The sequence below is a fragment of the Mya arenaria genome, chromosome 8 (assembly GCF_026914265.1).
Source record: "Mya arenaria isolate MELC-2E11 chromosome 8, ASM2691426v1".
Classification (NCBI taxonomy): Eukaryota; Metazoa; Mollusca; class Bivalvia; order Myida; family Myidae; genus Mya; species Mya arenaria.
Genome location: NC_069129.1, coordinates 9945543 through 10013709, shown reverse-complemented (window position 1 = coordinate 10013709; position 68167 = coordinate 9945543). Strand labels below are relative to the sequence as shown.

General features: G+C 33.6%; 2 protein-coding genes across 2 annotated transcripts; one reads left to right on the top strand and one right to left on the bottom strand.

Annotated features, from left to right (window-relative positions):
- Positions 1-33166: 33166 nt before the first annotated feature.
- LOC128243977 (keratin, type II cytoskeletal 60 kDa, component III-like) lies at positions 33167-36818 on the bottom strand. The gene is made up of 5 exons (XM_052961997.1): positions 36809-36818; positions 35713-35772; positions 35456-35491; positions 34884-35066; positions 33167-33327 (listed from the first exon to the last, which is right to left on the bottom strand). Exons 1-5 carry the CDS (start codon positions 36816-36818, stop codon positions 33167-33169), a joined length of 450 nt encoding a protein of 149 aa, XP_052817957.1.
- Positions 36819-51282: 14464 nt separating this feature from the next.
- Positions 51283-60818, top strand: LOC128243976 (GATA zinc finger domain-containing protein 4-like). The gene is made up of 11 exons (XM_052961996.1): positions 51283-51319; positions 51796-51825; positions 52615-52671; positions 52859-52894; positions 53243-53428; positions 53771-53794; positions 54686-54853; positions 57841-57882; positions 59415-59519; positions 60066-60089; positions 60454-60818. The coding sequence occupies exons 1-11, from the start codon at positions 51283-51285 to the stop codon at positions 60816-60818; spliced, it is 1074 nt and encodes a 357-aa protein (XP_052817956.1).
- The last annotated feature ends 7349 nt before the right edge of the window (positions 60819-68167 follow it).

Genomic DNA, 68167 nt, shown 5'->3' with positions numbered 1-68167 from the left:
GTTCAAAATGTTATCTAATTGCTAATGAGTTGACCCTTGGAAAAAATGCACCCAGAAATATAATCTAGAACGGAGATGTCATGATATTTTAAACGCAAAAGCAATGTTAGTCCGAACTTCGTTGGTGAAACATCAAAACAGCTCCGTCGAATTGTTTTGCTGTTACGCCTGGAACTAAATATAGCTAAAATGCATTTTTCAAAGTGTTTAATTTTGCTTTTTGCTGTTATTCCTTGCGTTATTGGACATACTAATCGTAAATTTGGCAGGAAAGGTACTTATTTGTTGGATGATTAGTTGTTGCTGTTGCTGTTTATAATGTAATACAGTTATATAAACTAATACATGCAATTAAGTAAAGCTTTCTCCTTTACATCAACATTTATAATGCAGAGGGCGTTTTTTTCTTCCAAACAAATAAGGCTTCACCTAATAGATTCCATATTGATCTTTAAAAAAAATAAATGCGAAATCGAACGTAGTAAGTTAACCGGCAATCAGGCGTTTTAACTTAAAGTAAAATAAATCGTCGCCAATGCATGATTCCAACTCTATAAATGCTTTTGCATGTGCAAGCTTTTGCTAGAATGATGACGGACGTTTAAACGCGTGAACTTATCGTGTTTTTTTCTTTGCAGAGCAACAAAAGAAGTTCATCCCGATCGTGAAGAAAGTCCCTGTCAGAGGTAAATTTCCATTAAATATAATTATCTAGGCCATCCTAAACATTTAAACATCTTTTTTTCCATTAAAGCGAAACCATAAAAGCTCGTTATAATAATATGCAGGCTTCACTCTAAGTAAAATGTGCAAGTCTATCAGCATAACGCTTCCTAACGGAAGCCTCTTTTTAAATAGCACGAAGTTTCTTAGTACACAACTGTCAATTCATCTATTTCTTCTCTCTCCATTGCAGTACCGGTGTACATCCATAAGAATATCCCAGTGAAAGGTAAGGTTTATTACGCTTCAACGATTTAATAACATAATGTATTTAATCGAAAATTAAGGGTTGACCAAGGTTTAAGGTTGATGAAGTCTGTATTTTTAATTCTGTAATATTTGACAAATGTTGGGACAAGTGTGAGGTTATATGGTCGCTCAACCGAGTTTACGCCCCCTGTAGACTCGGGTTCCAGTGACCTCGTGTTTCAATGACTGTTCCAAGGCGGTAATACCATGTTTTACCGGTATTTAAAGCTATTTGGTTGCGTGCGTGGTCTATCTGTGGTGTTTTGTATTTATGTACATAGATGCATATTCGACCTCTGTTTGAACAAGGCTATAGTGGCGGATATGTTCTACCTGGATTAAGTGGCCACCTGTCTGAAGCAGCCATTTTGACCTTTTCCAAAGGGTGGCCTCTTAATACAGGTTTGACTGTCAATTCTCTTTAATTTAGTGTCTCTAGACCATTGTCGTTCTTGCCCTTGCCTTGTACCACTAAACAGGGTTTAATTTATAACTGTTGACTACTGGGATTCTCCCTGTAGTTTTCCATGTATTATTTGTCTAGTTTAGGGAATTTTAACATTAGCGTTATCAAAACCATTCATGCTACAAAAATATATGAGACAATTTATTGAAGCTGTCAAACATACTATTATTCAATGCTGAAAAATATTCATTGAAGTTAAAAAATCATTACATTTTGGCTAAGATATTGATTTAAGTATTTTCAAAAAACTCCTGGCTTATACCTGTTTAGTAATATAATTTCTCACTTTTATATTTTGTATTTAGATTTTCTTATTACGCACAGTACTTCAAATTTCCTTGTACGCTCAATACTTGAATACGTTCGTTTATTTTCCACCAATATCACTCTGCTTTCTTGAGATTAGTCACAATTAAACAAACGTTTGACTACATGTTATGATCTTCAATACATACAGCATCAAACCCCTCAGCCTAGTTTTATGTAGGTTCTGTAGAATCATACGGCTAATAACTGAAATTGTTACATTTTAAAACAACGGGTCAGTAACAAAACGGTCAGCTTACGAGAATTTGTTAACCCTGCATTAAATAGATATCAATATTATTAAAACTACCATAAAACTATGATAAACGACCTACAGTCGAACCCCGGGACTTGTTACAGTTAGTAAAAAAAACGTCGATCCTGTTTAAGCCAACGAGGATATCGAGCCAAGCGAGTTTGAACCAATGGGGTTCAACTGTATATATATAGCATAGCAGGTTCTTATATAACGCTTAGTATTTCAGTCAGTACACATTGTCATTTGTCATAATAACGCGAAGATATTTAATGTATTTTACTAATCTCTCTCTTGCAGTACCAGTCTATATCGACAGACAGGTCAAGGTCCCAGTCTACATTGAGCGTGAGGTGCACGTTCCATACCCCGTTCACGTTGGCGGTGGCGGCGGTGGCAACGGTGGTGGCAACGGTGGTGGCATCGGTGGTGGCGTTGGTGGTGGTATCGGTGGTGGTATTGGTGCAGGTGCCGGCGGAATCGGTGAGTACCTATATTTTAGATAATATGGACTTTAGTTCGAGTGTTGACATTTTGTTTCATACTGTCATACAGCTAAGAAATGAACATGATATATCAGAGATGCCGTAGACGTCAATGTGTATTCACCTTTAAACGCATGCTAAAACGACCAAATTACATACTATCATACGGAGTCTAGACAACCTTCACGCTGTAAATGCTTAATGTAGAATATCAGTCACAGACAACGGAAGAAACGTAGATATAAATCATGGTAGTTATAAGTGAATCAACTGTAGTTTGATTTTGCACACACATATACGTATTTTCTAAATGACTCCATCTAAATTGAATAACATTATATTATTTCTTTTTAACATGTTCCAGGCATTGATCTGCAGACCCAGATCAGTAAGTATACAGCATTTACGTTTCTAGACTAACTAGTAAATAACGTTGCTTTAAGCAAGATAATAAGAATGATATAGTAATAAACCTCCCCTTGATAGAACTTATGGGTGATACAATGTATAGGTTAGAGTTGCAGTAGCTTTAAAATTATGCCATGCGCCTTTCAAAAAGACGAGCCATCCACCTAAGATATTGTGACGTCATTTAAAAAATCTAGCGCACCTGACTAGCTGAAAATGTTGGACAATCACTAAAACAGATATAGACGCGTTATAGTTATCGAAATGTTAAACAGGTTGTCATAGGCTTAGCAAGTATTTCATTTCATCTCATTTCACCGCATTCACTTAACATTGACCCCATTTATACTAACGCTTAGCATACATAGCACTAGAGTAGTGTTTAGAATAACTAGTAAGAATACCTTCTTACCATTATTAAACATTGTATTGTTATAATAAGCCTGTTTGCAGATGTTTGTTGGTAATCTAGCATACAGATATCAAAGTAATTTATAATTCAATTTATGATTGGTATTTCAGCTTTTATCTAAGTTTCAATAACTGTTGCAAACAACCGTCGACACAAATATCTTAAGTCTGCAAACTCGTCCTTATAACTATACCCCCACGTCGCTTTACTAACTCACAGCTTCTCACGACCTTTTTTGTGCCCCTCCAAACTTTTAGGCGACGCTGACTCCGTTAACCTGAACTTCGACACCGGAGTTGGCATTGGCACCGGTGGATTCGGATTCGACAACAACGGATTCCACGACAACAACAACGGATTCCACGACAACAACAACAACAACAACCACAACAACGACAACAACAACCACAACAACAACAACAACAACAACAACAACCACGACAACAACAACAACCACAATAACAACAACCACAACAACAATAACAACAACAACCACAATAACAACAACAACAACAACAACAACAACAACAACAAAAACCACAACAACAATAATAACAACAACAACCACAACGACAATAACAACCACAATAACAACAACAACAACAACAACAACCATAATAACAACAACAACAACAACAACAATAACAATAACAACAACAACAACAACAAACACCCAGATCTTCACCACCCCGTGGTCCACATGCCGGTCGTCCACCATCAAAGTCAGCCATTCAAGGGTCACGGTGGAAAATTCTAGAAAGGAATTTTACATGTTAACAATGTAAAGACGACCTCAGCTCAATTATGACTTCATTGACAAGATCTTAGAGATCAATTCATTTTTAGTTTAAGTAGTAATCTTACTTTGAATTCACAACACATTGCTTACGTTTGAACATAAGACCCTCTTCTTGATGTTAAGTATTTATACAAAGGACTCCACGGAAAAGGAACGGACTCCGCGGCAAAAGAACGAACTCCGCGGAGAAGGAACGGTCTTCACGGAAAAAGAACGAAATTTGCGGTGAAGGAACGCAAACCGCGGAAAATAAATAGTTTATTTTAATGCCCATTGCTTTTCATGATACATAACTTTTGGTAATTGAATTGTATGGGATGTGGCGATTTATGTCTGCCGGTGATCATTTTCATCTTATTGTTTAATATCATTTTATCATTCAGTATTTATTATTTGGCATTTTTTATGTCATTCATTATGTCATCTTGTTTTCTTGACAAGAAAATAAATCATCAAACGCATATATTTTTTCTTTATTTACTAACTTGTAGGTTGTAGACTTACCAGTAGCTGCTTCATGAATACTTACAATTTATATTTCTACTAACGCAACTATTGGGGCATACTGTTGTGTGTTTAGTCATGTCGTTTCGTTACGAGAACGGACGAAGAAATGCATATTAATTGTATCATATATCCCGATTTTAGCGTACCCGTATCGTTTGCCCACTGTATATTGCCTTTGGAGTCCGGTAATAAACTATAAGTTCCTTATAAAGATACACTGTTAATTGAATTACGAGACTGAGCAGATATATTTTGGTACCAATACTAGGTGATTTGCTTACAGAATCGCGTTGTGTACAAAGTAAGTAAAAGCTCGATCTGAACTAAATGCAAAGGTACTTGTTTCGTGCAAAATATGGCTTGTCTCGGCATTTAAATAATCGCACTTAGAGCGATGCATTACTTCCGACCACCCTTGAAGCGTTTTTGATTCTTAAACTAAGTTGGCATGGAGCTTCCGTCGTCAACAGAAAAAGCTTAGGAATCGGCATAAGTGAACGCGCTAATTTGGCAACATAGAATACGAAACTTGCAACTAGAATGACCCTGGTAATAAATATATTGAGGAATACTTTCTAAGCAACAGGGTATGAACAATCTTGCATCAAACATCATATTTTAAAGTGACACTCTTATTCAAAATCAATGCATACACATGTATAACAAACATAAACTTTGAGTGATAAGCCTTCAACTTCTTACCCATAATACATTTACTTGCATTTGGAAAATATTTATTACTGATAAAAAAAGTGTATAACTGTGTATATAATAGCTGAAAACTAAAAAAAAAGATTGGTGAATGCTTAAGTTTTACTGTGATATACTATTGTCTCATAAGGTAGAACTACCGTGTTTCTGCATATTTCTTTCAAATTAAACGCATTATCCTTCATAAGAACCAAAGTTTTCGATATTTATTAATCCTTTTTGGTAATTAAAACAATTGTGTTTAATATGGTAAATATTCTTTGGGAGTAAGAGTGTATCTTTAAGGCATTTGATCAATAAGTAGGCTGAATATCTAATAGGTCGTTAAACCATGATGCTAAATATTGGTGCCTGGATACCCCATATAACGAAGGTATCATTTGAAAGGGTTATTCTTGCTCATTATTAATATGTTTTTTATGTATTGTCCAACGTCTCAGTACTAAGTCACAGGCCGGGTTGAACTCGTATGAATGAACGGAAAACGTAACACAAGCTTTTAATGAAAATAGGGCATTTATTAATGCCATAAAAGTGTTTTAACGAAATATCGTAAAACATAACAGTCAATAGCATGTGTATAATAACATACCGAATATAAATAATATATAAGGTTATTGCTGTTTGTATTTTTGTTCAACATTTCAACCGAATTCGGAATTAAAATTGCCAATTTTGAAATCATTCAAAGCAAATAATGCTAATCTGTAAAACTATGTTCAGTATATTTGTTACGTATAATATTTCTACACATAATTTTTTTTCAAATGATACCACATGAAGTCCCCAGGCTTCAGGTTACACACCACCATTGTTATTCCCTATATAATTCAATGTAAAATTATAATTTTTAGACAACATTTAAAGGCACGTCGAGCGAATGCAGGCTATGATAACCACATATATTCTTAAAGTACAAGCTTTAAATTACCTTTTAAGGCAATAAAAAAGAGGGGTCAAGTTATTCCTAAGAAAAATCACTCCACTTGAAAAACAAACTCTAAAAATTGCACCGTCCGCCATGACAGATCTTCCAATATGACCTTTCAACTATAGGGCAGCGGTTTATACTTTAATCTCTACTCTAAATGATAAATCAAGCAAGAATAGATACTTAAGGTATAAAAGTTTCAGGAATAATGATAGTTTTGATTTACAGTGTATTGAGCATGTGAAAACATGTCTATCAATCATAAGAACATTTTTTTTTTGAGAATTTTCCACACAACGGAAGTACATATGACGTAATGGTGAAGTCATTCCTTCATGAATGCACATAACTAAATACCGGAAAGTAAATGACATGAAGACGTTGAGAGCAGACCAATGCCTATATTCGTAAAGCATTTCAGTAGAAATTTTCATCTTAGTGTTAAATGTCGAATTTATTACATATTCATATTTTCAATACCCTCTATTTCATTGAATTTATTCAAATGCATTTATTATTAAGACTAAGATTATTATTGTTGTTGTTGTTGTTGTTTTCAAAATTGTTGGTGACAAAATATTGTAAGATTGCTTTAAATCCAACTTAGAAAACATATTGTTTCACTTAGTTAAAGTCTTAACTAAGATGTCATAAAAATACAGCCCCAGAATGAAAAATAAATGTATTATCTTATGCATACAACATACAAATATCTCAAAGACATGTCAATCAATTAAACAACAACTAGATAATAAAATGGGTCAATATAATGTTTTATACAGGAGTAGGAAAACATAATAAAACAGGAACACAGCATTAATTTAAAGAGGAATTCGATGAATTAATAAAAATCCAATCTCTAAAAATCTAAAAAAAAATATCAGACAATTTGCAATCTTTTGACTAAATAAAATAGAGAGTTGACAATCTTTGCAATAAAATCAATCAAACAGTACGGTATGCTTCGATATTTTATTGTGTGTATACCACGTGATAAATTACGTCACAAATACTACGTGGGAAGGCAACATTTTACTTTAAATAATGACTTAAAACAAAGATAACTTTTCTTTTTCTTCACCATTTGGAAATGAAACAAAGTGCAGTCTATGCCGCTTATAGAAAATGGAAGCAAAAAAGAAAAACAAAGAAGAAGAATCAAAAACCACGGAATTTCGAATATTGCTTAAAATCAAATTCTATTTTAGTTCCGTATAAAGATCTCAGGTTCAGCAGAATGAGTTCATATTCCGGTGACCTCTCTGTCAGCCAATCAGATGGCTTCTTACGATAAGTCGAAAACCGAGATTATGTTATATTTAGCCGATGTTTCGCTGGGATTCCAAAATTGTTGCGGAAATTTAATATAAACACGTTTGAGTTGAAGCTCTGAGGTTCTCATGCGCATTATGCCTCCCAGACCAAAGTGACCTACACAGAGCATGTTCAGTCTACATTAAACCCCTCTATTTGGGTGTGTAACGTTACAGCTATTATTTAGCGTTGATACACAACTCTTTTAATAGTGTCTTCTGTTTTGCACCGTATCAGAATGAGAAGGGTAAAATGGCTTCTAGATTCCTGGTTAACTGATAAGTATACTTGGATTGCAAGTACCAAGTCTAACTTTAAACTAATGCAACCATATGTATTCTACATTAATTATCTAAATCACTCTGGATTTCTGAGGTTGAAATGCAAAGTATAAAATCTGAAAGTGGAATCGCATAATGACATTGTAATAGTTTGAAACATGTTAAGATGTTTTTGTGATATCAGGTGAAGAAACTCCAATGATTAACAACACAAAATTATCTTTGTACGACTTAGTGAAAGTGTAAGTAGATCAGAAATCGACTCATCATCGATGCGACAAGGACAACACTCTCATTTAAAAGATCACATTTGGGTTCCACAGACATTCGCACAGACTTCATTTGAGTGTTATATATCGTTAATTCGCGCAGTATTATTCAGTGTGTGTATACCACGTGATAAATTGGGTCATACATGTTACATCGGAAGGCAATATTTTGCTTGGAATGAAGACTTTGAATAAAGACAACTTCACTATTTCATCACCATTTTAAATGAAACATAGCGCAGTATACGCCGCTTACGGAGCCTCGCCTTTCGTCTTTAACCATAGTTTGATTGAGAGCTTAGTCTTCGACAAACCTTTTCACAATACGGCCGTCTGACGGAGCACAGTTAAACCATGATTCCGGAAACAGGTGAAACTAGCCACCTTATCAAACTTCGGTAATAAAACAAAGCGGATCTCTTTAAGAGGCATAGACTGCCCTTTGTTTTAAAATGAAGTAAATGAAACGTTACCTTTGATTTAAGTCTTTATTGTAAGCTAAATGTTGCCTTCCGACGTAGCAAATATGACGTAATTTATCACGTGGTATAAACACACTGTTATTGTAAACATAGGACCTTGAATGATACAGCTAACGCAAGATATTGTTACTGGTATTATATTAATGTTGTTTATCCAGCACGCAAGCCCTTATGGACGTTTGGCAACGCCGAGCATCAACCAATCGTTAACCTCATATTATTTTGCCTTTGTTTCTCAGGTGACGCAGACCACGTGGTCTTGGGTGGTACGAGCATCAACGCTGATATTTCATTGAACGACAACAATGGCATCAACAGCCTTGCATTTAACAACAACAACAACAACAATGACTTTGGATTCAACAGCAACACCAACAATGGGTTCGGATTCGACAACAACGGCCTCGATTTTATAAATAACAATGGAATCGGATTCGATAACAATGCATTCAACAACAACGGTTTCGACCCCAGATTCAACAACAACAACAACAACAACAACCACAACAACAATGGATGGGTATTGGACAATAATTTATTCTCTAGCGGCCTTATTGGAGGAAGCCTTTTGGACAACAACCGATTCAACAACAATATCAACCGATTCAACAACAACAACAACAACAACAACAACGGATTAAACAATAACAACAACAACGGTTTCAACAACAACAATCGATTCCACAACAATAATAACAATAACAACTTTGGCCTCATTTAAGTAGACGATACTTTTCCCTGTCTCTTTCGTAGGTGAATATGCCAGTTTCTATGTAGATAATTATGTAGCATGTTTTAGAACGAAGTCATTCATTTTGGAGTAATAGTAGCAGGCTTCAGTCAACGTTTATTCGGAATGTTTCATTCTCTGGAGTTTTTAAAATGATTTTCAAGATAATTCAAAAACATCTACTTCAGAGCCATGAACGTTCTGGTATATGGTTTTGTTTTCAGCATCATATGATGATATCAAATTGTTAACCCTTTTTTTCACTCATGTACTTTTATTTAAATGGTAGGAGCATTGCATTGCATTTATACTCCTATATCAGGCCTCCAACATAAATGGCGCAATGCTGGTCACGCGGTGAGCCCATATTTTTCCATAATGGGTCACCAAATTTAGATCGTACTAAAATGGCGTCTTTTTTCCGATTCCGATGAATATTCCGATGAATAAATGAAGCATATTTACATATTAACAGGTTGTCGACGTATTATATACGCCCTCACTCGATATGGTTTCCTTTGCCTCGTATATCCCATATCGGGTCACCTACTAACCCCGTAACTTATAATATTTAGGACTTCTTTCATCTCTCTTTTATAGCATCTGTTGAATTGTTCTGTTTTTAAATAACTAACAAACTTAATTTTAGACGCAGCATGAGAAAGCCTAATACAAATTGTTCGATTGGATACACATTACTCGTTATATATCCTATTTAGGATAAAAAAAAACAAACGATTATATAAATATTGATAGTAAGACCATACAAAGTTATATGTAATTCTGAACAAAATAATGGAAACGAAAGAAGCTTTACTATTTTTCTTTTATATTAATATAATTTCTTACCAGTGAATGTTACACTAAAGTCTGAATCATCGATTTTGTGACAATGTCAGGAAATGTGAATATGTAAAGGGTCAGTATTTAATTCAATTTTTGAAGCCAAAAGCATTGAGTATAAGTTTACCATTGATTTCAAGCTTTAGGACCATCGATCTACTATACGTGTTTTCTAAGTTCATATATTATACCTTACATAAATGAGTCCCTTCTTTGTGTATATAAAGTTGATCGTTCCGTATATCAATGTATTTTAATAAAAGTCCAGATTTTATGACGTCAGCGGTCCATATCATGTTTTGGGCCGGTCCGGACCTCGCCAAAAATAATATGGACCGCTGACGTCATACAATATGGACCGCTTACGTCATTAAACTGTTGAGTGCTGCTTGTAATTTTCACAAAAACATTTTTCGCAAAAAAATAATTAGATTTGTTTAATAAAACGCATCAAAGGCACTTTAAAATTATTAAGTGGTAAAAAGTATTCGGTATAATATAAGAAATATAACACACCACTTCGGCCCATATGGCATTATAAGGACCGGCCAGTCAGCCCCCGAAGGTGAATGGACCTTGGCTAACGCCTCGATCCATATACACCTTCGGGGGCTGACTGGCAGGTTCTTATAATGTCATATGACCCTCAGTGGTGTGTAATATTTCTTAAGTAGTGAGCATAAGTACCGTTTACAATTAGGAGCAACCATCGACTTTAAAGCTTCTTTAGATCAAGTTAGGAGCAGAAGCATTGTTTACGTTAAGTTGCAACCATTGACTTTACATGCTTCTTTAGTTCATGTTTAAAGCGGAAACACTGTTCAAGTTAGGAGCAACCAATAATTACACATGACTGTTTATATATTCTATTTAGGACAAAAAAAAATCGCATTATATAAATATGAATAGTTTTATTTTAATCATTACTTTCAGGTCAGACGTCTTTTGCCATACGAATCAGAAAGCAACGGAATGCCAGACTGTAGCAGCACCCAGCCTGTGTCAAATGTTCAAGGAATACATATTCATATGTTTCATATGAACTTTTCAGTTGCTTTTCTATTATCAACAACATACCGATTACGTAAATTGAAGTTTGTATTTTAATGACAAATTGGTTGTGCGCATCATTTTATCATTAACATTAGAAACACTTTCTTAATTGTTATTTCACTATATTTCCTTGGCTTCATAACGTTACACTAGAATGTTAACATTTTGTATCAGGCTTATAAGTCTTGAACAACTTAAAGTAAATTTTTCCCATTGTTGTTTTAAGAGAGTTAGTAAAAGAATATTTGAAGAATAAGGTGTGCATTTTTGTCCTTGCTTAGTATTCCAATGGCAAGATTGTTTATCTAAAGTCAAATGCAAATCAGCAACTGAACAATTAAGAAAGCTTTTAACATACAGGGGTGGATTCAGAAATTGACGTCAAACGGTGTGTAAGTTAGGGGTGAAACCTTTTAACATGCGTTCCTCCCCTATAACCGAAATTTATATGGATTAAAATGTATGCAGGGGGGCATATGGGAAAATTTCAAATTCTGATTTAAGTCAGAAATGTTTTATTTTGATCGTATTTTATTTCTATTTCCTTTTATTCTTCTCCTATAACGACAAAAAGTAAACTTTGACGATTCAAGGTGTGGTGGAGGGGTGGGGATACTTGTGACATACATTTATTTGGGCAGAATTTGACTCAGGGAAAGGTTATGTTTAGAGAGAGAATACTAGGTTAGGACCGTGGATGCAGGAAGTTTATCTAGCAAGGCGGAAGAATTTATCGGATGAGCCGAAGGCGAACCCGATAAATTCCACAGCCAAGCCAGATAAACTTTCTCCATCCACGGCACTAACCTAATATTCTATTTATCCTGTAACACTGTTTATCTTAACACTACAAATAACCGTGAAATTATTAAATATCTTTAAAAATAAGGGGGCAACTGTTTTTTCCTGTTCACGTCGGCACACTCGGTATCCATGTTTAAATCGCCCCAAAATAGTTCTCAAAACTGTTCATTTTTTTCAAGATACTTATAGTCAAAGTAAATGCATTTTAATGCGTTAATATCAATTCAAAACACAAAAAAGCTTTAAAAAGTGCATAAACATGGATCAGTCACCAAACATTATCTGATAATGTAACAATTATTCCGCAAGTCACAGACTACAGTACACAGGTCATGGTTCAAGATCACGAATGGCAATCGCCACATGTTAAATCATAAAACATGTTGATAGTGTTGGATGATCAGAACTGCACCGGCAAGGAAATACTTCATTTCTTTTGTAAGTGAGATTTTGTCATTCGTCACAGAAATGGAATTAACTTTAGTTGAATGCTGCACAGTGTTCAGCATTTTGGGTGGGGTAAGATTTTCACATCACATTTAGATTTTTTGGCCGAATTGTTTTGCCAGTGTCGTTCAGAGTGATGGACTATTCTGGGCAAGTGCTTGTTGAGGTCGGTTCTTGGCAGACTATTGATATGATACTGAAACATTATTAGTGCTTTTCCTCTGACATGCATAATAGAAAAGAAGTTCGTTTTGCGGTCACATGACTGTAGATAAAAATCCCAAGGTCTACTATCCTTATAAACTAAAATTTACTCGGCACCTTGTTATTGGACCGATTTGTATGCACGTGACAGGATAAATTTAATTAAATGTTCTGCTGTTTTGCTTTCTTGGTGTATATTTGTTGATAAGATATAAATGTCAACCTTAGAATCCGTGTTACTACTTGTTAATTTCAACTGTATAGTCACACTTACTTTACCAAAAAAGAAATTGTAAAAACAAATCAAATAATAAAACAATTTAATCTATCGTATAGAGTATATCGATAACATTTGAAGAGCGTTATTTAAAACAACCATTTGTTTCCTCTTTGATACACAACTCTTTTAATAGAGTTTTCCTCTTTGTTTTATGATGTGGCCAGCATGTAATATGAAGAAAACAAATGCATTACGAAAAATGAATTAATGAATTGCGGGATTGATGTCATCATCGAGGTATGAACGCATTTGGGCTGGTCAAAGTGTGAGGAGTCTGAAGAACTCAACGCGTACTTTAACCAGCCCAACTGCGTTCATAGCCCCGATAATGATATCAATCACGCAAATAATTCCATATATTAACACCAAAAGTTCATTATTTCTTTCGACAATTGCCAACAAAATGCTTAATTTCATTTAAGTAAAGCTGTCAGTCATTCTTTCTCAACCATGCTGTAAATAGAACGACCAGATCGGTTTACACAGTTCAATGCTACGGAGAAAATAGTCCCAACATGAAATCACTTTGAACGAAAGATTGATACGATAATGACAAAAATGCATTTAAATAATTACCTTTTATATTTAAGTGAACTGTTTTCAACATGTTTATTAAAACATTTCGTTGCCTGCTGACACAATATAAACAATAGTACGCAATTTATATTAATGCGCGATGATTTGAGATCCGAACATATTCAAATATGTTGCGTTCATCGGAAAATATTCGCAAATGCGGAAAGGACGTTCATAAGAGGAATATAATTTGAGGTGTAAATATTTAAATGATGAAACTTAATTTGTACTAAACAAACATCATACTTTCTCTTTCATATAGATTCGACCGAGCATCTGCTAACTTTGTTCAAAACGCAATTCCTTAAAGAATTAAGCAGGATATCCTATCCTTGTATTTCTACCCACCATGTCAAATCCAATACCAGTGAACTATGAAGGAAGCTTACAGGCCACAACCATACTCACAATGCTAGCACTAGGGACCATCGACTTGGCAGATATTCTAAAGACGGGCTTACAGGATAAAATACGCATTTAATGATTCTTTCATTCTCGCTACAAGACTATATGTTAATAACTAAATATCAGTTTGCATGTATGGTTGTACTAGTAGAATCATTTGTTGCCCAAATGAATGAATCAGTTTCTGGAACATCTACAACTCAAAATTAATAAGACAAGTCAATATATATGTTTTTCAATGATTTATTTTCTTGTCAATACAACAATATTGCATGATATAATAAATAATTACTAATGATATGATATCAAAGGATCACTGAAAAAAATGTCCACATCTCAACAAATTTGATTACCAGCAGCTATTACATTGTAAGTTTATGTCTCAGGAAATGCTATGGGCATTGAACAAAATCATTCTTTCCTGCTGAGTCCAATTCAGCAACTCTTCAGAAACAGCAAGAAATGTGACATAGTTTCAAACTAAAGCATCGTTTTTTAAATGAAGCATACAAAATTACAAACATGACAACCCAATCTAAATGAGTTTATTCTTACATTTTTGTCAATGAATCAATGAATGAATAGAGATCGTATAAGGAGAGTTCATATGTAAATATCATTCCTATTGCTAGTTGTCAGCGCGTTAAGAATGTTCAACCGTGACCCTTGGATAGATGACTGTAAACAGCGAGCGGTGGACACAGGTGAAACCAGACACCCGGACATTTCCATCACTAATCCTCAACTGTTGAATCCGTTGTTGTTGAAACCGTCGTTGTTATTAAATCCGTCGTTGTTGTTGAATCCGTCGTTGTTGTTAAATCCGTTGTTGTTGTCAAATCCGTTGTTGTCGAATCCGAATCCACGGCTGCCAATGCCAACTCCGGTGTTGACGTTCAGGTTAACGTGGTCAGCGTCGTCTGGAAATTGGGAGAGGCAAAGACGGCGTGAGATGCTGTGAGTTATTTCGATGGTGGCAAAATATGAAATTCATGTTATTCAGAAATAATTCAATACTAATAAATACACAATAAATGGCCATGAGTTAGTATGACGACCACGCGTTATCATGGTGGCCCATTATAACCTACCGTGTCATTGTCATTACTAGCGGTCTATTCTCATGTGATTCTCGTTTATAACGAAATCAATTATCCACTTTATCCCATCGCGTTATTTGTGGTAACTGCTAAGACGCTTTGTGTTATTAATTATAAGAAAGATTTAAACTTGGTTTAATAGTAAAATAATGGTGTCTCTCTTAAATCTGATATATATCACTGTATCATTCTCATGTTCATCTCCAATAAAAATCTACTTGCTGTCAATTAAACACTTAATTACAAAATAGTAAATGATGTAAAACTTACCGATTATGGTCCGCACGCCAACGCCTATAACAGAAGATACGAAAAAAATGAAAACAACGAAATTCAATTTAATGATTAAAACATCGTTAATGGCAACGAACTAAGTAATTGTGTACATGTTTTCAAATGACTTTAAGCTATGTTTGTTTCTTATTTCTTTATCAATAAATTCCCTTACCATAGAGACTGAAGCTCAAACGTTTCTACATTGGTCTTTACACTAAAAATATTGATAATGTAATCATATATGCACCGTATATGTACTTACCGATTCCACCCGCACCACCGCCGATACCTCCGCCGATACCACCGCCAACACCACCGCCGATACCACCGCCGATACCACCACCAACACCACCGTGATAACCACCGCCAACAGAGACGGGGAATGGCACTCGCACCTCACGGTTAATGTAGACTGGGACCTGAACTTGTCTGTCGATGTAGACTGGTACTGCAAGGGGAAGATAAAATATATAAAATAAATGACCATTGCGTTATTATGATAGATTACGTATTGTGTGTTACCATTCGCGTTATTGTGACAGCTCGTACTTAATTATGTATGGCTTGGTGTTCATGGGCAACCATTTCTGTTGCGTTATTCTGATGAACTCTTTTGTTTTACAAAGAAACTTTAGTGATTAATCTGTTGCAAACAATCGAGTTACTATGATAAACTCATACATTTTACTAAGAGGATTTGTGTTAATAAGGAACGTGCTGTAAGCCAAAGCTTTACTTTGATAAATTCACACACTTCACTAAGAGAATTCGCGTTAAAGTATTAAAACAATCTCATTATTATAAAAACCTTTTATATTATATATGGGAGGCACTGCGCTAATGAACGTGTTTAAGGATGGCCTAGATGGTAATATTGTAATATAAATTTATATTATAATTTACCTTTTACTTCGACTTTTCTGTCAATGTAGACGGGTACTGCAATGGAGAGAGTAAGACAAATATATAAAGAGACCATCGCGTTGTCATGATAAATGACATCGAGCCTTGTGACACTTCGTATAATTAAGAAATGTATATTTATAGGTAATTAACGTCTCATCAATACAACATAATTATTTACATCAAATAATAAATATACCTTAAAACATGTATTGACACTCAGTGTATGAGTTATAAGAGACGAAAGCACACACACAAAAAAATCTTAACTAGATAAATAGAAATGTGTGTTACCAATTGCGTTTTAATGAATGAGAGGCTTTGCTTAAATGGAAAAATGAAATCAAACAAGTTTCACGGATAGTTTACATAATAATATTGTAATATAAGTTTACCCTTAACTGGGTATTTGACTGGGACTTTCTTTACGACAGGGACGAACTTCTTCTGTGGCACTGTAAATAAGGATATTAAACATTTATGTGCTCTAATTCTATCATCCTTCAAAAGTACATATATAAATTATAGGCACTGAATTTGTTGAATTTTAGGCAAGATTATCGATGAACGCATGGCATTAGTTTTAAAATATAAATAATCTATAAAGTGTAGTTTATTTTCTTTTATCATGCGCCTTGGCGAAAGTTGCATGTATGTAATGCTTTTATTTTTTAATTTCATATGTAACAATGTATCCTACATTAAAGTACCAAACTGTCAAATTCACGAGTATGGGGTCCAACAACACAACAAATAACAACAAAAAGCTCAATTAAAACTTTTTCCAAATACATTTTATCCCTATTCTAAATCCCACCAAAACTATTCGAAAATATCAAGTTCGGTTATCTCGAAGTATTTAATGAGCGAGTTTTGAGTGTAATATCGGATTGAGCACGAAGCGAATTGGTTAACCTTTTCTCTTCAAATAAACAGTAAAACAGAATAAAACTTACTCGGCTTCATCATATATGCCTGTGAAATGGCTGCAAATAGAAATATTAACGTTGTTTATTGCTGAAAACAAGTGTAGTTAATATGAAGTAGATGGATCTCATAACTGAGCAATGGTATTTTGAACGATTAAGATAAAAAAAAATCCACTAAGGTTTGCTATCATTATATATAAACTACTGTTTTGTTTATAATAAAACATACTTAAAAACAAAAATAGCCAGTGCGTATATTTGTACTGACAATTTCAGACTCAGCATTTGTTATAAAACTAATAAGTTTCGTTACAGAACCAAATAAACGTTTTGAAGAACGCAACTTATTAAAGTAAAACTTACGTTAAGGAATAAATAAACACCGAGATACACGAATATAAATTTGAAGAATTAAGATATTTTATTCTGACTGTGAAAAAAAAACGAAAAATGAAAAAAAATGTCAGACAAAAATAGTAAATCTGCAGTTGAAATAAAACACGTTTAAAAATAATGAAAGAAATAAAAAAATGGTAAGTATTCTGTAATAATAGTATAATATGTTATTTCATATAACTAGAGTAAAAAAGAAGCTTGCACTTACCCAAAAAGCATACGAAAATAAGTCCTGAAGTGTACATGGTGGAAATAGCAAGTTGAATCACAGTCGACAACAGGCAGATAGCGATGTTGCCAGGGTCCGAGGGGTTTATATACCCCTAAAAGGAGATGGCCCAGACTGACCATCGGACGGGTTGACATCTTCATCGTTTGTCAACGTCTATATTTTGTTTCGGTGTAAACTAATTGTCCGCATTGTCTTCATTAGTTTTTACTTTTATTCAAATTTAGGAGCAATATTGTGTGTATATATAAAGTGGAAATTATCAACCATTGAAATTGCGTCTTGTGCGCGTTTGATTGGAAAGTGACAGCGGGCTAGAATTTCTATACAGAAAAACAGACAAATTATAAGTTCACTGTTTGAAACAGTGAAATGGAGGTATTTCTTGAATAACTAAAAAATACTGAAACTTTTCAAATGAAATACAAAAGTGAAAATGTTAAGCTCCTGATCTATAAATCAGTGTGATACGATATATAATATATGCTTATTTTAAGAGCGAATTCACGTGTCAAACATACTCATTAAAATCCACTGAACCGACAGCGTACCGTTCCAATAATACACCCACTTAAGAAAATTGTTATATACACAAAATAACTATAGAAATGTTTCCGACTTCCAAAAAATATTATTTTGTCTGAAAATCTGAACATGTTGCTCTGTTTAAACGTCTATTTTGGGATGTTTTTTTCTCCATTTTATTGAGCGGTAAAAAAACCTATAACCCCCACTTGAAGAAATATAACGCAACCTCTAGCAATTTTAATATTAACGACATCTTGCTTAGTTTCGGTGATTTATTCTAATTTTAATATTTTCAAGCTTTATTTGAACACAAACTTTCATTTGTATGAACAATAATCATAATGGAAATGTTAAATAGGGGATTTAAAGGGAGGGCGAATACATTGAACGGGCGAAAAGGTTGTCTCTAACCAGTAAACGTTAGTTTACCTCAATTACATTCTCAATGTAAAGTCCCCATACGGCATCAGTAGATGCCAGAACTGTCATAATTTACTGTCGCCCGGAGGGAGAAATTTAACAGTAAAAAATGTCACCCGTTACGGAAATACACGGAGATTACCGATGCGCATTCATTAATTGTATTTCCGATGTCAATAGACAATAACAATAATAATGGCTAGTAATAATTGTATAGTTAAAAAACGATTTTGTAGCATAAATGAAGCCGATTTAATTGCTCTATATGAAGAAAATCATTTGAAGAATACGAAACGTGTAGTACAACGGGGACATTTATAGATTATAAATGTTTATCCCCTTAATTTGTTTCGGTATAAAAAATATTAAAGACTGATGGGGCGATTGTAAAATAGTGGGAATTTACTACAGTCTCGCAGTAAATGTAAAGGTTTTTGTCACTACATTTCTGACAACCTCCAGAACCCGACGCTGGGAAAGAATTCCACCCAACGGACGAAAAAAACATAAGCAGTAATGTCTATAAATGCAAAATTTATAGAATTTGACAAGATAAAGTACTTGCAATTGGATTTGATATAACAGAAACGTTAAAAATTAGAATACATTTCTGGGCGAAAATTACATGTTTCGTTCCATAAACGTTTCTTTCCGATAGTTTTGGACGCTTTGTACCAATAGTCTAACTCGAATTTCAGAAAGAGAGGCATAGAAGATTGTTCTGTGTATATCAGTAAAATGTTATTTTGAAATAAATACTGTTTAAACCATGATTGTTCTGTAGTCAAAATTTGTTAAGCGAAGTTGTTATAATATGTAGAACCAATAACGGACAGCTTTTACCCATTGTCTGACTCTTGAAGCCTTAATGAGTGCAAACATTGCGGTTAAATGTCATTTTGTTCATATTGTTCATAAAAATATATCTATTTCGTATAAAGAACAATTACATTACAAAAACAAGTCAACATATATTTAATAACTATGACATTTTTTTTACAGTTTGGAAAACATGGTGCCAAAGTAGTTGTTTATAATAAACTGCATGTCACAGATCATATCACCTGTCTTTAATGTCCTGTTATCACTAGCGACTTTAGACTAATAATACAGATCATGTAATAAAAAAATCATGATTACCCAGGTAGACATTATTACCAAACAGTATATATTTGATTCAATTTAAGAGCAATGCAGATACCCAGTTACAGTTTGTTTTGGGTCCGTTGCCAATCTTGTATTCTGGCAATTTCGTATTCCAAGTACACGGACTCACCCAGACACGCTGATTATCTCCCTTTGTTCATTTTGGATTATGATGTGTTCTGTCAACATTTGTTGATTGTTGGACAAGACTCTCAAAAAATCATTATTTTATCTGAAGTAATTTAGTTATTCGTTTAACGGAACCGCTTTCCTGGACGGAAACTCATGAAAAGTTTCGGCATTCCTCGACGTACCATGTTTATATATATATATATATATATATATATATATATATATATATATATATATATATATATATATATATATATATATATATTGCCTAAACTTCCGGGATGTTTGAATGATTCCCGCTCTTACTTCATATCTATTGAATTATAATCGCTTTATTGTGAAGGAGAGTTCATAAATATTTATTTTTCAGTTCAACTGTCAGATATGTTTATTTCAAAGAATGACAACTTTCACATATTAACATTTCAGTGCAGTTTCCACTTCCAAATATAAGATATTTTTATAAAAATGTTTCCAAATTTTATATATCTATGTTTATAATATTATGACCCAAATAATTATAGGGGTATCAATTCGTTAAGCTCTGTGAGAAAAGTGTTTACATAAATGGAAATATGGGGTCTCAGTAATAGTCCTGAGCTTGTTTCTGTATTTTTTCGTATAAAAAATACACTTACGTTTTTGTGAAGATTATTAGGGGTTTGATTACAGACCCAAACTATTTTGGTCTATGGTGAACTTGGAAGAACCTCATTATTATTTAAAAGTTCAGTAAATGTCATAAATATTGGTTAAAGATTTTAAAAAATGGACGCTTGAAGGCACTTAGACGACAACTCAATTTGTAAGTCCTGGGCATACACGGTAAGATATTTGTTACAAGCATAATACTATAATGATGTATGGCTTATTTTCTGAATACCTTTTATTAGAATTTAACCTGCAACGTCGATTTCTCCTTTTTGAAGATAAATCCATGCTTTACATTATTCGCGAGCAAATTTTCGTCGTGTCAAGACAGAATCAGGTCCGGGTAACCGCAAAACAGTTGATATTTGTTGACAATGTTTTGTCGGGAATATTTTGCAGAACGTTGTTATTCATTTCCGGTATTAATTTTTAGTTTATTTTCAGTTTTTTGTAATGTAAAATACACGTTTTAAGAAAAACTCTGTGTCAGTGTCAACGGATTATATTCTTATAGCAATAATTGTTTCTGTTAAGTAATTCATTGTTTTGTATTCAAAATTTAGTGCTAAATAATAATAAAATCAGATTTTGTGTGCAAAACTTAAATTCAAATACACGCCGGACACACGACTTACAACAATTGAAAATGTTTTCGTGAGTTATTTTTTTAAAAATTCTAAAATGCATTTCTAAGTATTCACAGGATTATCATAGCATCAATAGAATCAGAAAATCAAACCTTTTATAAGTAAAATGACTGTTTAATTTTCTCATTTCTTTGTCTTTATCGCACTTATTTCTTTGATCGATTAGTGATAAAGTGTCCTGTTTCTTACGGGCATTGAAGCTATCTGAATCTGAAACTGAATGATACGTGGTAGAGTCCAATACTGGCTTAAACACCACGGGGAAGGAGTGCGCTTAATCACATTTTGTAAAGGATAATTTGAATGGGTTCACTGAATCAGAGTGTACTACAAATGTATATTGTCACTTAGTTTCTTCCAATCAATAGCTGTTCTCACATAGAATTAGTTTTTATAAATTTCACTTTTAGCATGAATAACCACAAAACACTTGGTGTTGTTGTTCACTGAGTTTTCTACAATGTTTGTATTAACGTAGTCTTCAGCACTTTTAGCCCTTATAGTTCTTTTAGGTCTCTGAATTTTAAGAAATTTGTCAATGTCATTGGCTGGTACGTGCCCTTCCACCACCTTGTACAGGAAGATCAACCTCAGCTATGGAGGATGTCATGTTATTCTATTTGAAGGCACGGACTTATAAACGGTCTTGAAACGGAGACATCTTTAATCCACCACCTGCACTTAATATAATGACGAGTGCCACATTTGCAGATTTATTAGATACTGCTTCAATTATATTGTCCCACAATTCAATCCACAGGGTATTATTTTCAGAAATGTTCTCTGTGGTATTTACATTTTTGATCTTCCGCCATGTCAATGCCACTAAAATTTTATCATGTGCTTCAAAAGGTTCAAATTGAGACCTGACCCAATATTTAGAAATGCTCAAATGATAAATTACTCTTACTTGTCTAAAATGTTTTTTGTGATAGTAAGTTAGATTAGTACGGAATGAATACAATAATTGTTCCTTTTGGTTTTCGAATAATTGCATATTACTGTGAGGTGCTGTCTTTACAATCATATCCACGTTTAAGTTGCTGATGCAATGAAAGTTAACAGTATCTTATTGCCATTTGTTAAATATTGAGACAGATTTTCATGTGATACAACAAAACCTTTTATTTATAAATGAGAACCTTTCTTGCAATTAAAAAGCATTTCTTGACATAATTGTTTGATAGATTTGGTAAGAAATATGCATTTTTTTTATTTTTTTTTAATTTTCGCTTTGAGCTCGCCTCTGATTTGCCTTAAATTTTAAAAAAAGTATTTCTTTTTCGCCGCTCGCTCGCTCCTACTTTTTTTGGCAAAATCCGTAGAACAATTTTTCAATTTGTTGTGGCCTTAAAAGAGGAGCTACTGATAATTGTATACACATTTGGTAGTCTGAGCTTGAAGAGTCTAGTAGAGCCGGAACAAATGTACATGTACTAATATAGTTTTTTGAACTAAAACCGTATTTGTGTAATTAAACATGATACAAATAGAGGTATGCATTGTCTTGGTTAAGAATGTCAAGTCATATGTTGAGCATTGAAACTGGTAGATGGCATAAGCCAAATGCAACCCCTTAAAATGAAAGCAAGTGACTATTTTGCAACACTTTTGAAGACGAATGCCATTTTTTACTTAAATGTCAATTATATGCCGCACTACGATATATATATATAAAACCATATTACTTTAAAAGACCGAGTATGTTTATTGAGTTTATGACCTCTAAAAGAACTGTTGGTTATAAAATTTTGGAAAGTATGTGTATACAGCGTTTGAATTAAGAAAGACTTTTCATTTGTATGTTAAGTAAAACACATACTATTTTTCGCTTTTTATTTACATATTTATACCAAATATTGTCAATTTTCCGGGTAAACTTAATTCAGGGAATCGCTGTGAGATGGTACATGTAGTTTTATTACTCCAACGACTTTCTCCTTTTTATTCCACTTTTGTAAGATACTCATGGTTCAAAATTTTATGTATTTTGATTGACTGTATGTCTTTGAGAGATCGATATGCTGTACATGTTTTCCTACGACAAGAAAACGTTCATTTCCGTGCTGATCCCTTCCGTCATTTCATAGAGAGGTTTTTCATGTCCTCTTTTTTATTTTTTTAAGTTGCCATTAAAACATTGTGTTGCCATTATTTACATAAAGTTTCCTTTATAACTGCTTGTTGCTTGTTGTAAGTTTTATGAACTCTGTTGCTAAGAAAGTGTTCCCTCACAAATTCAATTTATAGATTGTATACTGTAAGTGGAATGTGAACGTTTCATCCCTGACCTTCTATTTATGACAAAATATATTTAATAAAAGAATAAATTGTATTTTAAGTAGTAATATGCAAGTTTTCGATTCACGGTTTCCAACGAAACCATTCCATTTTGCTGGTTTCTAGTTTCTTTTGATGTAGAAAATTTCTCTAGTAAAATGCCAACTTAGTTTAAGACTCATTAGCTTTTCATGTGAAGGCTAATGTATCGTATTGAATAGAAATATCCAAATGGTAAAACCCATTACAAACAGCTTTTCTTTTCCATACAGTGCTCGAGCTACAGCTAACTTTGTTAAAAACACGATACTTGAAGCATTAGGCAGGATATCACAGCCATGTATTTGTACTGTAACATGCCAATCCTATACCAGTGAAATAAAAGGGAACACTTCCACACTCGCAATGGGGCCATTGACTTGGCAGGTATGCTAAAGACAGGTTGCATTACGTATTTAATTCTTCTTCCAATATCGCTACAAAACTATATGTTAGCAATTCAATATCAGTATGCATATATGGCTGCACTAGTAGACACCTATGCTGCTTACATGTCTATATGCATATCGCAGTTTCGGGTACTTCTGCAACTTAATATTAGTAAGGCAAGTAAATATATATGTTTTAATGATTTATTTTCTTGCCAATACAACAAGATTGCATGATATAATAAATAATTACTTATGATATGATATTGAATGATCAATGAAATAAAATAAATGTCCACATCAAGAAATGTGACCTAGTTTCAAACCAAAGCATCGTGTTTGAATGAAGCGTACCAAAGTACAAACATGACAACTCGAGCTAAATGAATTTATTCTTCTCAATGAATTAATGAATGAGTTGAGATCGTCTAAGCAGAGTTCATATGTAAATATCATTCCTACTGCTGGTTGTCAGCACTTTAGGAATGTTCAACCGTGACCCTTGGATAAATGACTGTAAACAGCGAGCGGTGGACACATGTGAAACCACACACCCGGACATCACCATCACTAATCCTCAACTGTTGAATCCGTTGTTGTTGAATCTGTCGTTGTTGTTGAATCCGTCGTTGTTGTTGAATCCGTTGTTGTTGTCAAATCCGTTGTTGTCGAATCCGAATCCACGGCTGCCAACGCCAACTCCGGTGTTGACGTTCAGGTTAACGTGGTCAGCGTCGTCTGGAAATTGGGAGAGGTAAAGACGGCGTGAGATGCTGTGAGTTTTAGATGGTGGAAAGACGGTAAGACTTACTCGCAGGTTTTTCTAATAATGTTTGTGTCATTGGTCATTTACTGAATTTTAGATTGACGTTAAAAACAATACGGCAAATTGAATTAGTTTTTAACAAAACGCATAAATCTAAGCAAGTTGATGTATATCACTGTATCATTCTCATGTTCATCCCCAATTAAAGGACTTAATAAGGACTGTTGTCAATTAAACACTTAATTACCAAATAGTAAATGATGTAAAACTTACCGATTATGGTCCGCACGCCAACGCCTATAACAGAAAATACGAAAAAATGAAAACAACGAAATTCAATTTAATGATAACAAACATCGTTATTTGCAACGAACTAAGTAACTGTGCATATGTTTGTTTACATTCTCATTTATTTATCAATTAATTCCTTTGCCGTAGACACTGAAGCTCAAACGTTTCTACATTGATCGTTGCACTAAAGATATAGCTAATGCAAAAATAAATATATGTACTAACCGATTCCGCCGGCTCCTGCACCAATTCCACCACCGACACCACCGCCGATACCACCACCGACACCACCGCCAACACCACCGTGATAACCACCACCAACAGCGACGGGGAATGGCACCTGCACCTCACGGTTAATGTAGACTGGGACCTGGACTTGTCTGTCGATGTAGACTGGTACTGCAAGGGGAAGATAAAATACATTAAATAAATGACCATTGCGTAATTATGATATATAACGAAATGTGTGTTACCAATCGCGTTATTGTGACAGCTCGCACTTTATAATGAATTGCTTGGTGTTAATGGGGAAAATTTTCTGTTCTGTTATTAAAAACTTGAGTTACTATGATTTATTCATACATTTTATTAAGAGGATTCGTGTTAATAATGAATTAGCTGTAACTTATCGCTTAATTCTGATAAATTCAAGCTTATTCCTTAGAGGGTTCGCGCTAATGTAAACAGTTTTAGAACAAATCACGTTCTATTTATGAGCATCACCGCGTTAATGAACGTAGGTAAAATTGAAACATAAATTTATATATATAATTTACCTTTCACGGCGACTTTTCTGTCAATGAAGACGGGTACTGCAATGGATAAAGAGAGACAAATATATACAGAGACCATCGCGTTGTCATGATAAATGACACTGTGCCATGTGACACTTCGTACAATTAAGAAATGTGTGTTTCCCAAAGCGTTATTATGAAAACGCTCTTTTTATATATGACAGGTTTTGCTTAAATGGAAACATGAAATTAAACAAGTTTTACGGATTGACCGAATAATATTGTAATATAAATTTACCCTTCACTGGGTATTTGACTGGGACTTTCTTCACGATAGGGATGAACTTCTTCTGTGGCACTGTAAATAAGGAAACATTTATGTTATCTATTTCCGTCGTCCTTTAAAATGACATATATAAATTATAGGCACTTTTTTTAGGTAAATGCAATTTATTTTCTTAATTATGCACCTTTACGAAATTTGCATGTTTGTAACTTAAAAGCACAATTAAAAATTTGCCAAAATATTTTATCCTTTTTTTTAATCCCACCAAAATTATTCGAAATAATCTGATTTGCATTGTTTATTTTAAAAACAAAACAAAACAATAACAACAACGTAAAATGGTCAAAATAGAAAAGCTTTGGCGAAAACAAATATAACGAATAAACAGTTACACATTAAAAGTTCTTTTTATAACATATATTATTGTGTCACGTTCATTGTGCGCTATCGTGTTTCAAGAATAGGCAAATAAGTGCATATATATATATATATGTTTTAAATGTAATAGGTATTCAAATATATCGAATTGCCTTAGATGCGAACACCATAGACTAAAATATCGAATCGCACTTGAACAACTGTACATGTGTGCCAACCTTGTTCGTATAATATCAGATTTAGTCCGAAGGGAAAAGAAAAGGCAAACCATTTCTCTTCAAATAAACAATTAAACTTACTTGGCTTCATCATATAGGCCTGTGAAATGGCTGAAAATAGAAATATAAACGTTGTTTATTGTTGCAAACAAGTGTTATTCATAACAATACATGAATTCCATAACTTAGCAACGGTACTTGAAAGATTGAGATAACATATTTAAGGGTTTCAATCGTGTAATATGTCAAATTACTATGGCCAATGCGAGGTAAAGTTGTACTGACAATTTTAGACTCAGAATTTGTTATAAAAGAATATATTATTTAACAAAACAAACTTAACGTTTTGAAAAAGAAATTTATCATAGTGAAACTTACGTTCATAAATTAATAAACAGCGACGAATAAATTGTAAGAATTTAATTATTATTCTGACTGTGATAGAAATTATCACCGTAAAATGAAACACAAGTGTCAGAAAAAAAGGTTATTCTGTAGATTAAAAAAAACAACGTTTAACATCTAACAAAATAAATAAAATGAAGAAGGTATGTTTAATGCATTTTTATTGAAAAAGAGTATAAACATGTTAAAGAAAACAAGAAAACTTGTACTTACCCAAAAAGCACACTAAGATTAGTCCGTTAGCGATCATGATGGAAATAGCAAGTTGAATCCGAGACGACAACAGGCAGATAGCGATGTTGAAAGGGTCTGAGGGGTTTATATACCCCAAAAAGGAGATGGCCCAGACTGACCATCGGACGGGTTGACATAATGATCGTTTGTCAACGTCTATATGTTGTTTTGGTACACAATATAATTGCCCGCATTGTCTTCGTTACAGCTTAATGTTCTCTTTTTTTCTCAAATTTTAGGAGCAAGTCATTGCCGGTAAATGTAGAATGATATATAATTTTTATGACTTCTCTCTTTAATTGCATCTATTGAATTAATCCGTTTTTAAAAATGAACCACTTAAATGTAAAAAACGAGATATTCAGGGTTCATGTGTATTGTTTAATTAAAATAAGCATTTTAGAACAAAATAGGCGATTTTCCGGCATAGAATGAGAAAATAGATAGGAATCAATTATTGTTTAAAAGCTATACATCAAATAACAAATGCATATTATTATATTTTCAAAACAAGTACCACAAGTAATAGTACCACCGAGAGAAGAGCGTATACATATAGATTGTGAGAGGTAATCAACATTAAAATAACCTTTCTGTAGATATCAAAAAAGATACAATGCTTAAACTAATATAATTTTTATGTATTACCCGTCATTAAATATTGTATATATGATATTGATAATGATAAATCGAAATGGTTAAATGAAATCCTTGCACTAGACATGGGCACTATTTGGCCATTTTTGTATGTTTAAACATCTTTTATGTCCGGCGTGGAAATTTAATGCAGTTTGTGTTTGATGCAGAATCAGAATAAAGCGTGCGATAATATAAGTGTTATTAAGACAAGAGCTGTAAGACACGTTTTTATCTATGATTAAAGGCAATTTGTTACCAAATCAGAACGTCCTGTGTATTTTATTCAAAAGTTCGTACTATTCTACCAATCGAAGAAAAACTGCTAAAAAATCCACACCAGAGATTGCAAACACTCAACAAAAATAGCTAAAAGAGGTACAGAAATGGTACTTTGACTGAAAACACAGTTTTGAAGTCACGACATGTTCTATTTTCATCTTGTAAACAAGCAATTGTCCAGCTTATACTTTCAATAACTCTTTTGGTTAAGGCCGCTATAAACATTCGTTAAAAAAGCCGAGAGAAGTAACTTACCAGGTCAAAATATCCTCCCAAGACACCAAAATGCTTTCACCAACCGCCATTTCGTACCGAATCACAAATTTCTCTCACTTAAAATTCCGCAAAAATAAATTACGTTGGACCCTCGGGAACTGCCTTAGAACTATTTCAGTTCATTCTTTATTTGTCGATAATATAAGTTGCTCACTACATTGTAAAGTTATAATGTTGATATATTTATATGTAAATAGTACACAAAAATGTCAAGTTTAAGTGTTATAAAAATGTTCTGCTCTATCTATATTACTAGTTTAGGCTAGTTGTGTTTGTTTCTCGGATATTGGTGATAACCATATATTTCACCTCTTGAAAAAGAAATATCGTTCGTGGATACCTCACTCATGAACTTTACTCGTTGAAATCTTTATATGAAACAAACAATGTTTCAGTTTATTATATGGTTAGACAGTGAAATCTCTATAAATTAGCAGAAAGAATATACTAGATATAGGATCTGTCAGGACCCCTTTCGCCCTGAAATGGATGTATTTCTTCTAATGAAATTTGAAAGCGAAAAAGATAAGCACCTGATCTAAACATCAGTGCGATAAGATTTATGATCATATATGGTTATATTAAGAGCAAATTCCCGTGCAAAACATATTCATTAAATCCACTGAATCGACAGTATATTGTACCAATAATTCGCCTTTTTTTAAAACAAAAAGTTATTTAAAACAAAATAACTAAACAATGTTTACGACTACCGAATCATATTTTCATTTTTCTTTTTTTATGTAATTCTGAACATGTTGCTCTGTTTAAACATCTATTTTTAAGATTTCTTTTTTTTCCATTTTGTTGAGCGGTAAGAAAAATATAACCCCCTCTGAAGAATTATAACGCCTGGTGCAATTTAAACATTGATGATAACTTGTTTATTTTCAGAAATTTAGTTAAGTTTTAATATTTTGAAGGTTAATTTGAACACAAACTTTCATATCTATGAACAATTATCATAATGAAATTGTTGACCACGGAATTTAAAGGTTGGTCGAATAATTGACACGGGCGAAAAGGTGGTCCCTAACTGGTATACGTTAGTCCTCAATTATATTATAAATGTTAAGTTCCGATACAGCATCGCAAGATGTCAGTACTGTCATAATTTACTGTCGCCCGTAGGGATAAATTTTACAGTAAAAAATGTCACCCGGTACAGAAATACACGGAGTTTACCAATGACTTTGCGTACGCGCATTCATGAATATTTCATCTCCAATGTACACAGACGACAATAATAATAATGGCTTATTATTACTGTAGATGAAGAAAATCATTCAAAGAATACGAAACGTGTATTGCAACGGGGGTAAAACTATTGATCCTCTTAAATTGTTTCGGTATAAAAAAACTACTTATGAATGATTGATTGGGTGATAGTAGAATAATTTCATAGCTGAGAATTTACTACAGTCTTGCAGTCAATGTAAAGGTCAAGGTGACTAAGAGTCCGCCGCTGAGAAAACATAAACAGTAGTGTGTACAAATGCAAAATTTATGGAAATTGACAAGATAAAGTACTTGCAATAACTTGAAATGGATTTGATATAAGAGAAACGTTAAAAGTTAGAATTTTCCCTGGCGGAACTTATTTGTTTCGTCCCATGAACGTTTCGTACCGATAATTTTGGTGGCTTTCCACCAATAGCCTGACTCGGACTTCAGTGAAAAGGCATAGAAGATTATTCTGTATGCGAAATTTGTAAAAGCGAAGTTGTAATTATATGTAGAATCATAGGTAACACAGTTTCTTACACACTGTATCTCTCTTAAAGCCCTACCGAGTGCATACATTGTCGTTAAATGTCATGAAACGTAGTGTTCATATTGTTCATAAAAATCAATTTATTTCGTATTATAATCAATTACATTACAAATACAAGACAATATGAATTGAATTATGACAACGTTCTTTTAAAAGTTTGAAAAAAATGATGCTACAGTAGTTGTTTATTATCAACTGCATGTCACAGATCATACCAGCCGTATTTTATCTGCTGTTGTTCCTACGTGATTTTGAATAATAATACAGCTCATGATTAACCAGGTACACATAAATACCAAACAGTACATATTTTCTGCAATTTAAGAGCAATGAAGATAATCCGTTACAGTTTGTTTTGGGTCCGTTGTCTATCTTGTATTCTGGCAATTTCTTATTCCAATTACGCGGACTCACCCAGACATACTGATTATCTCCCTTTGTTCATTTTGGATTATGATGTGTTCTGTCAACATTAGTTGATTGTTGGACAAAACTTTCAAAACATTGAATATTTTATCGTAAGTAATTTCATCATTCGTTTAATTGAACCGTTTTCCTGGACGGAAGCTCATAAACAGTTTCGGCATTCCTCGACGCACTATATTTTTTATATTTTGCGTACATTTCTGAAATAGTTTGAATGCTTCCCGTTCTTACTTCATATCTATTCAATTGCAATCGTTTTATGGTGAAGAAAGTCCATAAATATTTTTTTTAATTTGACTGTCATATTTATTTATTTATAATAATGGAAACGTTCACATATTAAAATCCTAGTAAAATTTCCACTTCCAAATATTGAATATTTGTATCAATATATATCCAAATTATAAATATTTTTGTATACAATGAACCAAGTAATTATAGGGGTACGAATTTGTTGAGCTCTGTGGGACTTGTCTTGACAAATATGTTGAATACTAGACTCAGTGAATGGGCAGAAGAGTGTTATGTGTATGTTAAGGCTGGTTTTAGGCAAAGGATCGGCTCTATTGAAAATAATTTGTACTACATAGTATAATCACATGTTTACTTGATAGCAAAAATAGATTATATGCAATGTTTGTTGACTTTTCCAAAGCATTTGATTATTTGTAAGAGATATACTCTCGTATAAACTGATACACTTCGGTATCAGGGGAAAGATGTTAGATATTATAGGTTCTACGTATCGGAATGATCAAAAGTGGAATATAACGATGAATTAAGTAATAAATTTTCATGTTTATTAGGGGTACGTCTAGGAGAACCTCTATATCCGTTTTTATTTAAAATGTATCTTAATGACAGAGAAAAGTTTTATTATGTACTAATAACTATCAAGGTATTGATTTTGATATGTTTAAAATATGTATATTGCCACATGCTGATGATATAGTGTTGTTATCTAAAACAGAGTCAACATTACAAGAAGAGTAAATTATTGTGAAAGATGGCAATTATGTGTAACCCAGAAAAGACGAAAGTTATGGTATTTAGAAAAGGCGGAAGGTTAAGCAGAAATGTGAAATTGATTTGTTAGGTTAGAGAATAAGACATAGTGGATAGATTTACACACCTTAGTATAGTTTACACACCTAGAAGTTTTTGTTTTCACACACTTTTAATGTATTTTGTCTGGATAGTCACGGGTCGGAAATATTGGGTCTCAATAGTCCTTATATAAAAAGAATTTCAATTCATAGATTTTATACTGCATGTGAAAGTTTCATCCGGGATCTTCTTGTTTTTTTTTTACGAAATATATCTAAGTTGTATTTAATAAAAGAAAATATTGTATTTCAAGTAGTTATCGGCAAGATATGAATTCACGGTTGGCAATGAAACCGTTCCGTTTTGCTGGTTGCTGTTTTTGTTTTGCTATTGAAAGAATCTCCATGAAAATGCTAACTTAGTTTAAGGGCCATAAGCCTTTCATGTGAAGGGTAAAGTATCGCTATAAATAGGATCATTACAATGGTGATAGCCATTACTTAAATTGTACTTTACAAGCATCGTACTTTCTTTGATAGAGTTTATGCTAGCTTGGTTCGAAACGTTATTCTTAAAGCAATGGGCAGAATATTCCAGCCTTGTATTTGCACCCAAAGATCTCAATCAAATACCACTGTACGTAGAATGGAGCTTTAGGGCCACTACCATTCTAACAATACTAGCTCTAGTGGCCATCAGCATTGCGGGTATGCTAAAGACAGGATGCATTACGTATTCTAGTTTTCTTTTATGCTCTGTAGAAAGCTATACTTTAATAATTCAATATCAGTACGCATATATGGTTGCACGAGTAGAAACTTTTGTTGGATATATGCATATAGCAGTTTCTGTAACTCCCTCAACTAAAAAGTAATAAAACAAGTAAATATATATATTTTTTAATGGTTTATTTTCTTGTCAATAAAACAAGATGACATAATTTAATAAATAATTACGAATGATATGATAGCGAATGATCAATGAAAAATATAAATGTCCACATCCCAAAGAATTTGATTACCAGCAGTCATTGCATTGTAAGTTTATGTCTCAGGAAATGCTATGGGCATTGAACAAAATCATTCTTTCCTGCTGAGTCCAATTCAGAAACTATTTCCAGCAAGAAATGTGACCTAATTTCAAACCAAAGCATCGTGTTTAAATAAAGCATACCAAAATACAAACAAACATGACAACTCAAGCTAAATGAGTTTATTCTTAAATTTTGTCAATGAACCAATGAATGAATTGAGATCGTCTAAGCAAAGTTCACATGTAAATATCCTTCCTACTGCTGGTTGGCAGCATGTTAAGAATGTACAATAGTGACCCTTGGATAGTTGACTGTAAACAGCGAGCGGTGGACACAGGTGAAACCACACACCCGGACATTCCCATCACTACACCTCAGTTGTTGAATCTGTTGTTGTTAAATCCGTCGTTGTTATTGAATCCGTTGTTGTTGTCAAATCCGTTGTTGTTGTCAAATCCGTTGTTGTCGAATCCGAATCCACGGCTGCCAACGCCAACTCCGGTGTTGACGTTCAGGTTAACGTGGTCAGCGTCGTCTGGAAATTGGGAGAGGCATAGATGGCGTGAGGTGATGTGAGCTATTTAGATGTTGGCAATACGGTATTTTAAAGGACTAATTTGCAGGTTTTTCTAATAATGTTTGTGTCATTGGTCATTTAATGAATTTCATATTTTTGACCTTTAAATTTATACGGGAATTTGAATTAGTTTTTATTAATTTAAAATGTTAAAATAGTCTGAACAAAATTAAATGAATCATAACAAGCACACGTTTTTTCAATGTTTTATGTTTGACAATATTAAGGAAGCTTAGTCGACTCCTGTACTATATATTCAAAAGGTTAGTTTAAATGGAGTCAATGTTAAGTGGATAGGGCTTCATGAGAGTGAACTGATATTCTTTTAATACATGAGATTTCGATAGCAATATAAGCATTTACAAAATGTTTTTTTTTTCAGTTTAAAAAGTGGTATTCACGTTGGTTGTTGAACAACTTTTTTCTATGAATACATTTGCATTACGCTGATTACAGAAGATGTTGTGTGATTACCCATTACGTTCAAATGAAACTAAGGTGCTTGGAACCCATGGAAACCTTTTGCGCTATAATGAACAGACAGACAGACAGGCAGACATACAAATAGACATAAATGTTAATTGCGCTATTATGAACAGAACGGGTCGTTTATTCGACTTAAACTATTACAGCTTCTCGCCATAAACATAAAGGCAAAATATGAAATTCATGTTATATAGAAAAAAGTCAATACTAATAAATGAACAATAAATGAGCATAAGCTACTATTACGATAACGCGTTATCCTGGAGGCACGTTATAACCTATCGCGTCATTGTAATAACTCGCGCTTTAATCTCATGTGCTTCTCGTTGATGTGGAAATCAAATATTCACTCTAACCCATCGCGTTATTATGGAAACTGCTTGGATGATTTGCGTTATTATTATATTAAGCATCATCTAAACTTTGTTTAGTAGTAAATTAATGGTGTCACCCATAAACCCCAGCTAGTTGAGGAATATCACTGTTTCATTATCATGTTCATCCCCAATGAAAATCTACTTGCTGTCAATTAAACAGTTTATAACAAAATAGTTCATGATGTAAAACTTACCGATCACGGTATGCACGCCAACGCCTATAACAGAAAATACGAAGAAATGAAAACAACGAAACTCACTTAAATGATACAAATATGTGAATCAAAATCGTTGATTGCATCGAACTTTATGATTGTGAACAGATAGTCAAAGCGTTTTTCCCTTTTTTGTGAACACATTTACGTTCCTTACTGTAAAGTTTTGCTAAAATAATATATATTGGTCTCAACAGTGTGCACATCAATTAAGAATCAAAATACTAGTATGTGATTTGGGTATTTTTGAGTGCGTTTAAATATTAATACACATATCTGTGCAGTCTGTGGCATCTGTTGTTATATAAAACTTCTTTCTGGATTTAATCTTGATGTTTTCGTGTTCATCTCTGAACGATCTTACGCAAAGATCATTAAAATCCTTCTTTTCGACTAAAGATATAGCCAATGAAAACATAAATATATTAGTACTTACCGATTCCGCCGGCACCACCGACACCACCGCCGATACCACCGCCGATACCTCCACCAACACCACCGCCGACACCACCGCCAACACCACCGTGATAACCACCGCCAACAGAGACGGGGAATGGCACCTGCACCTCACGGTTAATGTAGACTGGGACCTGGACTTGTCTGTCGATGTAGACTGGTACTGCAAGGGGAAGATAAAATATATAAAATGAGAATCGCGTTATTGTGACAGCTCGCACTTAGTTATGATTGTCTTAGTGTTATTGGGGACCATTTACGTTATTCTTATAAGCTCATACATTGAACAATGATACTGCGTTAGTGGGGGACCTATGTAAGCAGTCGAGTTTCTATGATAAACCCATACATTTTACAAAGAAACTTCGCGTTTATGGGGAAACTGTTGTAAGCAGTCGTTTTATTCAGATTAACTCTCACATTTGACGAAGAGGGTTCGCGTTAGAGTAAAAAACCTCGTTATTATGACAACGCATTTTATATATGCCAATTAACTTGGTTAAGAATGGCCTGGCTAATTATATTGTAATATAGGTTTATATAATAGTTTACCTTTCACGGCGACTTTTCGGTCAATGTAGACGGGTACTGCAATGGAGAGAGAGACAAATATATAAAGAGACCACCGCGTTGTCATGATAAATGACACTGTGCCATGTGACACTTCGTATATTTAAGAAATGTGTGTTACCCATCGCGTTATTATGAAAACGCACTTTTTAAATATGACAGGGTTTGCTTAAATGGAAAAATGAAATTAATCAAGTTTTACGGATAGTGTAGATACTACTATTGTAATACAAATTTACCTTTCACTGGGTATTTGATTGGGACTTTCTTCACGATAGGGATGAACTTCTTCTGTGGCACTGTAAATAAGAAAGTGATACGTGTTTAAATCGGTAAAATATTCAAAAGTGCATATAGAAATGAAAGGCACTGTTTGTACAGAGTTTAAGGCGCACTTCCGGTCGTCATTAAACGTATGTCATTAGTTTTGAAATGTAAATAACGAATATATAAAGTTAAATTTATTTTCTTTATCATTAGTCTTTACAAAATTCAATTCAATTCAATTCATTTTATTCAAGTTAATAAAGGCCACCGGCCCAAAATACACAAAATGTACAAAAAACAAACATAGCATAGTAGTTGCAACATACGATTTACACATTTATCATGTCTAACAGATGGTAAACATAGATTTTTAACTTCAATATTGGATTATCATTTTCAGTAGACATTAAAGAGTAGAAATCATTTAAACTATTACCAGATGAATACCAATTAAAAGATATTGTCTACGAATAATATCGAATTTAGGAATTGAAAGAATGCATGATATTCACAATCAATAACTGTCAAATTTTGATTCAAACAATATATACAAAGTCTGTCATCTTGTGGAGTATTTATATATGTGGTTGTATATAAATGTTTCTATCTTGAAAGTTCAGATATAGTAGCAAGGTATCCAACATTTAAGTACCTTATTGTAAAAAAGGTTCAGCCAAATACATTTTATCCCGTATTAAAGCTGCACTCTCACAGATTTACCGTTTTGACAACTTTTTTTTGTTGTTTTTTTGTTTTGGAATGAGCAATTTTTGCGTAAATCTGCAAACCAGAAAGAGAAAAGACTGCTGACTAGATAAAAGATCAGATCGCAGATTTTCATATTTCCATTTCAAAATTAATGTTTTATGGCTTAACCCGTTACTAACGGTTTAGGAAAAAACCATAAAACATCAACTTTGGAACGGAAATATGAAAATTTGCGATCTGATCTTCGCTTACGAACAACTGCGTGTCCGACTGTTTTCATATAATATTGGATTAAGTCCGAAGCGAAAATATAGGCGAAACTTTTCTCTTCAAATAAACGGAAAAAATAATAAAACTTACTTGGCTTCATATAGGCCTGTGAAAGGGCTGAAAATAGAAATAAACCACGTTGTTTATTGCTGAAAACAAGTGTACTTCATATGAAATACATGGATCTCTTAACTAAACAACGGTATTTGGAACGAAAGATAAAAACACACATTTCCTTAGATTTCTTATCATATATATACTTCTGTTTGATTTTAATAATAAATACAATTTAAGACTAAAAAATGTGATAAAACGCAATGTAATAATAAAACGTCCGGGAAGAAATAAACACCGAATCGTACGATTTGAGTGGAAACAGTGAATTATTTTATTATGAATATGACCGGAAAATGACGAAAATTATAAATCATATTTATTATGCAGTTTTATTGTAAAAAGTATATGTATATATTTGTTAGAGATAGAAACAAGTTTGTCTTACCCAAAAAGCACACGAAAATAAGTCCTGAAGCGTACATGGTGGAAATAGCAAGTTGAATCAGAGACGACAACAGGCAGATAGCGATGTTACCAGGGTCCGAGGGGTTAATATACCCCTCAAAGGAGATGGCCCAGACTGACCATCAGACGTTTTGACATTTTCATCGTTTGTCAACGTCCATATTTTGTTTCGGTGCAAACAAATTGTCCGCATTGTCTTCATTAGTTTCAAACTTGTGTTTTTAATTGCTGATGAGCTTGTCATGACGGCCCTCGGGGCATATCACAGGACAAATTATTTTACATGTAGCTTTTTATTGTGCCAGTGTATTGGTGTTAAAGGGACAATACTGCCTTATGTATTTCTATTGTTTTCCTAATAGATGCGTTTTGTTCACTTACAAATATGCAGAAAGAAATAGGCCGAAATATATAAAATATATAAAAAGAAAAAAAAAAGAACTGGGCCAGGCTAAAATGGTCCCAGTACTGAATTTGGCCAAATTTTGTGTGCTTTGTTACAACCCAGTTTAGTAAATTAATGCAAAAAAGCTTAATAACATTTGTCATACACCTGCTTTATGACTTAACTCAAATTAAATTACCTCAACTTAATAAAAAGCACCACCATTATCCACACAATTTTTATTTAATCGTCCGGGGTTATATTACCCCTGAAAACGGATGGCACAGACTGACTATCAAACATTTGTATTCCATTTTTGTTTGTTCGTTTAATGTTGTTTTCTCAGCGTCTATCTTAATGTGAAAATGCCATTACAATGTTGTCAATTTTATAATTAATAATTGTTCTCCAAAAATTCCAGTACATACAAATTACTCAATTATATTATAATTATAATGTCGGTGTAATATATAAGATTATTACAAAATATTTTTATATTTAACTTTTAGGAATGGTTTAATTTTTCGATATATTCAAGGAAATATTTAAAATACAATGTAAAATATTCGAAACGAAAATGAAAGTTCACAAAAACAGTAAGGAAGTGCAGGTCGCCATGTTGGATTTTGTTAACAAACCCAATTCCGTTACAAGCGGTTACCATTTTTGTTTGGTCTGAAAATTGTGTTTCGTTTTATGTATCTTCGTTTTGTAAAAAAAATCGTTAAAAATATACACATTTTGGTAAACCTACTACATTATGGGCGTCAGTGTCGGTTTAATAATGGTTTATACTATATATTTGTTATAACAGATTAAGTTTAAAAAACAACAACAAAAACAGTTTTATTCATTGTTTTGCGCAAACTGAAACTGTCTTATAGTCGGTTCGTGAATAACAGTTCACATTGTGGGAAATAGAAGAGGGAGAAATGAGTGTTAAATCTTAAACTGGGTTCTTCAAATGCAAATTCCGGCTGCCGGAAAGAGGTACTAAATCATATAGTTCTGCGAAATTGAGATCAAGTTTGTTTTTGTAAGAAGCGAGTTGGTCACTATTCATTTTCGATACAGTATCGTTTATTGGCCTTTCAGGACAAAAGAAATAAAACAAAAACGAAACAATACACACTGCGATAGAAAAAAAATATGAACCTTTTTAGAAGTTGTGTCGTGTAGAATTTAACCCCTACCCCCACCACAAATTTTTAAGGATAAAGCTTGAAAGTTTGGGTTACCCGTGATTTAAAGGTTATAAACACACCAGCATTTTCCTCTCCAATACACAATGGTAGAAATATAGTGTAAGAGATTTTTTGTGTATAAAATATTGTGCCAAAAAACGTAAAAAAAGTTGTTAGCATTTGAACGTGTATTTTTCTTTCTTTGAGCTGTATTGAACATACTTATGAACATATCTATCCATTTTGTGGACAATTGTTGCTTTCAGGTTGTAGTGTAATACCTATGAGAAGGCATTTTTAACCTGCTATTAATTTTTTGTAATGCTCGCCAGATAAGAGTGCTGCATTAAAGTGTAACTTATTCGGACTAAAACGTGTGCAATAAAAGATCAAAATGGGTTTTTCCCTGTCCATACCGGCGTATTTAATTTTCATTTTCCCTCAAGTAAAGTAGAAATTTGTTAAGTTTTGGAACGCTCGTATAACGTTTTTTTGTTAAAACCAATCGATCGGCTACAAAGAGGACAATTACATTTGTACTGAAACAAAAGTTGGACGTTTACAACTTAATTGTCCCGACTGTCAAAACGTCGAATGGTCAGTCTGGGCCGGCCCTTTTAGGAGTATATAAAGCCCTTGGACCCTTGCAAAATCACTATCTACCAATTGTCTATACGGATTCAACATGCTGACTAACGGACTATTTTTGGTGTGCTGTGTGGGTAAGTACAAGCCTTCATACGTTTTACATTAAAAGGTAATACACTTACGTGTTTTTCTTCCTTTTCTCGGCTTTGTTTTCATCTTATTTTCCTGACATTTAATCTTATTTTAAATTGTTACTACTTTCGTTGTTATAAATGTTGCTTCATAACAATTTATTTATTATGTTTATAATTATTGTTGGTTTCACTTTCATTCGGTTCTAAGTTTGTTTTATAATAAATGCTAACTCTGACATCTTAATGTAATTGTATATTTCGCATGCGCTTTTATAAACATTTAGTATATACAAAACAGTTGTCTACTATCATATTGAAAACCTAAGAATAAATTGACTTATCTGGAAAAAAATAATAAATACACAATTGAAAACTCTTAAATCGTTCAGAAATGAAATATTGTTTTACAACAGTATTGTTTACGATATACACATGATTTAACAATTAACAACGTTTTCATGTTTTAATTTCAGCCATTTCACAGGCCTACATGCTGGTACCAGGTAAGTTTTTTTTTTACATTCTCTGTTCTATAATAGTCGCATAAATGAGAAATAAAACTCTGGTACCGAGAAATCATGACTTTTAAAATGCAAAATGTATCAGGCATAGGCATTCATCTATTCTTTAGTGAAGCATCAAAACCATTTCGGCGAAAACAGTTGGTGTAACGTCTGCATTATTATATATACATTAGGCAAAGAGTTTGATTGTGTGTTTTGCTGTTATTTCGGACATAATCATGATGTTGGCCAAAAGGGTACTAACATGTACTTACATGTTGGATAATTACATTTTGTTATCTGCGAAGTCAAAAGTTTTGGTAATTCAATATTTCAGTACATGCATACGCATGTCAACTTGTCTATTTCCTACGTCACTTTTGACTTTAATTCTTGAAAACCGTCGTTTCTGCAAAATAACAATTTAATAAGTGCCTTTGATTAAAAAGCTTAAACGTTTGGTGAACGAAATGTGAATTGCATTACCTTTGTGTTTCTTTCTTTACAGTGCCAAAGAAGATTATCCCAGTCGTGAAGAAAGTCCCAGTCAAGATCCCAGTGAAACGTAAAATTAATATTACAATACTATCGATGCCATCAATTAATTAACGCGAAGCCTCCCATATATGATATCGCGATGGCTTTAATAGGTTTCACATTAATGCGCAGCTTCTTAATAAAATGTGTGAGTTTATTATGATAACGTAATGGTCACTTTATCTAGTTTTCACTCTCCCTTTCAGAGCCAGTCTTCGTCCACAGGCAGTTCCCAGTGAAAGGTAAGCTTACATTATAATGTTATCGGGAAGCCTCTCATATATACAAAGTGTATTATCATAAAACGCGATAGGTAATAATAGGTTCCCCGTTAACTTATAGTCGCTAGGTTAAAATAAGTAAACTTCTCATTATAACGCGATTGTTTAATTCAAAGGCTCCCGTAACGCGAATCCTCTTGTCAGACGTGTGGACAACAGCAGAGATAACAGCAGGTTACCCATTCACACGAAGACTCTTAGTAAAATGAGAGAGTTTATCATTATATTTACGACAGGTTCCCAAATAAAGTTAAGCGTCCTAGTACAATTCGTGTGGTCATCATAAAACGCGATTAGTTACAGCAGGTTTCAAATTAAAGCTAAGTTACTTAATAAAATGCGAGAGTTTCTCATTGTAACAAGATTGATTACATCAGGTGTCCGTTGAAGGCGAAACCTGTCAAAAAAGTTGAAATATCATAATCATAAACAGGATGATTAACAAATATTTCTAAAACAATACGACTTGTCTTCCTACAAATTCGCAGTTATCAGGATAATGTTACTGTTACTTTACATATTTTGATATCTTCTTTGCAGTACCAGTCTACATCGAGAGGCAGATCAAGGTCCCAGTGTACATTGAACGTGAGGTGCAGGTCCCATACCCCGTCCCCACTGGTAATGGCGGTGGTGTTGGCGGTGGTGTCGGCGGTGGTGTCGGTGGTGGAATTGGTGCTGGTGCCGGCGGTATTGGTATGTAGATATATAAATAATGACATTGACTTTATCTTAAATAAGATAAAATATTATAATGTTCTCTGTGTCAGGTTGTTCAGAGATGAACATCGTATATAACCATTATTTAAACGTTATATTACAAGATATGGCACACATGTCGACTTAGTTATATGGAACAATTATCTTATCATATGTTACACCGAGTGGTGTTCCCAATCTATGTTTGTATATGCCAAACATTTTGGTTTACAAATGGTCTTATTATTGAATTAATTTTCTTTGTATTAATTTTGTTTTGTACTTTCTGTTTCAGGCGTTGGCGTGCTTTCCCAGATCAGTAAGTTTAACATACTTTACTTTAATATCACTGCCTAATGTTTTCCTTTGTCGAGATCATAAGAACTGCTAAGACGCAAAACACCTTAGACAAAGCGCGTGATTAGATTATTTTCATTACGTGAGTCAAATCATAAGAAAGCGCGTATTATTATTATTATTATTATTTCTTCTTATTATTTTTTTTTTTTGGGGGGGGGGGGGGGGGGGGGCTCCGCGCAAATGGGAAGTTATCCTTCCACTGCAACCGATAGTAATGGGTTCCACAATAATGCGTATCTGAACAACGCGATAGGTTATAATGGTTTTTATAATAACGCGAAGCACTTCCGTTCTATGGCGACTTTTATTCTTAGGTAAAAGCTCTGTAGTTATCAACAGCTTATCAGTTAAAAAAGTATATCATTTCAACTCATTTAAAGCTGTAAAACACTTAACATTTATTCCTTGAATACATTTTACTCCATATAGAATATGTTCATACCTGTGATGACTGTTGTTGAATATTGTATACTTTAAAAACGAATTGAGTTTTATTAATATATGCACAACGTATACAGCAATAATGTGTTCATGACAAGAAGTATTAAAACTGACATTGACAGATGTAGATTGTTAGATATAATAGACGAAGAATAATGTTTGTTCAATGAAATATAACACACACAAATCTTTTTTTTTAAATATGCCAACATGACCGCGTTCAGACTAATGGAAAAATAGCTTGTGTATACAAATAGCGAACACGTAATCTATAAGAGAGTAAATTGATATCGTAGTTTTTACAACGGTATCTATAGAATCTAAAATACAAATCATAAATAAAAAATGAATTATGCATATATAAAATTGTCCCAATTTCCAGGCGACGCTGACAGCGTTAACCTGAACGTCAACACCGGAGTTGGCGTTGGCAGCCGTGGATTCGGATTCGACAACAACAACAACAACGGATTCGACAACAACAACGGATTCAACAACAACGGATTTAACAACAACAACGGATTCAACAACAACAGATTCAACAACTAAGTTTTAGTAATGGAAGGTGTCCAGGGATGTTGCAGCCATCATTGTCCGTCATCTCGTTGTTCACAGTCAGCCATGCAAGGGTCACGGTGGAAAATTCTAAACGCGCTAATAAACCAGCATTAGGAAGGATATTTACATTTCGATTATGTATAGACGATCTAAAAGTCATTGATTCTTTTACAAAACAAACAAACTCATTTATCTTGAGTTGTTACTTTATAATTTGGTATGGTTATTAACAACAAAATGCTCAGGGTTGAAACTAATTCATACTTCTTCCTGTGAAGGGTCTCTGAAAGGGATTCCGCGGGAAAGAAGGATTTGGTTTTATGCCCATGGCATTTCTCTTGGGACATGAGACTTACAACGAAAGAACTTCTGGTAATCAAATTCTTTGGGATGTGGCGATTTATGTATTTTCCGCTGATCATGGCCATTTGTTATCATTTCACATGTTATTTATTTATTATATGTACTCCTATTTTGTTGACAAGAAAATAAATTTGAAACAAATCTATATTCTTTCCTTTTTATTACCTTTAAGATGGCAACCTACCAGTAGCTGCTTCATGCATCTACTACCCTAAAGATTTATTCATACTTTAAATATATAATGAAAGAAAGAATGATGAAAGTCATATTTACTTGTTTTATTAACTTGAAACGACTGACCTTTCGCTGCATTTTTAGCAGATTAACAGTTTATGTTCCTTTTATCGCAACCATTCATACGTACTGATATAAAATTATTATTATTTTTCTTCTTCACGAGATTGACAACACTTGCATCATGTTAGCCCGTATTCAGTATAACCACAAAGATGATCGTTTCCTGTTTACTAATTTAGAAAGATGAACATATCATAATACTCTATATAAAGAAAAGTTTGAGAATTGTATTAAGAAACTAAGAAAATATATTACAAATACACGTATATTATTTTATGCATTCCATGAAATATGGTGTTTTATCAGTGAAATAACAACAGTTGAAATATCAATTTGATATTTTCACTGCAAACACGTTACTTTAGCCAGAAAATGTTGCCAAAACATAATTGAATTTTTAAAAAAGTTTGCAAAAACTTAAATTAAGATATATTTTGATATAAGCAACTAAACGTTTATAAGAAAAGTTGTAATTCTGTTTTTCAAACGTTTTCTTGAACTTTGAGGCTGAATGTGCGAACATTTGCTTCCATACAAACAGATTATAAACGAAAACAAGTGCTCGAACATAAATACGATATTATATTTTTGTTCAAATACCTTTTTGAACTGTTTTTCGTTGTTATACGTAATACAAGCTTCCCGGACAGTTCACAAAAAAAATAAACAAATTAACTGATATTTGTTTTACACCACCCACGCCTCAAAATTTGTGAACAACCTAACGTGGTCTTCACTCTTTACCTTGAAAACGACTTGTCCTCTAGCGAATCAGACTGGTTTCTGACAGGGACGGAAAAACCCCCGATGTATAATGAAACAAACTCTAGAGCTAAGAAAAATGTTTTATTCCAATAACATACGCAGTTGTTTTACTAACACGTAACATTGCGGCGTAGTAATTTGGTCATATATTCATGCCCTGTTAAATTTCAAATATCTTTGGTGCATTAAATATTAATATTTGGAACCTAAATGTTTTTAATAAAAGTGCGTCGATTAGTGTACCTAAAATGTTTGCACTAAACAAGAGGGATAATTAAACTATAAATTAAATCATCGGATAACCTTTTCTCTAAGAATCGGAAATAGAAAGTTGACAGCTACGTCATCAGCTATCATTTTGTGTAAGGGGCATCCCACGGGTAGCGGAATAGAATGCACGTTTTTATTTAAAGTTTTTTTTTTAGAAAAATAAATCGAAATACAAATAAATATACAAAAATAAGTTTAAAAGAAAAAACTTTCACTTGCATACAAATCGGTCCATCAACGAGGTGCCGTGTAAACCTTAGGTTTTTTTTATAGTAGACTACGTACAGTCAGTTGTCCATGTGGCCGCAAAAACGGATTTTTTTCTGTTCTGAAATGTTAGAGGAAAAGAACAAATAATGCTTCGGTATCTTATCAATAGTCCGCCAACAACTGACCTCAACAACCATTGGCCCAGAAAGACCCATCACTCTGCATAATAATGACACCGAAAAAGAAAATAGGCCAGAAAATCTACAAGTGCACTTACCATACCCGCAAATGCTAAAAACTGTGCAGCATTCAACCAAAGCTAATTCCATTTCTGTTGTGAAAGACAAAGTCTCATTTACAACAGAAATGAATTCTCTCTTTGCCGGTGCAGTTCTGAACATCCAACACTTTAATCTTCAAAATCAACATGAATTAAATCTATTAAACATGTGGCGATTGTTTGAACCATGGCCTGTGCTGTAGTCTGTGACTTGCGGAATAATTGTTTCATCATTAGATAATGTTTGGTGACTTATCCATGTTTATGCACTTGTAAAAAAGATTTGAATTGATATTGACGTATCAAAATGCAATTATTTTGACTAAAAACGTATTAAATAAAAGTTTTGAAAACTATTTTGGGGCACATTTATACATAGATACCTAGTGTGCCGATTTCAACCGGGAAAAAAGTTGTTCCCCTTTTTCTAAAAGGTTCTTGTTAATTTTAAGGTTATTTATCGTGTTTTATAAACAAAGTAAAAGGATAACTGGAATAAGAGGTTAGTGCCGTGGATGGAAAAAGTTTATCTTGCTAGGCGGAACTTGGATTTATCGGGTGAGCCGAAGGCCACGGCACTAACCTAGTATTCTCTTTTTATTTGTGAAAGTATGTTTTTATTTGACACTCGTGATCTTGCACTGAAATCAACAAATATCCTTTACATTTATCCTGCCTAATGCTTTGGGTTTCGTTCAAAATTTGAAGACGTTCGACTTATATGAACCACAAAGAAAGAGTTCCCTTTGTGTCGTACATTTTAAGTTATGTGTTTCAATTAATAATACAAATTTATATTTGCACAGCCAAGTTTCCGCAGTTCATTTGTGGCAAAAGGGAAAAGGAAGAGTAACTCCGAAATGGTTGAAAATGTCTGGCAGATATAGATTTTGCCAGACGGATTTATTTCTTAAGTTTTAAATTAGAAAAAAGGTTTGTACAGTTTAAAAAGCGATCACAAAGTTGGACGGCAATCGCCCACAATAAAATGTATGCAACATATAAGCGAACTAGATAAATAGTATGGAGGGTGGAGGGGTGGTTCGCGGTTGATTAAATAAATTTGTAAAACTTCTCTGAAAAGGTTTCGTTGCTGCGCATCCAAAACGAGGCTAATTTATGACAGAGGTTATGTTGCACTAAATAATGTGCGGTTACACTAAACTTATTTATGTTGCGATATCTCCAACCTCCAAGGCTAACATTCAATGAAGAAAAAATTATAATAATATTATGTCTCGCAAAAATAAACCACTTTATAAATGGCTTATAAAGTATGATTTTATATTTGCACAGCCAAGTTTTCGCAGTTCATTTGTGGCAAAAGGGAAAAGGAAGAGTAACCCGAAATGGTTGAAAATGTCTGGCAGATATAGATTTTGCCAGACGGATTTATTTCTTAAGTTTTAAATTAGAAAAAAGGTTTGTAAAGTTTAAAAAGCGATCACAAAGTTGGACGGCAATCGCCCACAAACACGTCCAACGAAGGAAGCGAGGCTGTGCAAGTACCGAAAATAGATGTGTTACCAACTTGTGTTTCAATTAATAATACAAATTAAAAAAATATATATATATAAAAAATGATTCGCGCTTTCTTTGGCAACACACAGCCAGAATGGTGCTGATAGTAACTTAACGTACTGTGTTTTACAGTCATGAAAGATATCATTTGTTGACACATAATATACAAAACTTGCAACTCGAGTGGCACAGATACAGTTTAATATTTGTATCAAATATATTAAAGAACACTTTCTTAGAAAAAACAAGTATACGATTTGCATCAAACAGCAAAATGTTTTAATGGCGACTTGATTCCAGACTATGGCAGACTATTAATCATACGACATAACACATCAGAACGGAAAATAAAGCGTATCGTCTTATATATGCAACCTATTGGTTTTCCAAAGATATACATCCAATCAATGACAAGCTCATAAATAAGATTTAATATCTGAGAAACTTTGAAACCGTAGAAGGAGTACATATCACAACTTAATTACAAGTAGCCTAATTAAAACTGAAAACGAAGTCATTGTAGTAATAAAATTCCCACCTCTGAGCAATACACCGAGACTGGAATTCTATTTTGCGCTAATTGCGCTTTTGAAACTTTTCTTTATTTCACCGTTTTGCATACTTACATATTAAAAGACTAACGTTCGGGATTGAAATATTAACGCTCATATGGACAAATTGGCATTTTTGAAAATACTTTCACTTTTCATTCATAAATGCTATGTCCCGCTTTAGACAGGAAACTAGATCAGAAGAAGATGGGTGTAGTAGTTGTTGTTGTTGTTATTATAAACATCATTATCATCATCATCATCATCATCATCATCATCACCGCCGCCGCCGCCACCACCACCACCACCACCACCACGACCACCACCACCACCATCATCATCATCATCATCATCATCATCATCATCATCATCATCAACACCACTTCCACCACTACCACCATCATCATCATCATCAGCAGCAGCAGCAGCAGCAGCAGCAGCAGCAGCAGCAGCATCATCATCAACATTGTTATAATATTGAACTTAGAAAGGCATCAAACAATTGAATTAATTTTTAGGTTTTAAGTCGTATTTTTGTTTGCATTTGTATAATTAAGTGTTCATAGCCTTAGGGCCTTTACCATCAAATACTGTTTGTTCAATGTAAAACATGCAGTATAAGTAATTACCGTGTCTAAATAGTGAAAAATATTGATTACTTATGGTCATGTAACGCCGCATAACAGAATCGCCGCATAAACGAAATCGACCACGTCTATACGGTGATTTTCAAAGCATAAACAGGACTTTCTTATGTGGCAAAAAGGCACACTTTCGCCGCATAAAAAGACAACAACAAGTAAAACACATACTAGTACAATAGTGGTTGATAAAGTTTCATCAAGATCGGACTTAGTTTTTTGTGTCCACTTAACCAAGCTTTGAACAAGACCTTTTGAGACGTAAATTCTGGCAAAGATTTAGTAAGATCGGTTTAAATGTGAACCAAACCAATTGATCTTTCTGCGAAAACGTTTGAAATGACATTTGGCCCGACTGGCGGGAATATAATTATGTAACGACAAAGCACAACATCGTCATTTGGGACAATCAGAAAATTGAATCGTCGTAAGACGTAACATGTATTCTCGCCTTTTTTTCAGACTGACGGGGATGAGCCCCTGACAATACGCACTTTCAACGTCATTTCAAACGTTTCTAGAAAAGTCAATTGTTAACGACGGACAAACAACAGAAATTCAACAATCGTCACAGCTCCACATGTGCTCTTTGTGCTTAGATAAGCTAATAATTATTTCAATGTCAAGAACCACTGGTAATTGTGCGATTGTGAAATTTATTCACGTCTAAGTCATCAGCGTGTATCTCTAGTTGCCAGGGCAACGAAAGAAAAACTTTTGAAAATGATAATATTTAAAAAAAAATCAACACAACGTTAGTTTTGGGCACTTGAACAAGAGGACTCAGATGGCTGATATAGGGTCATAGTGGACGTCTTTCTTTCATTGATTGTGTTTTAATGCACTAATCATTTGTAACCAAGACAATGTATATGGGAACACTCCAAGGGGAGTAATAATTTTATTAAACTTTCAATTTTGGCTAAACTTTAAAATATTACCTTAAATTTGACCAATTTGACTGCCTACTTTTCCCGTACTTTCTTCAAAATGACAGTAATATGCTACGCCCTAATCTTAATCATTATCATAATCAACAACATCAATACAACCATCACCATCATCTCCACAATCACAACCATCACCATCATCTCCACAATCACAACCACCACCATCATCTCCACAATCACAACCACCACCATCATCTTCACTATCACAATCACCACCATCATCTTCACTATCACAACCACCACCATCATCATTCTACACCAATGAATAAATATAAGTGACTCAGGAGACTCTCATGTCACAAGATTTCGGGACGGACGGACGGACATCATCATCATCATCATCATTTACGTCATCACCACCGTTTTTGTTGAAATATTAGAACTCTAGTTTTTAGCTTTATAATAAATGGTTTAGTTAATCCTCTTTATGTGGAAAAAGGCACAGTTGCGTCTCATATAAGCAATTTCTGCTATACGCGTTGAAAAAAAAACGTTTATGCGGCGATGCTGCTATGCGGCGTAACATGGCCATAATAGGTCAAATTCTCATATTGGCATATTCTACCCCGTTAGTTTTATATTTGATGTATTCACTTTTTGATGCATTGCAATATAATATAGGTTACTTGAATGGTTTTGAACTTCTTTAGATATTTTATTTTAAATGGTCTAATCATCTGGAAAAATATGTTATGGTATAACCGACATTCTTCGCCAGCTATACGGCCAATCCACAATCCAACACATCACTATATAGTGGTAAATGCAACGCCTACAGCTATTTTATAACGCCTTTGAAAATATAATGAAAAAATGAAACATATTTGTTTTTGGATATAAAGAATTCAACAGCAGCAGGGATTGAACGATGGTCCTCTAGGTCACCAGTCGGGGACCATATCCAAAACAGAATGGCATAAAGAAAGTGTTAGACGTACGAAAGTAACAGTTGTGGCAGAACAGATAAACAAAAGTTGTCAACATTCTAATGTGTATTGCTAAAATATGTTTGTTAAAAAAATCTTTGTGAAAAACTAATCAATTGTTGAAACTGATTATAGAAAAAATAAACATCAATATACAAAAAAAATATACCGATTTAACAAACCTTTGGTAACATTTGATGGGTATTCAATCACTTGTCCTCTAACTCGTAGGCTATGGTTGTTAAAGCTTGGTTAACGAACCTTGGGACCCGATTCATCAAAGCTCAGAATGAAAATCGGCGGGTGTTTTCTTATTTTTTTTATATTTTGAAATGAGTAAGCTTGAATATTCCATGTTCATTACACTATGAATAATATAATGTAGGAGTTGTACGTAACCCAACTATGCAATAAACATGGCCATATCCTTGTCTTATTACCTCCCTTTCTTCAAATTGATATAATTTAGCTTGTAATTGAAAACAAATATGAAAACAACAGTGTTAGTATCATGAACGAATCAATTCCTACACATGTAGTTAATATATGAAAGCGGCGCTAAATTAAGACTATATTTTCGATTTATATTTGGTATCTTTTTGCGCTAAATGCATTTTTATCAAACTGGGGTTTTAAAATGTCGGTTAAGAGAAGTCATTTGGACTTACAAAAAATCGATAAGTTAACATTCCTAAAAGATATTGGGACTTTATACATCTTATATTGTTGTGGTTAAATTTAGATAAATAATTGAATATTACTTTTATCTATTTGCTTAAGCTGTTAAAACGTCTTCACGTTCTAATATGACTTTAGAAAACAACAACAACAACTGAAGTGATGTTTGAGGCCGATAGGCCGAGGGTAACAGTTCTGAATGTCAGTTGGTCAACATTCTAAACGTGGTGACATTGAGCTGATGATCCGATTCCGTTCAAAAACTAAAGAATGCTTGTATCCCTGTGCTTCGAACTTGGTATGTTGGTGAACTGGACCTGCTTTTTTTAAGTCATTTTTCAAAAAACAAACATTCGCGGGCTATTTGATGCTTTGCATCAAAATTAGTGTTGCTATTGCTTTGGGATATAATGATAATACACAAGAACAAAAGTTTAATTGTCTGTGGACAGTTGTTCCTTTCAAATAGTAAGTTAGGAATAAGCTATCAAGGGGCATCAATTAACCTGCTATTTATATCTTTATCGTAAAAACTGCACTTGTTATTGTGTGTTGCTTTAAATAGCAGTGCATTTATTTTCTTGCTAAAACACACATATATATATATATGCAATGAAAAGGTTAAAATGTGTTTCCCTCTGCCCATAACTGAGTACCTTTTTCTTAATTGTCTCTCGTGTAATAGAATATATCGTACGCCATTTTTTCGAACTTTCTTCACACATTTATTATTCAACCAGACGATCAACTTCAAAGATGACAATTACATTTGCACTGAAACAAAAGCTTGACGTTGACAACTAATGGTCCCGACTGTCAACAAGTCAGATGGTCAGTCTAGGTCAGCCCCTTTTAGGAGTATATAAAGCCCTTGTACCCTGGCAAAACCACTATCTATCAGTCGTCTGCTCAGATTCAACATGATCGCTAACGGACTTCTTCTCGTGTGCTGTGTGGGTTAGTACAATCTTACTTTTTCTTATTTTGTCAAGGCTATATATGTAAGCATTTATGCACTTGTATATGATTTTTTTCTTCCCTTCTGTTTTCATTTTTAAATCGTAATTCTTTTTATTGCTGTAATTGTTGTTTCATAACAAATTCAACTTTTTTCGTATTATTTGTGTTGGTTTAACTTTCATTCGGTTGTAAGGGTGTTATATTACAAATGCTTTCTCTGGCATTGTAATATAAATGTTTATCTCGGGTACGCTTTTCTTTAACGGCCCCATTTATAACGGCAACATTTAGTATTATCAAAACAGTTGTATACTATCATAAAGAAAACGTAAGAAATAAATTGACTAATTTGGAAAACAAATAAAAACACTGTATAAATCGTTTAAAACAAAACTAAGATTATATTTAACAGTTTTGTTTACGACATACGTATTTTTAACGATTAACAACGATTTTTTTCTTTATAATTTCAGCCATTTCACAGGCCTTCATGGTGGTGCCAGGTTAGTTTTATTCGTATATCCTTTGTTTCATTAATTGTTGTAGTGAAATTGATTGCATATTTTGTTCGCATTGTCCGATTTTCGCAAAATCTGTTAGTCGCCATTTTAATGTTTTTGACAACATAATGTAAAATTGACAAACTTGGGTCATTACATATACATGTAGTGCAATACACTAAAACCATTGAAATATTATAATGCATGTCCGATCAGTGTGCATTGTTTCCCATGTAATTAATTTATCATGTCAATTGCCTGTCTGAAACATAGACGGACGTGTCATTCACTGATATAGTTACACTGCTTATGAGTTGACCCTGGATTGCATAAAAAATAAATAAAAGTCAGAAGGCAAGGATAAAGCATTTCAAATGCAAAATATAAGAACAAATCGGACATAGGCATTCTGTATTCATTGTAGGGGCGTCAAAACAATTTTGGCGAATCAATTTGGTGTACGTCCCAATTATTATTTATATCTTAGTCAAAAAAGGGTTTCATTTTGTTTCTTGCTGGTCGGGCAAAGTAGTCATAATGGCCATAAGGGTACTTATTTGTTGGATGATTAAGTGTTGTCATTTGTGAAATAACATGTTTTAGTTCGCCTTTTTTCAATACGTGCATATACATTAATAAGTGTTATTACTTTCGTCTCTTTGACTTTAACTTTTGAGCATCGTCGTTTATACAGTGTAACAACTAAATACATGCCTTATATTTCTATTCGCACTCATTAACTTTTTGCGGATGAAATTTGAAATGTAAAACTTAGTGTTTCTGTCTTTACAGTGCCAAAGAAGATTATCCCAGTTGTGAAGAAAGTCCCAGTCAAGATCCCAGTGAAACGTAAATTGTTATTACATTATATCTATGCAACCCATGAACGCGAAGCTTTCCATATAATAAGAGTTATTTAACATCATAACGCTATGGGTTTCAACAGTTCCAATTTCAATACGTAGCTTCTTGTTTTGTGTGAGTTTATTATCCTAACGTGATGGTCACTTTATCTAGTTTTTACTCTCCCTTTCAGAGCCAGTCTTCATTCACAGGCAGTTCCCAGTGAAAGGTAAATTTATATTATAATATCAGTATCTTTGCCATCTTTTAACATATTACGTTTTTGCATTAGATAGAAGCCACTCATATAAACACAGTGTATTATCCTAAAAACGCGACAGGAAACAGCAGGTTCCCCATTAACGCGAACCCGCTAATTCAAAATATGTACGATTCTCATTATAACGCGTTCGTTTAAAGCAAGGTTTCCCCGTAATGCGAAGCCTCAACTTTTTCAAATGTGAGAGTTTCTTATTATAACGCCATAGATTTCATCAGATTACCCATTCATGCGCAGCTCAGTTATCAGGATAACAATATTGTCACTTAAAATATATTTTTAATATCTTCATTGCAGTACCAGTCTACATCGAGAGACAGATCAAGGTCCCAGTCTACATTGAACGTGAAATGCAAGTTCCATACCCCGTCCCCGCTGTCGGTGGTTATCACGGTGGTGTTGGCGGCGGTGTTGGTGGTGGTGTCGGTGGTGGTATCGGCGGTGGTATCGGCGGTGGTGTCGGTGGTGGTGCCGGCGGAATCAGTAAGTAGATATATAAATGATAACACGAGCTATATATTGAATTGGAAAGAGGATTCAAATGTTCTTTGCGTCAGAATGTTAGGAGATGTACAACATAAATAACCACGATTTAAACAAGACAGATGAGTTATATAACAAGCTTATAATGTCACACATGTCGACTTAGTTTGATGGAACATTACCACACCAACGTTTTACTTATCACATGCTAAACCAAGTGTGTTTTTTTCCAAATATTTCCCAACCTCTGTTTGAATATGCTAAACAATTAGGGTTTACAAATGTTTTTATTATAAAATTAATTTTCTTTGTATTAATTTTGTTTTGTACTTTCTGTTTCAGACGTTGGCGTTCTTTCCCAGATCAGTAAGTTTTAAATACTTTAATATCACTACCTGTTTAATAATTTCCTTTGTCGAGATCATAAGAACTGCTAAGACGCAAAACACCTCAGATAAAGCGCGAGTTATCATACTAACGCGATGGGCTATAATGGATAAATGATTTTTATGATTATACGAGTCTAATCATAACAAAGCGCGTGTTATCGTAATGATGCTCTTGGGTTTCGCGATAACGCGTAGCGCCTTAGTATAAATGGCAAGTTATCCTTACACAATAACCGATAATAGTGGGATAATAATTGGTTTACACAATAACGCGTTTTCTGAACAACGCGATTGGTTAATATGGCTTTTATAATAACGCGAAGCTCTTCCGTAATATGTGTGACTTTTATTCTTAGGTAAAAGCTCTGTAGGTATCCACAGCTTATCAGTTAAAAATAGTATATTATTTCAACTCATTTAAACCCAAAAAACTTAACATCTACTCGATTAATATTTATTTCTCAATATAGAATATTTTTATACCTTTGTTGACTCTTCTTGAATATTGTATAGCTTAAAAACAAATTGAGTTTAATTATTAATCTAGGAGTATGCACAACGTATACATCAATAATTGTTTCAGGATAAGAAATATTAAACTGACATTGACAGATGTAATTTGTTCGATATAAAATACGAAGAAGAAGGTTTATTCAAGGAAATATAACACACAATACATTTTTTAAATATGCCAACATGACTGTGTTCAAAGTAATGGAAAAATAGCTTGTGCATACAAATAGCGAACAAGAAATTTATTTATAAGTATATTGATATCGCAGTTTTCACAACTGTTTCTTTAGAATTTAAAATACATATCATAAATAATAAATGAATTATGCTTATATGAAAATGTCCCAATTTCCAGGCGACGCTGACAGCGTTAACCTGAACGTCAACACCGGAGTTGGCGTTGGCAGCCGTGGATTCGGCAACAACGGATTTGATAACAACAACGGATTTGACAACAACAACGGATTTGACAACAACAACAACGGATTCAACAACAACGGTTTCAACAACAACAGATTCAACAACTAAGTTTTAGTAATGAGAGGTGTCCGGGGATGTTGCAGCCATCATTGTCCAACATCTCATTGTTTACAGTCAGCCATGCAAGGGTCACGGTGGAAAATTCTAAACGCGTCAGTGAACCAGCATCAGGAAGGATATTAACATTTTGACTATGTATAGACGATCACATTTCATTCATTTTTTCATTGACAAAATGTAAGACCAAACCCATTTTTCTTGAGTTGTCATGTTACTTTGTAATTTGTTATAATGTATTAACAACCCAATGCTATGGTTTGAAACATTATATTCTTTCCTGTAAGGGGTTTTTGAATTGGATTCCATGGGAAAAATATATATGTTATGCCCATGGCATTTCTTAAGCAGTTTAACTCATATTGCCAAAACTGCTGGAAATCAAATTCTTTGGAATGTGGACATTTTTTTCAGTAATCATTCGCTATCATATAATTAGTAATTATTTATTGAATTATGTAATCTTGTTTTATTGACAAGAACATTAACCAATAAAAATTGCTAGGAAATCGAATTTTTTGGGGGACAGTGGCGATTTATGTATTTGCCGGTGACCTTGACCCTCTGTTATCATTTCATCTGTCATTATTTATTATTTATTATATGTATTCTTATTTTGTTGACAAGAAAATAAATCATTAAGCAAATCTATATATTTACTTTTTTATATCATTGAAGTTGATGACCTACCAGTAGATGTTCCATGCTTATATTAAGCAAATAATGTTTCTACTGACTTAACCATTAATTCATACTTACATTTAATGACTAATATCGCTTAGTCAGAAGAATAAAAGAAGGCATATGATCATGAGTGAAATAGATACGATCTTAAACTGAAATCAGCAATGTTTCTGGGTTTTATTATTATTATTATTATTATTAAGGTCGATAATGTAGCTGTCATTTTTCTATTTCAAATTCATGGACAAAAGTTTTCCGATATTTTTTTATAATTTTTATTCAATCTCTTTTAGTTGCAAATTTTACATGAACATTTATCAATTTACTGTAATTACTTCCAACCATTAACAGTTAATGTACGAAAGCACTTAAAATAAAGCAGGGCATGAATTTATGACAAATTACTACGTAGCCATTCATTGAATGAAAATTAAAAGGACGAACGTGTTGGCAAAAAATCGCGGGTACTCATTTGATAGAAACATTTTCTTAGTTTTAGAGTTTGTTTCATGATACATGATTCATGTATTTAGTCATCCCTCAATGTAAGAGATCAGTCTGATTCGTTTAAGACAGGTTATTTTCCAGGTAAAGATAGAAGACCACGCAAGGTTGTTGACAAAATGACACAGGCGTGCATGGCTAGGGTAAAGAAATTATCAGTTCATATGTTCATTGTTGTTTGAATTATTCTGGAAATTCGTATACCACATAACAATGGCAAACAGTTCAAAAACATATTTGAACGATGATATAACATCATATTACATCATATTAATGTTCGATAAGTTGTTTTCGTCTGTAATTTGTTTTGTATAAAAGCAAATCTTCGAACATTCAGCTTCAAGGTTCAAGAAAAGGTCTGAAAAAAAAGGATAACAATTTTTCTAATAAACGATTTTTTTAATTTCCAAATATATCTTAATTTAAACTAATGCAACCTTTTATAAATTTCCAAATATTGTTTGCATATTTTCTGGTTCAAAAGTGAAGTGCTTTGTTTTGATGAAGGGGAAGTAACTTCAATGGATTTTAAAACTAGTTCTAAATGTTGATATTTGCGCGTGTTAGTTTGCAGTGAAAATGTCATTTCACCGATAAAACTCAACATTTCATCGGAGAGCATGAACGAAATTAATATTGACTATGCAGAAAGATTCTGTCATGTTTGGTGATTATAAATACCACTAGTTGCTATTTCATCCAACATCAACAAACATTATAAGAAATTACATTCCTACTCAATATGTCAGGAAACCAAACATTTACTAATGAATATAAATAACCTTTAAATTGTTCCGAAGTGAAATTAATGATAAAAAAAAAAAACACTTTTAAAATTTGAATAACTAAAAAATTGATGTATTCCTTTTCCCTTAAATTTTAACTTTAGCGAAACGCTAACGTTCCAATGTGATTGGATAGAAAGTTTGAATTCTAAACAATAAAATATGAATATATTAATGCTCTAGTTTGACCGCTGTCGAAACTGTTACAGTAAACGTGACAAATAAATCAGGATTTTCTAATGTTAAACTAATTATTCACAATGTCCGTTTTTCGTAAAATCACTTAGTCGCAATTTTACGGTTATTTGCTCACAAAGCTATGTTAATTTGACAAACTATGCCATTAAAAATACAGGAAATTGCTGGAAATATTGATATATTATAATATATGTCCGACTGTATTGCATTGTTTCCCTTGTGAAATGATGAACGTGACAATTTTATGTCCCAAACGTTGATGGACGTTTATTTCCCTGATTTAGCTACAACAATGTAAAACAATGCTAATGAGTTGACCCCTGGACTTTATTGCTTCAGGAAATATAATTATAGCACGAAGATATCTTGATATTTAAAACGTAAGACACCTGGACCATTCGGACATAGGCATTCTGAAATTCGTTGGTGAAGCATCGATAGATTTTGGTCGAATAGTTTTGGTGTTGCGCCTGGATTTACAAAAAAAAATAAAAATGTATTTTGCAAAGTGTTTGATTGTGCTTTTTGCTGTTATTTCTTGCGTTATTGGACACAAAAAAGGTACTTGAGTGGGAAGATTTGTTATATATGAAATTAGAATATATAAAATACGTAAATTTTTGGTTTAAACAGTATTTATTTGTTATAAGAAATAAACATTTACAACATACACATAAAGAATTCTATTTTTATGAATCTTAAATATATGCAATACATAAAATTTAATGTAATGTAACTTATTTCCAACTCAACGAGAGCCTATTATTATATACCAATAAATGTCATATTTCATTCTTTACAGGACCAATCGTGAAGAAAGTCCCAATCAAGATCCCAGTGAAAGGTGAACTGCATATTACAATATTATTATTTTCTAGGCAATCCGTTTAAATATGTGTTCTTGTTTTTTTGTTTTCATTCCCGCTAAGCTTCATATATTTCTATAAAGAGTGAGCTATCATAATAGCGCGATTGGTGACAGGTTCGCAATTAAATACCCTATAACAAAGGACAGCCATATCATTAAGCCTTTTTCCGAATTCATCCAGTCGATTAAAGTAAACTAGCTTTATATTGTTTAAACACAAAAAGCTGTGCCATCTGAACAACATATTTCAAATAAATGTCTTTAGTAAACAGACTGTTTAAATGGAATAAAAAACTCATCAACATGCAAATGATTTTTCTCGAATTTATAAAGATACTTGGATAATACCGTGCAAACGACTATCTTCAAACACATATTGTCGAACTGGAATATTCTCAAGGAAAAATTGGAACTTTAACATCGTAAAATGTGCTATCAATCATTGCGTGGAACGGATTTGATAAAATCGAGTTGATACTGACAACTTTTTCATGTTTGTAATAAATTATCAACCATGTAGCGTATGACATTTTTATTCTTGTATAAAGAATCAATGGTCCTCCGTCATGGGGATTATAAGTCCTCCCTTTTCAAGAAAATATGACACTTTATTTAAACATTGTGGTTCAGTAACCAACAGATATGCTTCACATCTGTGTTTTTACTGTCCATAAATAATGAACCATATAGAAGGCTGTTTGGGGCAAAATTAGTAACCATCTTAAGTTGACAGAAGTGCGTTGTTTAATTTAGATTTAAAAAAAAACATTTCATAGAATTTATAGGAGGATTTACCACATATGATGTTCGAATGAATTCCTTTCGGATTTGAAGTTGTATGAACAAAATATAATATCTTTTTTTGTGAAATTTCAGAATCACGTGTAAAAAAACTTCATAGTTCTAATTTATGGATCGTTATAAGTTGCCTGCCAATAGGCGGCGGCACTATTTTTGCCTTAATCGTAGGAGACGTTTTTATTTATATTATTCCAATGAACAACTTTAAATCGAGAATATAAACGTTTTAATTTTGTTTTTGATTTATTTTTATATATTAAAATAAAGTTATTTTTTGGAAATATACATAAGGCATAACATATCGATTTTTCTTGAACTTGAAGCCGAATGTACAAACAATTGTTTTCTTACAAAGTATTAATTACAGACGAAAACATCTGCTCGAGCATAAAGTCAATGCTATAGCATGTAACAAATATATTTTGAAGCATGAACTTTTCGGAAAATTCACACAACCTGAACTGATAACTGTGTTTACTCTACCCACGCCTGAAAATTTGTCAACCACCAAGCGTTGTCTTAATTCTTTCGTATATTGTTTTGTAAATATGCTAACCTCGTTCATACTTTTATGTTGTTGTTTTTTCTTTCTTTTGTGTATGTATGTGTATTGTAGATTTTCGATTAAAAATAAATATAGATAATACAGTATCAGTTATCATAATAATGCGATGACCACTTCATTTACTTTTTTCTCTCCCTTGCAGTTCCAATTTACATCGAGAAGAAGGTCAATGTCCCAGTCTACATTGAACGTGAGGTACATGTCCCATACCCCGTTCACGTTGGCGGCGGCGGCGGTGGTGGCGTATGTAAGTACACATTTTAATATATCATGGACTTTAGTTTGAGTTGTAAATACTATTAAACGAATTCGTTTGTGATGGAAATGAAAAATACGCACGATTCTAACTTTTTCGAACTATACTACAAGAGATCCCGTAAACATTTAAACGCTCGTATAAACGGGCAAATACACGCTCTAAATTACTCTGGGCAATGTCAAGTTGATGAAGAACATATTCAGACACAGTCTAAAGAAAGTAACGTTACCTTGTTGATGAACATAACAACAACATTAACAACAACAACAACATAAACGACAACAACAACATTAACAACAACAATATTGACATTAAAAACAACAGCAACAACAACAGAAACAACAGCAACGACAACAACAGCAACATATAAGTGATTCAACAATCTGTTTATCAAGATCGATGCAGCAAAAATACAGCAATCATTTTATCACCTTTATAACGAGTGTTTCATGTGTTTCGCGGACACGGTTTGAATAAGACACTTATTTTTTAATTGACTTACATTCTATTTATCAATTGTATTTTCTTTTTCAGCCATTGACTTGCAGACCCAAATTGGTAAGTTGAGCATCATTTACAACAGTTTAATGGTTTGCAAATAAGTTTTCAAGCGGCTAGATAATGTGAATGATACAGTGATATTCCACAAATTGCTAAGATATATGCGTGGCACCATTAATGAACCATTTTTCAGTATGCTTCATTTAAACGGGATCAATTGACAATGCATATTCCCGAAAAGTTGAAAATAATTATGCTGGTTGTGCAATACTATTATAATACTTTAAAACACATGCATGTTACTATATTTAATCACAAAATGGTAAACATTTAATATAATTATGTCACAAATGTGTCTCCGATCCTCGCAAATGGAGATAATCAATCATTAACCTTTACTAATTTTGCCCTTGTTTCTCAGCTGACGCAGACCATGTGGTCATAGATGGAAGCAGATTAGGAAACAATAACAATAACAACAATAATGGTTTCGGATTCAACAACAACAACAACAATGGATTTGGTTTTAATAACAACAATGGCATCGGATTTGACAACAATGGATTCAACAACAATGGATTCAACAACAATGGATTCGAGAATCGGTTTAACAACAACAATAACGGATTGGGATTCGACAATAATGGTTTCTTCGGCGGCAACGGATTCAACAACAACGGATTCAACAACAACAACGGATTCAACAACAACAACAGATTCGACAACAATAACAGATTCAACAACAACAACAACAGATTCGACAACAATAGATTCAACTTCCGTTAAATTGAAGATTCTCCTCTATGTATTTTCTGAAGGTAAATATGTCAGTTTTCATTTCAATTGTAACGTTATATACTTGAGAATTGAATTTATAGTAACGTAACGATAGATGTATAGTTTTGATACGCAGTATGATTCTACAGTCGACATGATTTCAGAATATATTATTCTCTTAAGTTTTTCTAAATAATGTTCTAGATATGAACGAACTGGTATTAGGTTCTTATTCCAGCATTTTGGTGTTCAGAACTATGCAGATGTGAGATTTTTCTCATGTCAATTTTTTTCAAATATTAAAAGAAAAACTTTGCATGTATACGAGCATATTTTTGACTACATACATTTGTATGTTTTGAACAACGGCGCAAAATCATCGACTTTAGGAAGACATACGTGTATTACTTTGAGGATTGATATTTGTTTGTTGTTAACATACATTTCAAGCAATTATATAATAGTTAATGTTAATATAATGGTTTAACTGGACAGCATTACTTTTAAGTCTCAATTATTGATTTTGTGACAGTTTTAATAATCGAACTGATAATTTTCTTTTCATTCTTGTTGTCGTTTGGAATAGGACTTAAACACAAACATTTTACCCCGCAGTTTTTTATTTATGATAACCTTTCGGTAAATGGTGCAATTCAGTCTATTAATGATATATATTTTGACATATATGATACTGGCTATAGCGTTAAAGGGTTTGGTACTAATTAGAAGCTGAAGCATGGTTTAAGTGCAAAACCATCGACTCTACATGCAATTTTAGTTCAAGTTAGGAACAGAAGCGTCGTTAAAGTTCAGGTCAAAACCATCGAATCTACATGCTACTTAAGCCCAAGTTAGGAGTAGAAGAATCGTTCAAGATTAGGTGCAAAACCATCGACTCTACACGCTACTTTGGTCCAAGTAAGGAGCAGAAGCGTCGTTCAAGTTTAGGTGTAAAACCATCGACTCTAGATGCTACTTTAGTCCAAGTCAGGAGCAGAAGCATCGTTCAAGTTTAGGTGCAAAACCATTGACTCTACATGCTACTTTAGTCCAAGTTAGGAGTAGAAGCGTCGTTCAAGTTTAGGTGCAAAACCATCGACTCTACACGCTACTTTAGTCCAAGTTAGGAGCAGAAGCATCGTTCAAGTTTAGGTGCAAAACCATCGACTCTACATGCAACTTAAGTCCAAGTTAGGAGTATAAGAATCGTTCAAGATTAGGTGCAAAACCATCGACTCTACACGCTTCTTAAGTCCAAGTTAGGAGCAGAAGCATCGTTCAAGTTAAGGTGTAAAACCATCGACTCTAGATGCTACTTTAGTCCAAGTTAGGAGCAGAAGCATCGTTCAAGTTAAGGTGCAAAACCATCGACTCTACATGCTACTTTAGTCCAAGTTAGGAGCAGAATTATCGTTCAAATTTAGGTGCAAAACCATCGACTCTACATACTACTTTATTCCAAGTAAGGAGCAGAAGCATATTTCAAGTTTAGGTGCAAAACCATCGACTCTACATGCTACTTTAGTTCTCTTTAGGAGCAGAAGCATCGTTCAAGTTTAGGTGCAAAACCATTGACTCTACATGCTACTTTAGTTCTCTTTAGGAGCAGAAGCATCGTTTAAGTTTAGGTGCAAAACCATCGACTCTACATGCTACTTTAGTTCTCTTTAGGAGCAGAAGCATCGTTTAAGTTTAGGTGCAAAACCATCGACTCTACATGCTACTTTAGTTCTCTTTAGGAGCAGAAGCATCGTTTAAGTTTAGGTGCAAAACCATTGAATGTTCACATTTCATTAACTAGATTTAGGAGCACTGGCATATTTCAAGTTTAGATACAATCCCATTGAATATTCATATTACGTTGATTCAGATTAGGAGCGGAAGTTTCGTTAATGTTAAGGTACACAAATATCATATATACATACATGTATTACTATTATTTAAGTTTAAGTTAGGAGTGGAAACATGGTTCACGTTAAGGTATAAACCATCTTATATATAAACTAAATTAGTTCAAGTCGGGAACAAAAAAAAACCGCTATATATTTATTTATTAATTTTTATTTTATCATTTCAGCACAGACGTGAGAAGGCGATGGAAGGCCAGAATGAAGCCACAACCAGCTTGTTCCGGATGTTTAAGGAAGCATAATGCACATTTATACACACATCTTCTTTTCTTTCATTTGCTATATTCTTTTTTCAACAACATACAATATGTGTTAGTAGCATTTTTTTTATTTAAAAACAAAATTGGCTTTTCACATCATTCAGTCATTAAAATTTCAATTTAAAATTCTTGACTTGTTATTTCAGAAAATAGCTAACAACTGTTATAAACTAATTTCAAGTAATGCGAAAAATACTTGAAATGAAGGATAACGCCTAAAGTCCAACTGATCATGATATTTCTAATATCCACTGAATTAAATCCGTATGAAATATGACGCACTATAAGAGTAAAATAAGTTCGGTATAATTTCACATACAGTAATCTTGCTTCACAATTAGAAGCCTTTTTATTGATACCGACATAAAATAAGGTGAGAGTAAAAACGTGTTTGCTACATTGTTTAGTCGCGTTGCAGTTCGCTTCAAATATCGGTCGGAGCCTTAGAATCTCGTGACAATAACGCTAAAATTGATCAGTCTGACTGCTTAAACTAGCGCTTCAGTTGTGTCATTTATATGAATGCAAATACCCATGCGGAGCTAAAGCTTCAATTGTTTTTGTGACTTGAATCTGAGTGTTGAAGACATACTACGGCTTGTATTCTGTGCTAAATTCCAAAACGGAGCGCGCTGTGCTTCACAAGCCGCAGAAACTTATTTTCACGTAGTCCCACCCAAACGTAAAAACACAAACACACACAAAAGTACCTTTTCTCTAGACTGAAAAAATAATTGAACCTGATAATTTATCAACAAAATACCCACTAAATATCAACCAAACATTCCACGCTCTTTCTCAAAGTATATTATTATTACATATTAAGATTGACATGTCAAGTCCCTCGTAAGTTGGTATTTTTGTAAAGCTCGAAACTATCTCTTTCTCAACCATTTTTTTCAAAATGCCGTACATTCGTCTCAAAACACAAAAAGTTTCAGAACATGTACCACTTTAATACACTTTTATCAACAACATGGCCATTTTATTTCCAAACTCCGGGAAGTCCTATGTAAGCAATTCATAATCACCATCTGAATCTTTAGACTGTCTCCGTGGCCTAGTGGTAAAGGCGTCCGCCTATAGAGCGGGCGTTCATTGGTTCAATCCTGAGCCGCGTCATACAGAAAGACGTTTAAAGCTGGCACAAGTAGCTCCCTTGCCTGGCGCTCGGCATTCAAATGGTAGTGCTTGGAAAAGTGGTGTACTTAGTACTGGTTCAACCCAGGAAAGTTTTATCTCGTGTATCGGTGCTTTACACCGAGCACAATAAAGAACGAAGAGGTCTCTTCGCAAAGAGCTAGGGTATCGCACACGGATCTCTTGTATCTCACTCTGTTTCTTCAAGTCTTCCGATGTCTTGATTTAACTGCGAATTGCTGTCACATATATTTCATGTAACTTGTGGCATTTAAACACAATCTAAGTCGTGATGGCATCACAGCAGGGTCAAACCATAATGCAGCCAATGGGAGCGGGCAGACCTTGATAAACTGAAATAAACAAACAAACATCTGAATCTTTGTTTCTACAACAATATTTGTCGAATGAAATATAAATGGCCGGATTTGAAAACTGTTGAAAAACTGAAATAAAAACCTACTCACACGCAAAAAAATCCCTTATTGCTACCAGGTCACCATTGCGTCATTTTTCTCGACCTCAACTGTTCTCAATTCAGATACTAACCTACCTAGTTGCGAATCCGGAATTATTTATACTAACGAGTTGGATGCAACCATTTCTTTTATATGTTGCCCCAGATTGTATATTTTTTACTGTCGATTTCATCATTGTGCATTTTACAATTGATTATGCTGATTCTTATTTAGAAAAATTCTAAATCGTGCAATGTTTAATGGGATAAAATTAAAATCATAATAGTGGAATTTTAAAGTACATGTTTGCCATTGTTACGATATGAATCCACATTTGTGTTTACGTATCAATAATTAAATATTGAATGAAAACTACAGGGACAAGCCCCGTAGTCGAAAACTAAGAAGAACTGTTTTGAGACACAAGGCATGTGCCAAAAACATTGAACAAGAGATATAAACACCATACAAACACACGGACACTCAACAATAATCGATAAATGATGGGATTACCGACTTGGAACGGTCAGTGATACACAAGTTAATTGGAACACGAGTCTAACGGGAGCTAAACTAGTTAGTACGACCCCAACCTACGGAATCTTATAAGTGTCATCGCGATACAACACCTCAACGCCTTATGAATTGCAAAATAAGAAAACCACCAATAACGAAAGAAGGATGCGGAATTTGATATTTACTTCGGGGGATCTTTTTTGGTAGAATGTCTGGTGATAAAATAGGGATTAAAGTACGGCAAAGAGTGTAAACTAGGTCCATTCCGACCGGAGCGTAGGGTGTTTTGAGGAAACGAGGTTTACCGAGTTTCCGCAAAACACCCTGCGCGAGGGTAGGGATGAACCTATCTTACACGAACGGCTATGGTAGATGCTTTTTCTCCTACATCAGTTAAACAAAATTAAGTAAAAATGTATTTTTTTGCCGGAACTCTTTTGTGCTTAGTAAAAATAATTGCGTACGGATATGCAATAATTCGTGGTTGTCATGGATATTCGCGCAGTATATAAATGGTCTGATCGGTCTTTAAATAGTTCTAAGAAGAGTAAAGCATTATTTCTTGAAAGGTGCGTGAAAACTGTTTTCTGGTGACATTTGAAGCGAGAAAAAATTAACTCGCTTTCTAAATATTGCCACCAGATAAGGTTTCCATGATGCGCTACAGACGACAGTCTTCAACAAGGGAGGTAATTACAATGTGGTGACCATTAAAAGAAGTTCCATACGGGCATTTTATCTTCGCCCGTGGGAAAGATAAGAATTTCTAGCATGGTTAAATTAATGGATCTACTTATCTGAGTTGTGAGAAAAGATGCTCCGTACAAAATACCAAGCGTCGGGGACCCAATTTTAAGTATGTTAGAAACGTGTGACCCTCAAGGCGAGACCAATTTCGAGCCCAGATGCTTAATTTGAACAAACTTGGTATAGGACCACTTAAACAATGTAACACACCAACTATCTAGGCTCAATGCCTCATGGTTTTTGTCAAGAAGAGTTATAAAGTTTGTTTTTCCTTTCGGTTGCCTTGGCAACCAGTGTTCTGCATTTAGTTTATTTCATTGAAAAATGAAAAGGCAACATTCAAGGAACATCCCTAGGAAGTGTCATCTAACTTGGCCAGGCGGTTTAGAAGGAGATGTCGTTTGAAGCAATTGTTGACGGACGCCCCACTAACGTCAAATCCTGCCACCGCCCCTGGTTACTATATTGCAGGTCAATGTGGTCCTGACTTACTTTGAGGCAAAGGCCCTACCAGGAAACAAACTAATGACCGAAAACGTTTGGTGAACTTAACTGTCACATATGATGACAATAAATGTGTTAACGCATATCTAGAGTGGTAAATTATTAATTGCAAAATACATAAATAACTACAGGTCATTCACTTTCGTGACTTTTAGTACCTACACAAATATGTGTTACGAATTTTACTACGTGAAAGTAAGCAAGTTATGACTTTTACCAGAATTACCATGGCGTTTCATTAATTGCAGCCTAAAAAAGGCAACTCAAAATAATGGGTGCCGGTGAAGCAAAACATAATGACATTCTATAGAATTATGACCCGGGGTCATTTTTCTATACAGAAAAAGTATAGGAAAATGACACTGCATACATACGAAACAGACCCCTCCATGTATCAACACATATATTATAATTTGAATATATATGTAATACATGATATGTATAATATATCATTACAAAATATAAATGGTTAAACAACATAGAACATATATTGTATAACTTAACTTCTATCATTCAGGTATGAAAACATGATAAGATGATAGGTATGAAATTAAAACTAGAAAGATATGTAATAGTATCAATAAAAACAGTTATTTGATAGTTAAGTTAAAATTGAGTATCAATACAAATGAGGATGAACTAACAAACAGACAACCAGGATGTAATATCATAAGTATCTTTCATGGCCGAGAGTGTAAGACCTTGGTTTACCGAGTTTCCGCAGAACACCCTGCGCGAGGGTTTGAAAGGGCCGTCTTACATGAGCGGCTATGATAGAAGCATTTTATCCCACCTCAGTTAAACAGAATATAATATTAATTAAAAAAGATGTATTTTAAATTATTGATTTACATCCGTGTACTTTTTTATCTTTGCTCGTAGGCTAGATTAGGATTTCCAGCATGGCCAAATAGTTGGATCTACTTATCGGAAATGTATGTACTATGCCATGCTTAGGGATTATAAATAAAAGTTATATATACATATTTTTTAGACTAGTTTTGAATAATATACTTAATCAATAATATTTGGAATATGTATAAATTCTTCAAAACATATAATTACTAATCAAAACTCAGTATTTTCTTTAAAAAAGGTAATACGTATATCGTCAAAAACATAACAGATATAAACAAAGTGATATTCATCTTCTATATTATCATTGTTAATCAAGGCGCTTAGAGCGCTGAAAGGCTGTTGTAAAACATTTTAACATAAACATCTTAGTGTACATGCTAATGAATTCCTTCGCAAATACTGCTGAAACGAAATTTAATAAATTGAAAATAAAATACGATCTGACACGAGTTGTCATTTAATACAAGATTTATTAAACGAGTTACTGACAAATTTCATGGACGAAAATATTGTATAAAATGACAACGAGTGTCAGATCTTTTTTATCACATGCTTAAAACGGTGTTTTTATTACCAATTTTAAGTTCCACTTTCAGAACCCATTGTTTGACAGCCAAAGTACTCAGAGTGGAATGTCATCGATGCGCCATATAAATAGTTTAAATGAAAATGACAAAACAGCATGCAGTTATCAAGTTTTAATTCTGATAAAGCGCTGAACAAGTCACAAATATAAAAATGTGTAGTAAAATACCAAACAACATGAATAACAAACAATTTAAACCAAAAAACCCAAATAAGTACACAATTTGATGACGTCACATTGAGAGTACATGCATTTACGCGGTTTATGTGACCTACATCGGTCTGTCAAGTTTTACTGTGTGCACGGATTCAAAAGTTATTCACTGTCGCTTTCTACAATGATTTTTGCGTTTTCGTAGTGTACATGGAGTTTCACAACG

What these genes read in the sequence shown, in the direction of transcription:
- LOC128243977 (XM_052961997.1), bottom strand. An exon ending in AATCAAATACCCAGTGAAAG is followed by an intron (nt 35,492 to 35,712) that starts GTAAATTTGTAT and finishes TCTCCATTGCAG; the next exon opens with TACCCGTCTACATTGACCGA. An exon ending in CGGTGGTGCCGGCGGAATCG is followed by an intron (nt 33,328 to 34,883) that starts GTAAGTACTAAT and finishes CCCAATTTCCAG; the next exon opens with ACGACGCTGACCACGTTAAC.
- LOC128243976 (XM_052961996.1), top strand. Translation starts at nt 51,283, where the DNA reads ATGATCGCTAACGGACTTCTTCTCGTGTGCTGTGTGG. An exon ending in TCTTCTCGTGTGCTGTGTGG is followed by an intron (nt 51,320 to 51,795) that starts GTTAGTACAATC and finishes TTATAATTTCAG; the next exon opens with CCATTTCACAGGCCTTCATG. An exon ending in TGACTTGCAGACCCAAATTG is followed by an intron (nt 60,090 to 60,453) that starts GTAAGTTGAGCA and finishes CTTGTTTCTCAG; the next exon opens with CTGACGCAGACCATGTGGTC.